The 72,089-nt window shown below is 27.6% G+C and overlaps 6 protein-coding genes and 1 non-coding gene across 10 annotated transcripts in view; 1 reads left to right on the top strand and 6 right to left on the bottom strand.

Moving 5' to 3' along the window:
• LOC107608040 (Late embryogenesis abundant (LEA) hydroxyproline-rich glycoprotein family) overlaps positions 1-2,422 on the bottom strand; it is a 3,043-nt gene extending 621 nt beyond the window's left edge. The window contains exons 1-2 of the mRNA XM_016309932.2: positions 2,377-2,422; positions 1-433 (exon numbers count right to left, since the gene is read on the bottom strand). The exon at positions 1-433 is cut by the window's left edge and continues 621 nt beyond it. Coding sequence (XP_016165418.1) covers positions 1-373 — 373 coding nt within the window. The 5' untranslated portion in view covers positions 374-433; positions 2,377-2,422. The remainder of the gene's footprint in view (positions 434-2,376) is intronic.
• A 4,883-nt stretch (positions 2,423-7,305) lies between these two features.
• Positions 7,306-11,808, bottom strand: LOC107610005 (Leucine-rich repeat protein kinase family protein). Of its 4 annotated transcripts, XM_088492650.1 has the most exons (6): positions 11,689-11,808; positions 11,501-11,602; positions 10,716-11,183; positions 10,266-10,617; positions 8,545-10,068; positions 7,306-8,104 (listed from the first exon to the last, which is right to left on the bottom strand). In XM_088492650.1, the coding sequence occupies exons 3-6, from the start codon at positions 10,725-10,727 to the stop codon at positions 7,515-7,517; spliced, it is 2,478 nt and encodes an 825-aa protein (XP_088348776.1). In that variant the 5' UTR covers positions 10,728-11,183; positions 11,501-11,602; positions 11,689-11,808; the 3' UTR covers positions 7,306-7,514. The 4 variants fall into 4 exon arrangements, with proteins under 4 accessions (XP_088348776.1, XP_020962768.1, XP_016167560.1 ...); XM_021107109.2 differs by having other exon boundaries at positions 10,266-11,183; XM_016312074.3 differs by having other exon boundaries at positions 10,266-11,183; positions 11,501-11,782.
• Positions 11,809-41,263: 29,455 nt separating this feature from the next.
• Positions 41,264-44,712, bottom strand: LOC107608818 (ETHYLENE INSENSITIVE 3-like 1 protein). Its single transcript, XM_016310553.3, has 2 exons — positions 44,432-44,712; positions 41,264-43,651 (listed from the first exon to the last, which is right to left on the bottom strand). The coding sequence occupies exon 2, from the start codon at positions 43,503-43,505 to the stop codon at positions 41,640-41,642; it is 1,866 nt and encodes a 621-aa protein (XP_016166039.1). The 5' UTR covers positions 43,506-43,651; positions 44,432-44,712; the 3' UTR covers positions 41,264-41,639.
• A 7,724-nt stretch (positions 44,713-52,436) lies between these two features.
• On the top strand, positions 52,437-54,861 carry LOC107608401 (AP-1 complex subunit sigma-2-like). Its single transcript, XM_016310197.3, has 7 exons — positions 52,437-52,543; positions 52,661-52,747; positions 53,038-53,129; positions 53,236-53,314; positions 53,779-53,814; positions 54,222-54,308; positions 54,770-54,861. The coding sequence occupies exons 1-7, from the start codon at positions 52,541-52,543 to the stop codon at positions 54,839-54,841; spliced, it is 456 nt and encodes a 151-aa protein (XP_016165683.1). The 5' UTR covers positions 52,437-52,540; the 3' UTR covers positions 54,842-54,861.
• Positions 54,862-58,938: 4,077 nt separating this feature from the next.
• Positions 58,939-64,004, bottom strand: LOC107609914 (L-ascorbate oxidase). Its single transcript, XM_016311972.3, has 5 exons — positions 63,606-64,004; positions 62,853-62,945; positions 62,551-62,763; positions 61,184-61,387; positions 58,939-60,040 (listed from the first exon to the last, which is right to left on the bottom strand). Exons 1-5 carry the CDS (start codon positions 63,918-63,920, stop codon positions 59,063-59,065), a joined length of 1,803 nt encoding a protein of 600 aa, XP_016167458.1. The 5' UTR covers positions 63,921-64,004; the 3' UTR covers positions 58,939-59,062.
• A 4,001-nt stretch (positions 64,005-68,005) lies between these two features.
• On the bottom strand, positions 68,006-68,089 carry TRNAL-CAA (transfer RNA leucine (anticodon CAA)). Its single transcript has one exon. It is a non-coding gene; the product is annotated as a tRNA-Leu (tRNA).
• An 819-nt stretch (positions 68,090-68,908) lies between these two features.
• Positions 68,909-71,838, bottom strand: LOC107609208 (Leucine-rich repeat (LRR) family protein). Its single transcript, XM_016311081.3, has 6 exons — positions 71,359-71,838; positions 70,601-70,672; positions 70,291-70,434; positions 69,877-69,948; positions 69,705-69,776; positions 68,909-69,263 (listed from the first exon to the last, which is right to left on the bottom strand). Exons 1-6 carry the CDS (start codon positions 71,577-71,579, stop codon positions 69,191-69,193), a joined length of 654 nt encoding a protein of 217 aa, XP_016166567.1. The 5' UTR covers positions 71,580-71,838; the 3' UTR covers positions 68,909-69,190.
• Between the last annotated feature and the right edge of the window lie 251 nt (positions 71,839-72,089).

The raw sequence follows: 72,089 nt of genomic DNA, 5'->3' as shown, positions 1-72,089 counted from the left end.
TGGAGTAGTGCGGAGACTTCGGCTTGAAAACTAAGTAGAGTACGCCGGCGGCGATTCCAATGAGCAAGGCGATGATGAAGAGGACTCCGATGAACCAGGAGAAGCAACAGCAGAAGCTGCAGCGGCGACGACCGCCACCGCCGTAGCTCCGTTTACTTTTTTTGTCGGTGTATTTGGCGAAGCGGCGAGCATTCTCCGGCGGAGGAACGCGGTAGATCTGGTCCTTCGGAATCTTGATGACGTAGGTTCCCGGAGGCGGAACGGGTTTCCCATCCGGCGGAAGACTAGGCTTCGGTGCGGCGGCGGCGTCGGAGGCGTTGATTTGAGAGACGGTCGGCGACGGTGAGTCGTGCGGGTGAACTCGGTCGGCCATTGAGGTGAGTGAGGGACGAGTCCCGACTCCCGAGTGAAAGGTGGGGGAGGTTGTGTGTCTCTGCGAAATGCAAATGAAATGAGAATTGAAATTGAAATGGAAATGCGAAATGCGAACGGAAGAGTGAGCAATGGTGCTGTCTAACTGATGAATAAGAAGAGTAGAGTTTCCGTGTGAGCCTGTAACGGGTAGCATTTAACTGTACACGCCTTTAGGGTATATTCGCAATTTTAATTAGTAAATTTGTTTTTGTTTTATTTTTTTCCAAAGTAACACCTCAACTTATAAAACACCTTATAAAATATAAAATATAAGGTCATCAAATTCAAACTTACCCAAATTAAATCATCATTTCATTCATCTAATCTAATCCAAATCTCATTCATCCTAATAATTTAAATTTAATTAAATTCTACTTTTGGTGGACTACATCGACTGAATCGGATTTTAAATTTATTTTTTAAAAATTAAAATCAATGCAATTTAATTCAAACGGTACAATATAATATATTATTATTATATTTAAAATTTTACTTATAATATATTAATTTATTATTAATTTTTTTGTTCATATATTATTATTTTGTAAATATTTTATAAATTTTAAAAGATATTATTTATTTATTTATTTATTTTAATCAATCTATAATTTTATTCTATTTTTATATTATTTTTTATTTTTTAAGATACTATTAAAACTTATTATATCATTAGTGGTAATTTTTTTATTTACAAAATCGCAAATCTATTCTAATTTAAACCATTTGAAATTAATCGAATTGGATTGGATTGTTTACAGAACATTATCTAATTCAAACTACACCCAAATAAAATAGTGTTCAGATTAGATAAATTTTTAGACAATTTTTCACTCATCTATTTATTCAAATGATCATTCTCACTATTAAAGTAAGAGTTAATTACCAATTTGGTGCCCAAAAAATCCAGGCGTTGACAAAAAAAACTCTTAAAAAATGTTATCGATAAAACAATTTTTGAATAATTTAAAAATGCGATAAAAATAATCAATAAACAATATATTTTTTATAAATGACAAAAAACTTTTAAATTTAGCAAATGACTTATCTATTTGATATGAATTTTTTTGACAACATTTGAATAAATATTTAGAAGATACACAAAAAAAACTTGGAGCAAAATTTGATCTCTAGTTCTTTTTATCGTATTTTTTAATCTTTCTAAAAACTTATTTAACATTAGAATCTTTTGAAACTATTTTTGTCACCAAAGTAAACTTTCAAATACTATTTTAACAGTTTACTCATAAAAATAAAAAATATTTATAATATATCAAAATTAAATTTTTAGATCAGTTCATAAAATTAAATGCATTATTTAAAAAAAAAATCTGATCCCTTTATGTTTTACTAGTAAATGCCTTTAAGAAAATCATTAATAAGGTTTTTTTTTTTTTGGTGACTTAATAAGGTTTAATTATACATAATATGATTTAGCATTTTGAAATGGAAAACGTTGATGAGTAGCACGACAAAAGTGTTCATTGTACATGTTGACATTCTAGAAAAATCTTAATTTTGTTCCTCATAATAATGCAGTGTAACTAATGAATAAGGTTGGCCATATATAGATTTAATGAGAATAATTACACTGATTATAATATATCAACAATTATAATTGTATGATTAAATTCTTAGGAAGATAACAAATGCATATTGAATTTAATTAGATGAAAAGAACTTGTACTATTTCGACACTTAATTTTCACATCGTAATTTGCGGCTTCTGATTTTGCGTAATTAATCCCCCGTCATTTTCTCTTTGAACCATGATCATATCAATAATCATAGATCTAAATATGTGAATATATATATACTAGCATTTTACTTATTTTGGTGAGAAGCATAATAATAAATAAGACAACGTAACACATATTGGGAAAACGATAACATGAAAATAATAGAAAACTAATTAAATAGATATAAACTTACATTAATAATTAATTAGATAAGACAAAAGCTTACATGAAAATGGAGCAAGGAGAGAAGATGTCTATCGCATTCACAAAGAGATTACTCTGGAATAGATGAGAGTATATGATGGACAAAGTGGTCTATTTATATAGCTTAAGGTTGAAAGTGAATGTTATGGTCTCATGGATATTGTGGAATATATAATAAAATAATATTACACATTTAAATTTTTTTGTTAATTAAATTTAATTAAATTGATCTGACATAATAAAAATCAGTTATAACTAATATTATTTTAAATTTTATTGATTAATTTGATTGAATTTAATTTAAAAAAAAAATTAAATATATAATATTATTCTATATAATAAGCTATATACGGAGCAGAAGATTCAGAGAAAGAAGGCTGCTACTATAAAAATATTCAATACTAACTCAAATACCTAAAAAGATATTTTATCAAAATAATATAAAAGTAGATAACATATTTTTGTTTTATTTTAAAATGATTTTTTTTGTTATGGTATATTTTAGTTCAACAGAATAAAGATTAATTTGTTATAGATCTGAGTTTTACTTAAAAATTTATCGTTGGCTAATAGGTTGCTACATACATAAAATAAAATTCAAATTCTCAACACTTACTTAAACGAATAAGTGAGCTGACTACTCAATTAATTTAAGTTGGTTTTTCAAGTTATTGGTTTTTAAAAATGAAATTTATTAAATTTTGTGTATAAAAAAAAAGTTTTAAGTTTTGTTTATTTGTAATGCCTCTAAATTTATCTAAAGAAATTACAAAATTAAAAATTATATGTATAATAATACAACTCACATGAATGATAGATTAATAGGTAAGGAAGCAAAGAAAAGAGAAAAGAAAAAGAAAGGAAAATGGTAAGGGACTGTTTGGCTGTTTCTTTTTATGTAAGCACACGAGAAAGTAATGCTGAATTGTTTTTTCTTAATATGATTGGTGTGTTGTTTAAAAGTGTTTGTTAAATTTATTAAAAAAGATTAAAAATTTAATTTAATTTTAAAAGTATACAAATAAATAATTATTAAATATTTAAATTTTGCCATAAAAAATAAATTCGACAAAAATTAAACACCAAATTATAAGTATTATAAAATTGACTTTTTTTTTTTTAATTTGCTTATTTCCATTTTGTCAGCGCGTTAGTTGGAGCTTTGCCATACACGGTTTTGTTTCTATTGGCATTGTAATGATCAAAAGTAGGAATAATAAATTTATGTTATACCACTTTTCTTTTCTTTTTTTTTTTCCAAAAAAAAAAGTAAGGATTTAGTCAAATATACACATACAAAATATATAGGGTATTTGATGTTAAAATTCAATCTATTCAAAATAATAATAATAATATGATTAACACATGTACTGAGGTGTGATTGTGTGAAGTTTTTCATATTCTTTTGGACTAATTCATTTTACTATATTGTCCCATTATGTATCCAATTGGAGCACTGCAAGTTATTGTGATGGTTAGGAGTGACATTTGTATATTAATTTGACTATCCTTATTTTCTTTAATTATTGATGATGTCTCATGTCTGTATTTTCTATGTTAGAATTAATCAACAAAGGAGAATAATATATTATACATATATATGAGAATATGTGTTTAATATAAAAGTAATATATTATACAATAAAAATCAATTCAAATCAATTTAAAATTATTTTATTTTATATTCATTAATTATTACTATAATAAATAGATAGTATTAAATGTAATAAATATATAATTATAAATATTATATGTATAAAATTATAAATATTAAATAAAATCAAATAATTTTAGATTATGGTGTCCCTATACAGTTATCGAGTTACATGAGATCAAATATTGGAAACATGATTTACTTTAGTTATTCTTTATCTTCTTAATCAATTGTAATTTCTGGATTTGGTTGAGTAAATGAAAGACTATATACAGTAAAGTTTAACAGAAGATGAATTTGAAAATGTCTTTAAATATTAGTAAATAACTTCCCCTTTTTTGGTAAATCATAGTGGTAATAAATAGCTTAAGACAATATAGGATTTGTTTGGGTGAGTTTTTAAGAAAAGATCTTTTTTTGAGTTATCTTTTTTTAAAAGATCTTATAGAGAAGCAAAAGTAATTTTATGTTTGAATATCTCATGTAAAAAGGTCTTTTTATCTATCAATTATGTTTGGGTATAACAATATAAAAGTATTTTTTTGTTTATTTATTACATGAAAAACATATTTTTTTAAGAAAAAAAGATCTTTTAAAAAAAGATGTAAATTACAGCTTCTTAAAAAAGATCTTTTTTTGATTTTACTAGTGCTTTTATTTTTACTACTAGAAATTTGCCAAACACGTTAAAAAATAAAAAAGATATTTTTTCATTGAAAAAATATATTTTTTTAACAAAATAATAGCGCCCAAACATGCACATAATATGCTTCTAGAAAAATAAATGATATTAATTTCTATTCATATAGTCAATTCTTTACAACAAATATATATTAGCTGTGATTTTACTTCTGGATGAAAATGACGGTGGGTATTATTTTCTGAAGTCTGAACTACTCTAAAATATAATATTATTTATAAATGAATATTAAACAACTTCCCTCTGGACATTGCTTGTTTTATTATTATTATTTGCCCCTTCACTACTAAAAAATAGTCTATTATGATCTATAGATTTTACTGTAAAATTTGGCTAAAATTTATAGATAATTTTGTCTTTTATGAATTTTACTGTGAATTTAAACTCGCAATATATAAATTCGTAGATAATAGTTACTGCTAATTTTGCTAAGAAAAAAGCCATTGAAATTTGCAACTAATTTTCATGGAATATTAAACAATTTTATCGAATCTTACTGTAAATTTAGTTGCAAATTTTGTGATATGCACCAAATTTGCAAGAAAAATTACAAATATGAATAGCAATAAATTCCGCAATAAATAATACATTTACAACAAAAGTCGCAGGTAATTTTTATGAAAATTTTACAAGTAACAAAATTCGCAACAAGAATCGCAAATAACTTTGTTGCAAATTTCGTAGATAACTGCCATATGATACTTAGGAGAGAGTTAAGAAACCACCAATTTAATTTAAGAATTAAATTGAGATGGTGAATCTTTTCAAAAATCAAATTGACTCGTGAATGATCTTCAATGAGCATTAACTCCTACCAAAAATATTATTTAATCTAGATTCTATTACTTACACCAGATTTTACAATAATCATAATTTTTTTTAAGGGTAAAGTATACTTTTTGTCCTAAAGTTTGGTAAAAGTTTTAAAAATACCCCAAAGTTTTATTTTGTTTCAATTTTGCCCCAAAAGTTTTCGATTTGCATCAAATATACTTTCGATGGCAAAATTTTCAAAAAATTTAAGATCAATCTAACAATAATATATAAAAATTATGCTTGATTTGCTTGTGTTGAGGGTTGTTTTTATGAAATTATTGTTGAATTGGTCTTAAATTTTTTGAAAAATTAACCGTCAGGGATATATTTGATACAAATTGAAAACTTTTAGGACAAAATTGAAACAAAATAAAACTTAAGAATATTTTTGAAACTTTTATCAAACTTCAGAGACAAAAAATATATTTTACCCTTTTTTAAATGCCATTGGTCTTAGCCTCTTAGGTTGGCATGATATGTAGCAAATGTATGATTTAATACATTCGGCAAAGAACCATATTGGGTTAGTCTAGTGATTAGTTCACTAGTCCGCTTAAGCAAGTGTCGAAAGTTTGAATCCTGTCTTGTACATGCAGCAACTCATTGGTCAACGACAAACCCTTAAATAAAGATACTGCGAGAAACCAAAAACAATAATACATTCGGCAAAGAATTTTGAGATATACAATATTTCCAATGCTTCTTTTAAGTTCATAACCTTACTTGTGGTGATGGCAATGAAAATTTGGTGTTGTAGCCGGCAAATGTTTTGGATGATTGAATTTAAATTGAAATTGGATCAACACATTGCCGACTTTTGGCTTAGGTTTCATGCCATATATTATCTTTTTGCTACTTCAATAAAAACAATGCTCATTTATCTTAGTTATCATTCAGGATATATTATACTATAGGGCTCAAAATTGACCTATTTGTCTCATATGCATGACTTTATCTTTGTGAACGATTTGATACTTGAATTCAAATATTCAATGTTCTATTGATAATGGTTCAGTTTCTGAAATCAAAGGGTATTTTTGTCTTCCAGCAAGTTCATTAACATTAGTTTGCATCACTAAATTATGTAAACAATAACAACAAAAATAGAGTAAACATCTAAATTGGTCACTAAAAATGTTTGTAAACAATAACAACAAAAACAGGGTAAACATCTAAATTGGTCACTAAAATTTTAGATCGAATATTTTGGTACTCAACAAATTTGTATTCGCTAGAAGTCCTCGAAAATTACTTACATCGGATAGATTGATCTTTCTATCGGTCTGAAAGAACTAATTTATCTTATAGTGATATTTTTTAGAATTTAATAGTCTTTTAATAAAATTTGTTAGAGATTTATTTGTCAAACATGTCATATTAAAAATTTGATTGAAAGAGACAGAATGACCAATCAATTCGACCACAATAATTCTCGAGAACTTCTAAAGAATAAAAATTTGTTAGCGACCAAAGTGGCCAACCTGAAATTCCTTGAAAACTAATTTGGGTGTTTACTCATTTTAATTAACATTTGTATATAACTAGATGGAATAAGGGGGGAGTGGATCTTCTCCAGTGAAAAAAAAAAAACTGGATAGTGTCCTGTGTTTAATCTCACCCTTCATTGCTCTTTCTCTCCTATTTATTTTTGGTCCCACTTATAGAATTAAAAGTGAGATATCACACTTTATTCTCTCAAGTATTAAAAAAACTGGAGAGTATCCATTTCCGGAATAAGGGCAATACTGTAAATTCAACAATACACAATCTGCACAATTTAAGGGTTGAAAAGAATGAATTATTTCCATGCTTAAAGAATTTCATAACAATATGCTGCTTGCTGACATGTTGCAATGATGCCTATGGAGAGTTGTGTAATCAAGGGACCAAAAATTTAAACAAAAACCAATCATAGATAACTAATGATGATGATGATGATGATGATGGTGTTAGTGGTTAATAATTTTATGATCAGAAACTAAAAATGCTTGCTACCTTATTGATGAAAGATCAGCAAAAACTGTTTCCATGTCAGGCCTCTCTGATGCTGGAAGAATGCATCTAAGAGCAACCTTAAGCATCTCATCAAGGATTCTAGATGCTCTTTCACTTCTTTCTTGTTCCACAAGGAACCTGTCAAAGCATTCATTAGACCGGTTTTCGCTCGCTAAGAACCTCACCCAATCGGTCAGGTCGACCGCTCCTGGAATCTGGGACAATATTTCACCCGATTTTCGCCCTGTCGTGAGCTCTAACAAGACTACTCCAAATGCATACACATCACTCTTTAGTGAAGGGGATGGTTTGCTTGATGATCTGGCAAACTCGGGAGGCATGTAACCAAGAGCACCGGCATTCAAGACTTGCTCGGCCGTGCCTGCAGCAGTTAGTATCCGGTGCAGGCTGTAGTCAGTGAGCCGAACGTTCCGGTCTGGAGCTTCAAGTAGAATGTTTGTGGATTTGAGATTGCCATGAGGTATGGCCTTCTCATTGTGTAGGAAATTCAAACACCGTGCGACTTCCACGGCCACTCTCAGCCTCTCATCAAGAGACAGAGATTGGAGATTTCTTTTATCTGCCTCTGCAGAAAAAAAGAACATAAACCAGTTAAATATAAATGGTTCCATGCATTTGAATGTTGAAATTTCTATCATGATTATGAAAACAACATATATATTTAACGCAGTTATCTTAACGTGAAGTTGATTGATGAGAACTATTAGATGACAGTTTAGTACTTTAGTCAAACATGAAATCATCTAATGGTTCTCAACTATCAACTTCACACGAAGACAACTGTATGTGAATCTCTACCATATTTCGCATGAACAATTTGCAGTGTGAATTTATATTCAACCTAAATTTCCAAAATGAACTTTTTCCATCTCTAAAAGATTCCAAGCCAACCAAGAACATCAGAAGTGTAAAAACTAATACTATTTGGTTTCTGTTTTCGTTTTCTCGTTCTCAATATTTCCTTGGTAAAATCCTGAAAATAGAAACATGAAAGCATAACCTTACCATGGAGATAAATGTCCAAAGAATGTGCATTAATAAAATTTGTTACAATCAGTCTCTCATGCTCCTTTGGTCCCAAGTAGTAACCCTGAATAGAAACCAGATTCGGATGCTTGATAGTCCCGAGTTTCCTAACTTCCCTTGCAAACTCCTTCTTCCCTTTAGTGATGCCTTCCCTTAACCATTTTACAGCTAATTCATGACCAGAGTCAAGTGTGGCTTTATATAGTGTTCCATGACAACTCCTACCAATAATTTCCGCCGGAGCACACGAAAGTTCCTCACCGGTTAACACCAAAGATCCATCGAATAGATTCAAGTACCCGCCTAGTTTATCTGGAGAGGATACACTGAGGGAACCGGGATTCTCAAACTGAGGACTTATAGAAGATGAAGGATTTGAGGCTGACACAAAAGACATTGGAGAAAGCATGTCCTCGTCGTTCTTAACTAATTCAGGTTGGCAAAGATCTTTTGCCTTCTTTGTGAAGGCATCGATGTTTCCTCCATCGTCAGCTGATCCACCCTGAGAAGATCCTATTGCCTCCAAATTTCTGTTAGGTCCCTCTCTGGTTGATAATGAGGAACTCACTTGGACTATACCTCTTGCTTCATTTTGTTTCGAAGTCCTTTCTTTTTGCCGGCGAACCATGTAATAAATCACCATACCAACAAAGGCCATCACAAGAGCACCGGTCACCAAACTTGCAATCAAAGCAATCCTAATTGCAGATTTTTTATGTGACTGATGTTCTCCCAAACCAAAGTCAGAAGCATCTTTTGGTGATGATCGTGATTTCGGAAGAATCAGCAGAGAGTTTCCCGGATGAAATGATGATTCAGGAAATTGGATTAAGTTGTCTGGCACAACACCTGAGAGATTATTGAAGGACACATTAAAACCTCGCAACGCCGGAAGGTCATTAGGAATAGTACCTTCCAATTTGTTGCTACATAGATTGAGATAAGCCAAATTGTGAAGCTTGCTTAATTTTGAAGGTATAACCCCACTCAAGTTGTTGCATGAAAGATCGAGATATACCATACTAGAATCTTTAGAAGAAACTGATGGATTATTTCGACCTTGTCGAAGTTCAACAGGAATGGGTCCAGAAAACTTATTGTTGGAAAGGTTAAGCTTAGTCAACTTGGTCGAGGTGAAAAAGCTCGGTAGGAGGAACCCCGAAAGCCGGTTGAAACTAAGATCAATCTCTTTTAGCTCTGGATATGTTCCCAAGATTGGTGATAGAACTCCCTCCAATGAGTTATTGGATACCTTAAGTTCGGTTAACCTTAAGAACTGAGTAGTTTCATTTGGCAGGGTACCTATCAATGAGTTTGAACTTAGCTGAATGACTTCCACATAGTTACCCCAATACTGGATCCTCGACAAATTACCGGACAGCTTGTTATTACTCAAATCTACGATGGCGCAGTGGCCTATCTTGAGAGGTAAGGCACCCGACAATTTGTTCGAAGATATATTAAGTTTCCTTAGAGTGACAGAAGTGATACTTCCAATGGGACCTGCAAAGAAGAACAAGTTAGTTTAGATTGTACATGAAGAATTCAGTAGCTGTATGAACCTATGTCACGAGTTAATTTGATGAATTAATGACTAAAATGAGAAGCTCTTGTTTCGAATCTTTTAGCAGTGTCATACATTGACACGAAAAATGGGACAAGTTTGAATTTGAAGATAGAAAACAAAGACAACAAGGTACCTTCAATCTTGTTTTGACTGAGATCCAGTTCAGACAACATCATTGAACTTTCTTTCAACAAAGTTTGTGGTAGCAAACCCGACAATTGGTTGCGTTCAAGTCGAAGAATACGCAGCGATACCACGAATGTGAAGGAAGGTATGTTACCCTCTAACTTATTATTACTCGCATCAAAGACCTCTAAACTATCAAGGTAAGGCATTCCATCATGAGCAAAAAGCTCACCAGTCAAAGAATTGTGGCTAACATTTAAGTATTTAATCGAAGAGAGAAACGAGTCATCTCCGAGTCCAAAATCCGGTGTCCCGGAAAACCTGTTGCGGCTTAAGTCCACATGCACAACACTTCCCATCTGAGAAAAGATATGCATAATATCCCCAGAAAAATTATTAGTGTTCAAATCTAAATACTTCAACTTGCTAAGTTTGTCAAACCCAACAGGAAGAGTACCTTCAAATTCATTTGAAGAAAGATTCAGATACACTAAATTTCGCAATTCAACAAAGTTCGAGGGTAACAATCCATTAAACTTGTTGAGGGACAAATCAAGAAATTCAAGCAATTCCAGCTGACCAATTTGCAAGATACTTCCTTCGAATTGGTTGTTCGCAACAGACAAGTTGCGAAGCATTTTAAGGCCACCAATTGCAGGGAAATTAAACTCTCCGACCAACCCGGCATTGTCCAAAATGATTGATGTAACACTTCCCTCACCACACAATATTCCATACCAGTTCTGAGGGCATCCATTAGAATCTAAGGACTTGGAATTCCACGAATCGAGAACTAGTCCGGCAGGATCGTCTCGAAAACCCTTCTTGAGTTCAAGGAGTGCATCAATATCTGAATTACCAAATGCAATAGCCACCAACAAGAATAACATCAACCACATACCCTGCATGCCTTTCCCACTAGCTCCTACTCCAATAACCAACAACACACATCAATTTATCAGGAAATGCACAATTCTAGAACCGAAATTCGGGTGCCAAACATTGATTTTAAGAAATGTAGTTCCATCATGTGTTGCATAAACAATATTCTCAGCAATGCAGACAAATTTCTAATGCCAATTCTGCAAGAAATGAAAAATTTACAAATAACTAAGTTCATCCTTGACCTATGAACTTAAATTCACATAATTTACCTTATGAACATTCATAAGCAAAGGCAAGAAGAATTACTAGAAAGAGAAAAAAAAAAAAAAAGAAGGCATTATAATGGTGCATTGTTACCTCTTAATTGATAAACAGCACAGACACGGTTGAGTAGTGAAACAGCAGAAGCAACAAAAGAAGAAGCTCAGAAGAAAGAAACCAAACCCCAACACGTTTCTACTGTAAAACAATAATGCTTTTGATTATAGCAAGTCAAAAATAAATAAATAAACAAATGAATCTGACCAAGGAAGTGGGATCAGTACAATGTAGTGTGTATAAGGAATTGTTGGCAAGAGATTGAAAGAAGAAGAAGAAGAAGAAGAAGAAGCAAGAGCAAAGAATACACAGTGAAAGAAGAAGAAGAAGAGTAAGAGAGAAGAGACAACATAAAAGGGTTAGGTGAGTTGATGTTTTATCAGGATTAACAAAACAAAAACATTAACCAACTTGGGTTGGTCGAGTGGTTAGCTCACTCGTCTGCTTAAGCAAGTGTCGGGAGTTCGAACCCCGCCTTATGCATGCAGCAATTGAGCTCCGCGACGGATTAGTCCTTAACCTGTCGGGTTGGGAGATACCGTTTGGGTAAAAAATATATTATTTTTAAAAAAATTATTTCAACTTTAAATTCATAATACTTTTATTTTTATAATTTTAAATTAGTTCGTTGCATCTTTCGACAAACTCCATAATATTAATAAAGTTCGCCGCATCCCAAACTTCACTTCACTTCAACTTCTTCAAATTAAATTAGGTTCCGGCTTTCCACAACTTTGTTGTTAGATCTTCTTACTATATTGTTTTCCTGGTTGATCCAAGACATGTACCTTTGAGTTGGTTAAATATTTTTAACCGCATTGTCTTTTTTAATTCTTTTTAATGGTCCAACAAGGCATCCCAATGTAAAAGCATTTCCATCTGTGGAATGTAAAGTACTTTAGCTTCTGCTTCTGCTACTAAAGCTTCTTTCTGAATGTGACTTGGGGATCACATCATTTTTTTTTATATATATATACAGAAATAATCTATTATTTTTCTATGAGGAAACGACAACTCTTTTTGTGAGATATCTATATGTTTTTTCCTCTTTAATTTATACATAACACACTCTTTTTAAAAAAAAATAAAATAAAATAACTCACTCTTTAGTTCACGGCTAAAAAATTTTTAATATGGAAATAAAATGAATGATATATTTTAATATTGTAATTTTTGGTATTTTTTAAAATGGTAGAAGTACACAAATCGAACAATCCCATTTGTATTTAAAAAATTGAAAAAATTCAGAATACACAAATCGGATCCTCCAATTTGTATTTAAAAAATTTTAAAAATTCAAGGTACACAAAATCGGATCCTCCGATTACTGTAATCGGATTGTCCGATTACTTTCCCTCCCATTAGACCGTCCGATTTACTTGACGCAGTCATCACAATCTGGTGAAACACCCTATATCCCCATAATTATGCTATACACCATTACTTACTCCATATCAAAATTAAAATAGTGTTAGTTCACTTGGACATAATATTATTCAAATAATAATAAATATATATTTATTATTAGTGTAATAAATTTTATTTATTTTAATAGTGTATCATTAATCAAAGAATATATATAAAAATAGAAATTAAATATTTGAGTTAAATATACTACCTATGTTATTTTAATCTTTGTAAAAAAAATGTATATTTTATAAATAAAAGAAAAAAAATGTTATTTAGACATCTTAAAAAAATATTATTCTCTTTCTTATATTTATGTTTTTGTTTATTTGATTTAAGATATTTGAAACGATTTTTATGTAGATTGTTATTACTCAATTATGTTCTATCATTACTCTTTCTTATACTATTTATTCAATCATTTCGATTAACTTTTTCTTCTCCCTTTTCACGTGGGATCGTATAGTACCTTTTTAATTTGCTCAGTAATATGAGTAATGTCTTTTCTATATCACTACAAAGTCAAAAGTGTACCTTTATCCTATTTCTTAGATGTTACTGATTCATTTAAAGTGATAATAACTATCTCAAAAAAATTTCATATAAATATATAAAATGAGTTAATATTAAAAATCGTCCTAAAAGATATTTCGATATCTATATGAGTTCTCAAATGATAAAGTTCATTAAAATAGTTTTTGAAAGATGACGGACATGACTACGTTAGTCTTTTCATCAATTCATCTGCTGAATTGGTTAACATTGGGTGACGTATTCTATTAACTGCCTGGGTGGCTGACGCCTACGTGTACGCTGGATTTGCTGACAAAGTAGACAAGGTAAGTTTGTTAAAAGAAATCAAATTAGTCCCTTGGATGATGAACCCTAATCCTAAATGCGATGATAAATACAGTCTTTAATATAAGCCAAGAAAAATACAGTCTTCAATAAACAAAATGAGATATTAGTCACCAAAAAAACAAAATGAGATATTGTACAAGAAATTTTCAGTTTGTTGCAGCAAAGATGAACTTAACACTTGAGTGCTTCATCTATTTCATGGCAAAATCATGCAAGTAGTTTCAGATGGACAGCGCGAACCTGGTATAGGGTCAATTGGGCAGAAAGAGTTGTAGCTTCGATCTGAAGGGTCTGAACTTTGCGCTTGAGTTCTTGTATATAGCAGGCCTTTCTCTCTTTTGAATGTGCAGCAGATTGTCGATTAGCAAGTATTCTGTACATACAAGATACAACAATATTCGTCAGAATATTAATCTACAGAAATTATTAAGATATGGAAGCATAAAATGACATGAAACAAAAGAGCAGCATCCTTGAATCTCACTATCCCTCACTTTTGTTTCTCCCATCTCAATTTGAAATCAAAGCACACACAAAATGGGAGGATACATGATGATCTCTATTTTTCAGAAATAATAAATTATCTATTGTAATATCACTAGATTGAGCATAATTCATGTTAAAAAGGAAGAGTCTTCATGACAAATGGTTTTGAACTGTGGCCTGCACAGCATTTGTATTGATTTTGAAGGTTCTGCTACAAATTCACAATTGCAGCTGCATCAGCCATGTAACCTTAAAAACTTCCAAGGTGCCTATTCATAAACTACCTATCAATTGCTATAACAACTCATCCGATTCTGAATTCCAATGCTTCAATTACTTCCAGGGTTAACAAACTAACGCTACAATAGAGCTAGAATGCTAAAATCCATTCAAGCATCAAATTAAGAAAAAACATGGCAAGAATCAAATATAATTGCCAAAATTCAGCGTTCCGACGTCAAAAATCAGAAATTTCCTAAAAGGAATTGTTTGTAAATAACATTAAGATCAACGAAAAAAGTCACACGCATACTAATCATTCCATTACCTTAAAAAGTGCAATTGTTCACCACAAACTAACGCAATAAATTTTCATTTTCAATAGCTAACTCAACAAGATGAAATTCGTAAACTTCATGCAGCAATGTAAAAGCATAAGAAACCTAATTCCACTGTTCGAATTCCGAAATTGCAAAAACAAAAACATGTACTCAAAATCAAAATAAAAAATAGAAAAAAAATAGAAAATTTAAATGAAAAATGAAGTGAGTATCATGTTCAGACCTCTTGGCGCGTTTCAGATCAATGGTCCATAGCTCAGCGAGCTTATCAGGAGGCATTGCTTTCTTCGCCTCCATGATCTCTCCAAACACACCTGTCGTAGAACCGTCGACGGAGTTACTATGCTGGTGCCTCAGCCTAGCTCCTCCGGCGCCAGCGTTACCGTTTCCACCAAGACTCTTATCTTTCTCGTTGTTGCCACTTGTTCCGACGCCGCCGTAACTGCTCTGATCCGATCCATTTCCGCCCTGAATTCCGCCCTGAATCGAACCGTTTGAAGCCCCTCCTCCGCCGCTGAGCTTCTTGATGGGTTGCAACGTTTTGAATCTCTCCTGGACATCAAACGACGTCGTCTCAACACCTGGAGGCCATTGATTTAAAATGGCGTCGTTTTGTTACTGTGCCACGCGGGCACTTAACGGAACACGTCACCCAACGTTAGCCAGCTCAGCGGACAAATTGATGGAAGGACTAACGTGGTCATATCCGTCATCTTTCGCGGACGATTTTGATTAACTTTATCATTCGAGGACTCATATAGAGATCGATATATCTATCAGGAACGATTTTGACTATTAACTCTATATAAATGCATGATTATTTAATAATACAGAATATTTTTAATCTAATTATATGTATAATTCTATATCTGAGTTTTTTTTTTATAAAAAAAAAATTTGCAAAGTACCATATCTTTTCCATTTGAAAAAGCTACAAATATTTTGATAGTTAAATTATTAAATTAACATAAATTATAAATAATACATATTTTAATACGCTGATTTTAGGGTCAATCTCTAACTTATTAGTTATAAATTCATTAAAAAAATTGGTTCCGTTTATCAAATTGTTAGTTTGTCTATATATAAAAAGTAAATAAACAAGTTAAGCTAAATAAATCTCAAAATGATTTTTAGAGAGAAAAAAAATAAATGAATAAAGTTCATAAGAAAAATAATTCAAATAATAATAATAATAATAATAATAATAATAATAATAATAATAGTTATCGTAATGCTAAATAAAATTTAGCTTTTTTGAGTCTGGAAATAAATTTGAGCTTAGAAACTTAGAAGCTCAGAAGAATTGGGCTAGACATCTTCGATCTGTCTCATGTGTTCTCTCCTATAAATTGTTTATACCAAATAATTTTTAGTGAATGATTTTGTGGGAAGTGATTTTGTCATTTTCAAATTTGATAATATTACTTTCTTCAAATATAATTTTATCAAATTATTATTTATTATTTTATTTTTCATAATAATAACCCGTTATAAAAGGTAATTTAAGAATAATATGCAATAATAAAGTAATATTATCAACTTAGAAACGACAATATCCATCAACTAATTTTATAAGGTGTTTATAATTTTGTGTTAAAAAATTAGTAACTTGAGGGGAGAAAAAAAAGTTAGAGAAAGAAAATACGTGAGCCAATATATATTTCTACCTTTACTATTATTGTGAATAAAAATCGTCCAACAATTTTTACTTGTGAAAGTGTAAAAAAGAAAATAGCACATCCAATCCATGTGGCTGATATTTATTTATTATTTTATTTATTTTAAAATTTATTTGGTCAATATTACTCTAGTAGTGTTTATCATGGCTAAGTTTCTTTTTCTTTTTTTTTTTTAAAAGAAAAAAAGGAGAAAAAATTGGGTCAAAGTGTTTGATTGAGGTTGTATTTTGGGCCAGAGTGCTTTAATTGCAATGACAATAACAAGGCACATAATGAATGCAATGCCTAAATAAATAACTTAGAAGGGAAGGGCCCATTTCATTTTATAACAAAATATCAATTACTATGCATTAAATCTGCCTCATGCCCCCTCCTTTAAGATGTTACAGTGTTAAGACCAAAAAAAAAAAATTGTTACACAGTGTTACAAAATTTTTATAAGGTTTAATTATTCTATTGATTTTATAGTTTTATTAAATTTTTAATTATATTTTTATATATATTTTTTAATTAAATATTTACACTGTTTTAATTTTATAATTAGATATTTTTATGTTAAAAGCATTAAAATTAACATAATATTTTTTTAAAATATATATGATCAAAGATCTAATTAAATTTTTAATTATAAATATTTTTAATTTATAAAAAAATATTTAATTAATTTTAATATTTTTTCACTAAAAATAATCTAATTATAAAATTAAAAATAATATAAAAATTTAATTAAAAAATATAAAAATTTAATTATAAATTTAATAAAATTATAAAAAACAACAGAATAATTAAATCAATTTATAAATATATACTATACTATAGTGTTGCTGGATTATGGTCAAACCCAAAATTATTCACTAGAGCCTTTCAACAAAGTTTTATTCATTATCCATTGTGGGATTATTATTTTTGATAAGACAGAATTGATGTTATATCTCTTCTCATAAATTTCTTTACCTACTATCCTTTTATGTCTACTTCTTTGATTTTATATTTTCTTTAAAAAAAGAAAATGTTTTATTTTTTCCCCCATATTACACTACTATTAGATCTCATGTTTAGTTTAATATGACATTTTGCCACATAATTTCATTAACAATTTTATTGTTGTTTGTGACTACATATATTGTTGGTTTTTTTGTAAAGTGAATGTTATGGTGTCTAAAAAATGGTGTTTATTTATTAAAAAAAATTAAAATTAATATTTAATTTAAAAATATAAAAATAAATAATTTTTAAAAATCAAAATTTACAACAAAAAAAATTAGATATAATTTAAACACTAACTCGTAGACACTATAAAATTAGCCTATGTAAATAGATCTAGCACACGGAATATACAAAAACTTTAATTTCCAATATGTAACATATATAATCAAACTTTTCTATATAAAAAGTTGGGTACTTTTTTTTCTTAAAGTTTAATAAAAGTTTAAAAAATATTTTTAAATTTTATTTTGTTTCAATTTTGTCTCAAAAGTTTTCGATTTGTATCAAATATATTCTTGATTGCTAAATTTTCAAAAAATTAAAGACCAATCTAACAATAATGCATGAAAATTATGCTTGATTTGCTTGTGTTGAGGATTGTTCCTATGAAATTGTTGTTGAATTAGTCTTAAATTTTTTAAAAAATTAGTCATTAAGAATATATTTAATACAAATCGAAAACTTTTGAGATAAAAATGAAACAATAAAATTTAGGGATATTTTTAAAATTTTTGTCAAATTTCAAAGACAAAAAATATATTTTAGTATTTAGGTATTTTAATAATTTTAATTGTTGATTTTAATTATAAAATTTATTTTTTTAGATTGTTCTATACAAATTTGACTTATTAAAAGGAAAAAACATAACTAACTTATAACCGCTATGTATTCCTTTTGATATTGTCATTAAAGATAACATAGCCTCCAAATTATATAGATGGTTGAAATCAATGAAACATTTTGAATGCTTAAAATATTTCGTATAATATATAAATTACATACTAATAAATAATGGCTAGAAAAAGATTATTATTCCACTATGTTACTCTCATCTGCCTACCATAACACATGAAGAAGTGTGTGCAGGATGTTGCTGAAAAGATTGCAAGTTGAGACTTAATATTATTTTAAGAAGAGTCACGCTAATAAATGCACTCATCTTTCATTACCTCAGATCAACCAACTTCTTTATCATCTGTATTTATCATATGAACTATGTACTTTTATTAAAATTAAACCTAATGATTATTTATAATTATCAATGATATAATTATGTGTAATAAAGAGGGTATGTTATAAGATTTTCTCCCCTTTTATGAGATAATTAAAAAATATAATATTCACTTAATTAATTTGGATTAGTTTTATAATTAATTTACTCGTATATTTAATTAAATGTTTAAATGTCGAGTTTAAATTACTCTTTGTATATGTAACAATCTATTAATTAGCGACAAACTTTTAAATAAAATTTATATTCGCATAATAATTAATTTGTTGGGTAAAAAGATAATGTAAAGTAAACCCAAAAAAAGATAAACATAATAAACATATAGTATAATATAGGCTAAAAAAATTATTTATGAATTATTTATTAGAATAATATCCTAAAATAGAGTGTGGTAGACAAATGTTAGACAATTATTCTATTCACAAAAAATAAAAATTATCGTTATATCCATAAAGAATGGATTTCTATCGATAAAAATACCTAAATCTTAAAATAAGACCAAATTTCTAATTATTCACTACTATTATCTCAACTCACTTGCAATTATCATCACCACCTCACTCCACCTTTTCTGTAGCAGCAACGGTGACAGCGCGTCGATGATAGCAAAACGAATTTTCTACCATCAATAACTTACCAACCCCCCTTCTCTCTGTCTCACCCTTGTTCTTTCTCTCAACTATCGGATTGTACCCTTTTACTCTCTATCCATCTCAACTACAGCGCCGACAACAACAGTGACTTTCATTGTCGTCGTCTTCTTTTTTCTTTTTTTCCTTCTTCTTCTTCCTCACTTTCGTTATTCGATCTTCACTCGCTTTTTTCTTTCTTTTTTGGTTCTCTACTTATGCTCTTAATGCATGAGTATATTTAGTTGTTTTTAGTTGTTATTTCTTTAAATAAAGGTAGTGATCTATTATTTTTATTAAGATTTTCATGCTGTTAATGAATGTTTCTTGGAGTTTCTCTCCTTGAATTAAGTTAGAAATTTCTTTACTTTAATTGAGATTTTTTGGTGCTTTGATCAAATATTTTTTGGAGTTTGTTTTGTGCTTTGATAAATGATAAATGTAGGAAATGATAAAAAGATGCTAAACAAGAACAGAAGAGGAGATAGACAAAATAAGGATCAAAAGAACAAAAAAGAAAGCTTAGGACACACTTTCAAGTCAATGATACGCTTTAGAACTAAAGAGACACTTTGAAGGACACATTTTTTAGGTTAAAAATCACCAAGGTGAAACCTAGAATTATTTGTCGTCCAACGTGGAGGAAGTGACGTCCAACAACAAATATGTGTACGCATGATGGATGCGTACGCATGATGAATGCGTATGCACAAATGGAGCTAAAAGTGAAATCATGCGTCTGCATGCTACATGTGTACGCACGTTTTGGTACAAAAAGGGGTATTGCGCGTACGCATCCCTCATGCGTACACGCAAATGGTGACATAAGGAAAATCATGCGTATGCATCATCCATGCGTACGCATGACCCCCAGTTTGCGTTCTACGCTAGTTTTGTGATTTTCAACGACAGAAGCATATTTTGGGCCAAAAATTAGAGCATAGAAGCAGGCGCCCCACGGCCCTTTTATAGCGTGGCACGAGAAAATTAAACAGAGGCAAATAGCGCCATTCTTGAAAGAAAAAATTGTGCCGTCTAATATGGTTTGCATGCTGCTCCACGGCTAATCCTTAGCCCAACTCTCAGACTCCAATTTTTTCATTCATTCTTCAATTCTCAAAACTTCCAAAGAGTGAATCAAGCCCAAAAAATAAGCTTAGTTTAGTTTTGAATTTAATGTAATTTGAATTAAATTTGAATTTGCAGTTGTAATAGGTTATAAATAGGGAAAAGAGAATTGGAAAAAGATCCTTTTGTCATTTTCTTCACTTTTACATATTTTATTCTTGTAATTCCTCTAAGACATGAGTCACTAACTCTTTTTCATTGAAGGGAAGAGTTCTGTTAATTTCTAATGGAATGAATTCATTGATTTTCTATTTTTTATTTATGCATTATTGTTTCTAAGAGAGAATTTTCATTTTTTATTTTAATGATTCAAATTCATTGGAAGATGGTTTGAATCTAGGTTGAATTTCATGATCAATTGAAAAATTAAATCACTTGAATTAAGTTTGAAGATCCCCTCTCTTGATTCTTCTGGTTTTAAATTTAGATTTGATATGTGAAAGGGAATCACCTAAATTTAAATCTAAAAAATTGTGTGGTTTATAAATTAGGAAATGAGCTTCATCTCTTTTCATGAGAAATTGATCAAAAAATTGGCAATTGATTAAGTCAAAAGAAGTTAAAATACTAAAAAATTAAAATTCAATCACTTATGATTTGACAGAAATCTGTAATTATATAATTAAGATAAAGTTGAGATCTATTATTCCTAAAAAATTAACATCTCTCAATCTTAATGTTCTTCATCATATTATCTTTTAATTGTTTGCTTACTGTTTTCATTTACTACTTCATTTCAATTCTGCAATTAAGATTTATTTACTGTGTATGTTCTTAATTCATTATGAGCCTTGTTGTCATTTATTAAATTCAATCATTTACCTTTCAACTATTTATATTTTTGTCATTTATTTTTAGTCATTTATATTACAGTTATTTATTTTAATATTAAGTTATCTAATTTTATATTATGTTCTTTGATTAATTTTCATCTAAATTTAACTTGTTTAACTAAAATAGTCAATTAATTATTATTGTTTAATTCATTAGTTCTCGTAAAAATAATAATTCACTTACCGTAATATTATTTGATATGATCTGATACACTTATCTCAATAATTTATGCAAAAGTGATAGAGCACACAGATCTTCTCAGAGTGACAAATAGGCGTTGCTGCAATTGTATAACACTAATAATCCACCCTCATAATTCAGCATTTTATCTTTATTAACTCCATATAAAAAATAATTTCTGTATGATATATACATATATTTGATTTTTTTTATGTTTTTATTTATGTCGTTATTAATTATAATTTTCTATTATTCACTACTTAATTGATTTAATATGGAATCAAATATTAAATTAGATGGAATAAGTAAAATTTATTTGTAAAAATAGAATCAATATCGGAATATTATTTGAATGAGAGAGAGGTGATGGTGATTGAGAGTTACATTGCATTTGTGAATTGTGAAATGAATAATGTTGGGATTGAAGAACTTCCTCATCAAGACGGCGCTCTCTGATCTCTACCATAGAAGTTGTGTCGGTGGGTCACATTATTATTTCATTTTCAATCCCCAATTCTTGTCCTCCATCAAACAATAATTATACTATTCATTACCAATAGATAACCCTAACTAGCCCTAGCTACATTAGATTCCATTGTCGTCATAGTCGAGGAGCTAATAGAATATTTGTATAATGTGTATAATAAACTATAAATTAATTAAAGATCGAACTTTTGATCTTTTAGATCTAGAACTCTAATATCATGTCATGAAACCACTCATCTCAAAAATTTAAACTGATAAAAAAAATAATACTAATAATTATATCTCTAATACTGAATCAGACATTCCTAAACTTCTATTATACACATTAGACAGATACTCCATTAGCTCCTTATACTCCCTCTTATATTATAAGTATTATATAATGAATTCCTTTGCTTGTATTGTTAAGAAAAATATTTCTTTTAGAAGTAGAAATAGAAAAATATATTATAAAAATAATTTTTATTAAAATTAGAAGCAGTTATTTATTTTTAAATTACAATTATATATAATAGTGAAGAACAAATATTATTTCATATAATATGACATATTTAAAAAATTTAAAAAGCATAATTATTTTATTATATATTTATTTATTAATATAAAATAAAATATTTATGTAAATAATTAATAGAACATACTAATTATGTTATCCTTTTAGTGATATTTCTATTAAAATATTTATTTTAATAATAGCATGTAATATATAATATATTTTTTAGATACATACAGATACTACATACTAGCTAGTACAATTTTTTATTTTAAAATAGCACAAAAATTTTTATTTAACAAATAATAACCATAATATAATTTAAATCCAATTTTAGGATAATGCAATAGAAATAGAGAAATTTGATAAAAATTTGTACAGTGCAGTGGTTGGTATTTTATATTTTCTTAAATGGATATATTGTCTTTTTTAAAAACAGTATGGGAATAATTTGTAAGCCTAATCATTTTTCAAATTTTCCCTCTTCAATTGTTTCTGTTTATGGCAAAAAGAATCATTACTTGCTTCTAGAAAAACACAAAAAAAAAATTACCTTATTTTTCATTAAAACTTTTTAAAAGTATAAACCAATTACTCAAAAATAAAATAAGTAATTTTTTTTTTTAAAGAGATACTTGTTTTATTTATTCTAAAGTAGATACACAAAGAAACCAGCCCAATACAGTGTCACCTATATTACTGAGACAACTAGTAGCAGTTAAAGTGTCAAAATTAATCTAACCCCAATCTCAGTTTCATCATGCACTCAGTTATCACCACCAACACAGCTTAGTAACAGCTTGCTTTGTCGTTTTATGTGTGTCTATATATATTTGTGTTGGCTTGCTTAATTAATCATCACCAGCATTAGCCCAATTCATTGTATGCCACTTAAATGTTTAATACTAATTTACATATAGAATAAGTGAGATTTTAGTTGAGTGGTTAAATATATTATCTTTCAATATGTTGTATTTGAATTTAAATATTGATAATGATCAAATAATAGATAAAATCTTTAAATATATATGTAAATTTTAAAATTTTATAAGATACGAGAACATGTATACATATAAAATATAAAATATTTTTTGATAAATCGTAATAATATTTTAATATTTTATTGATATTAAAATATAAATTAATTTTTTAATTATTTTTAATGTCTTATTTTAATTATATAAATTATTTAAAATATTTTTTGTTTTAATAAATAATAATATATACTATTTTTAAATTTATTTTAAGAATACATAATAAAAATAAGATTGAATACGCTGACACGTGATTATATTTAGGTGTGTCTAAGATTATCTAAAAAGGAATTTTTTATTTTTTATTAAGATACGATTAGATACAATAAATACATTTGTCGGACGAATATTATATCCGAAATGTATCCGATATGTGAACATAGTAACTCAGTAAAATGTATATCCGTACTTTATAATAAATATGATATAATACCTATAATTAAAGACTGTCTGATCTAAAATATACATATAGAGACTTGTATGTATATTATGACCAATAAAAGCCACATTTCTTGCTTTTGTTTTGGGGTAATAATTTCATGACTATGGAGATGTTTGTAACCAATAATGTTGTCTTGCTTTTGTTGGAGTTATATTATTTTTTAATGTTAAAAGTTTACATTCTTAATAGATACTATATAAAGAAAAAGGGATAATATGTATGTCAAGTTCACTTGCTATATATCATCAGTTTTTCTTAACATGTCCTATTTTTTTTTATTCAAATAACATTAATTTTTTCTTTGTTAAATTATATATTACTTCTTCAAATTCTCTTTCTTCTTAGCAACAATTCAAAAATATTTCATATACATTTAAAGTCAACTACATTATGTATTTATGTATATTTATATAATTATATATATTAATTTATATATTTTTCTAATTAAATAATCAATTATTAAAATAATAAAACTTGATTATAATCAAGAACGAAGTTAGACTAAAATTTGGAGAAGGACCAAAAATTAATTTTACAATACAAAGAGATTAGAATAAATTTTTTATGAGATATTAAATACATGTTTCTATATACATCGGTTAATTGGTAAGTAATTTTTTATACATGCGTGACAATAATTATGCAGAAAAACAAAAAATAAAAAATACTGAAAATCTCAACTTACAAACACAATTTAAGAAGCATACTACATAAATAAAAATATATAAATAAATGAAAATTAAAGAAATGGTAAGACATTCAACACATGCTATATATACATGACCTATGTAGGCTTTTTTTTTTTTTTTTTAATGGTAGTTATAAATCTATTATATTTTTCTTGCATAACTATAGCTTTTTAGTTAACTTTCTTAGGGATAGATTTTGATTAAGTTAGGTGAAACTTATTAATTATTGCAATAAAGAGATCATAACCCTAACCTACTATATACTTTTGCAGCCTCTTCCATCTCTTTCTCATCTACTTTGAGAATTGATGAGATAATAACGAGATTGCATTTTGTAGTTTGCATTTAGTTACCTTAGCTTAATCACATGTAATGCCAAGTGCCGACTAATCATTAGTTCTCACCATGATGGCAACAAAAATAAATTTAAAAATAATATGAAATAATAATGATATTTATACCCCTAATAAAATTAGTGTCTATTTAAAGTAGTGAATGTGTTTGTTTATTATCCCAATAATAAGGCTACGTTTGTTTTTGAGAATAAAAAAAGATAAAATACTAAAGACTCATTTAAAAAATTTTAAAAGTAATTTTTTTGAATTTTTGACTTATAAAAAATAGTAGTATTAATGTTTGGTATAATTTTTAAAATTAAATCTTAGCTTTTTAAAAAGTTATTTGGAGCTTATAAAGAAATTAAATAAAATGACTTCTCTCATAATACTACTATTTTTTATCACATTTTTATAAAATAAGTATTTTTAGAGCTAAAAATCTAAATACAAAATAACTTATTTATAAACTACTTTTAGTATAGTCATTTATTGTTTAAGTTATTTTATCAAAATAAGCTTAATTAAGCTGTTTACCCAAATTGGGCCTAAGAATAAGATATAAAGAATAAAGATACATAATTTAGTATTTTTGTATTCTGTTTGGTGATAAAGTAGAACAAATTATAAAAATATAATTTATTCTCATTTTTTTTATTCAAAAACTTTGAGAAGGAAAATATAATAATAAAAAATATAATTATGAAAAATTAACAAGAATAATGAAAGAAAAAATAAAAAATAAATTGTATCCCTTGTTAGTGTCTCTGTATCTTTACTATCAGGATGGATATAAAATACACTAATTCAGTGTCTCTGAACACAATATCTCTGTACATGTCTCATCTCCCAAACACAATTTTATGTCTCTGTGTCCTTGTATCAGTATCCCGTTTCTATAAACAAACGCAGCCTAAAAAAATACATATATAATGACGCTTGGACACACACATATATATAATATAAGAATTTAATTTTGATGCACTATTAATATAAAATAGTTTTACGCATATATTTAATTATGTAATGTCAGATCAGTAAAAAAAATTACTTTTTACATTGACTACGTTAATAATTATATAAAAAATAAATATAATTGTATAATTATATATAATACTTTATACACTGTAAATGCATTAAAATTATATTCATAATATAAATATACATAAATACATATAGTATGTTTGGTTGTTAAGTCTATAATAAAAATATATATCTCAACTTTCTGATAGCAAAATATTAAATATACACGTATTTTAAGTATTGTTATATCCTTTTAAATTTTATTTCTCACTAAATAAATAATAAACCTACGTTACAATATTTATATTTGTGAAGAACATAAGACAAACTAAACACCGACTTACTTAATATTAAAAAAATAATTAGAAAATATGAGAGATATGAAAATGAATATGTTAGACTTTAATATTATATTATATAATTTCTCATGTGCAAATAGTAGCACATGCTGTCAAGAAGTAATAGTTCAAATGACATAGCCTAGTCTTTTCATACTTAATTAAGAGGTTGCGGGTTTGAGTTTTCATATATTCGATAAAAAAAATAAAAAATAAAAAATAAAAATAGTAGCACATGCTTGTTAGTTTTCCTCAATATCAATTGTTTCTCTTTTAAAAAAGAAAAAGAAAAAGAAAAAAAAATCTTTCTCTTAGCTTCTTAACCTACATGATTGTGACTTATTTTCTACTATATTAATATGTTACTAACTAAAAAATATCATATTAAAAGAAACATACAGTTTGTTATGTTTTAGTATTTTATTATAATATAATATTCTCCTATTGACTAGAAGTTGATGTGGGAATATGCCATTATTGATTATTGCCATCTATGAGTGATAATTTATTATATATGAATGAAAGGGACGTGACTAAATGTGCAAGTTTTGTTTTAGAGTAGACTTTTTCTATTTCTATTTTCCTGTACTTATACGTGTACACTGAATAAGATTAAGAAAATGAAATTTAAATTGCGTATATATGTTCATAATTATATATATGGAAGAATATTTGTTTATTTGACCAGATTTGTTGGCATTTTAATTAATTTAATAACATCACAAGCTAGCTAGCTAGCATTCATGCTTTCCGGCTTCTAGTGTTATTCTCATTTCAAGTTAATATACCGTTAAAATAATTTTCGTATAAAATTGATATTTTTTTGTGTTTAAATAATAAAGGGAAACACATACAAAGCAGATAAAATTAGTAGTTAAACGTTATTAAATAATAATTTAATTAAATTTATTAAATTATTTAATAATTTTTAATTATATATATTCGGATGAAATACGAAAATATAAATTTCAGGTTTTTTGCCATTTGTGAAATTTTTTTTCTTGTAATTATGAAAATCAGACAAAAATAGAGAACCCTATTCCAACTAACGTAAATCATTCCAAATCCTATTTTAATGTATTACGCCCGAATCAATCTATATTAATTTCTAAAAAGAATGCTCGAGTTAATTATTATTTAATTTATTTTCTTTGAATTCTTTTCAGGACTTTTTCTAGAAGGAGTTTGATAATAGTTAACAAGAAGAGCATCTGATCTTTTTATTTTCACTTTTTAATGTTCCCTCTATTAATATAAGATAAAAACTCAGGTACAGTCGATTTTAAGTGAAGTTGATAATTGAAAGTTGTTAGATGAAAATTTAGTTAAATCAATCAAATCATCTAATAGCTCTCGGTTATCAATTTCACGTGAGATCAACTGCACTTGAGTTTCTACCTTAATATAAAATTACTAATTTTCAAATAATATAATATCTATTGTATACTAGTAGGTGTGCACATCCCACTCCTAAACAAATTTTAGTGATTAGTTGGCACTTGATTATAATTTATAAAGGAAACAAAACTACTGTTTAATTTGTTGGTTGGCTCCACAAAATAGCAAGGTAATATATATTAAAGTAAGAAAGATATGGATAACTAATTAAAAAGATTGGCTAATAATCATTAAACAGATGTTTAAATCAGGACCATAATAAAATAGATAAATGATATATATTTTTTGAAAACTTAAATTTTAGTTTTTTTTTTTTTTTTTGCAATTGAAATTTATTCAGTGTATTTTTTTATAACACTCAAATTCTTATTACTTTTTTCTTGTTGGATTAAATTGGGTGTCTATAAACACTTCATCTTTATGTGCACAAAATTAACACTAAAAAACGACACAATTTATTTTTTAAAACAAAAAAAAAAGGTGAAAATCATCACATGAAGATTATGAAACTTTTATCTATTTTTATCACCTTTCACTTTAATTTGTCGAATCCTAAAAATTAATCTAGAAGCGATCACTGTTGATAAACATTTCCATATTGGAAAAGTTACATATTATTTGACACTTTTTTGGTCTTTCCATTTAAGGTATATGGAACTCTTTTTTATTTTTAAAAGAAGACATATACATTTTATAATTAATAAGTGAATTTGCATTATTTTATATCTAGATTTGCTGTCCACATCTATGATCGAATTTATGCTGAGATGCTACCACTAAAGAGCCATTTTTTTGGTAAGGAGGGGTGCACATTTATATAAGAAAGGACTCATATCAGAAAATCTTTGTTATGAGAAAAAATGTGAAGATGCAATAATGGAGACCGTGAGATGAAAATCAATGGCTAAAATTAAGATATAAAATTAATTAATGTTTCACATGACCTTCCTTTGATAATTCACTCCCTTTAGTTACTACACATCCTTAGTAGGTTTAACTTTGTATTAGAGATAAGTTTTTTCAATAACATACTTATTAGTAGTTTTATTTTGAAGGTTGTAGAAGACTTAGAGAAAGGGGAATTGAATCTATAGCATTCTTTTGCTTTAATGAATTAAGTTTTTAACATTAAATTTTTATTTAAAATCTGTTTGAACTGTGCAGTGAAAATTTTATGAGATAATTTTATTTTGTCTCATAAATATCAGAAAACAGAACTTAGAGAATGAGAAGAAAGATGACACAAGCATGTATCTTATAGTTCAGTTGTCTTGTGTAATGCAACTTACATTTAGTCTCCATCAAAATAGTGGTAGAATTTCCACTATAGTTAAAGTATTACATACATCAATTTTTTAGGATTCACTCAATCCTTTCTTACCTAACTTGACTTAGTTATGCTAATACTTAACTCTTCACTCTAAGTGTTAACCCAACTTAGAAAGGGGCACATCACAGGTACAAGATACAATACACATGAAACAACCTAAAGAAATCTGAAATCACTCTAGACTTTTTTTTCAAGTGTGTCACCCAGCCTTTTGTTACTCATAGACTTTTTCTTGTATTCTTACTTTCAGCTTTTTACCTCTCAAGAAATTATAAAAAGATATACATTAAAAATGAAATACAAACTATAAAATATGAATGAGATTAATGCATAAACAGCCTCTGTTGCTATAAGTTGAACCGAATTCAGCTGACTCTGATTAAGTTCTTCATCTTGGCGAAATGTTTCTTTTACTAGAAAACACTGTCCAAAGTTGATAAACTCTACAGAAAAACTCTTCAAAACAAATTCAAAATCTGGTTCTCTCTCCTTGCCTTGCCAACCAAAAAATTTTTCTTTTTTACTTAAGTAAGTTAATGAAGTGATGACTTCTGATGGAGGTTGATGGTCTCTTATGGAGGATGATGAGAGAAATTAAAGGAGGCTTTTTTTTAAAAAAAAAAAATTATAAAAAATAAATTGATCAAAAATAATTTTAATATTAAATATAATATTGAGAATCATTTTAAACCAAAAAAATATTAAGAGCGATTTTTATTTTAACTTCAACCAGTATTTATTCCTAATTTTAAATATTTACGTCTATATTACATCATTCATCCTAAATCGAACATAAAAACAAATCTTTCAAAAATATTTTGTATTTCTTTTTATAAAATCGTTGAGAAGAATTTTATTAAAAAAATTTATCTAGTACAAAGACTCAATTAGAAATTTTAAATTGTACAAAACTTAATAAAAGTTTTAATAAAATTATAAAATTAATAAATAATTAAACCTATTCATTAATAATTCCTTCCCACCATTTAATCTCAATTCTCAATTAATCTCAAAATTGTTTTAGCACCAAACTCAGATGAAATACTTCTTTATGAATTGGATAAATCATTGCATGTCCAACTAAGCTGCAAGGCTGAAAAAGAAAAGGGAGTTTTGCCGGGTGAAAGTTTGCTTTTGTGTTTTATACTTTTGTCGCCCTTTTAATTCTTTTCCTCCCCCTGTTGGATGATCTTTAAGTTCTCTCTCTTGTACACAATAATCAACAATTGATGCATATACCTAAGTAATTAAGTATCAATTAGGATTTTTATAAAAAGTAATTTGACCCTTATTTAGTTCTCTTACATAATATTTCAGAATTAATTATTTATGTGAGAAAAAATAGAATTTTTATTTTATAAAGAATAAAAATTTAAATCGAGTAATATATGAAGAATATATATATTATGGATCAATTTTTTTTAAAATGATAAAATAAGACACTAATAGATATTCTTGAATTAAAATAATAAAATTCTTACGTAAATAAAGTTATAAATTTAATAATAATTAAATATTTACTTTTTTATTTACTCCACACTACAAAAAAAAAACGTTGAGTATCGTTGAATTTATCGGTAGAAAAATGAAAAGAATTTGCCAGTACTATGATTACTGGCGGATGTCCCATTGGATTAAATCTGACGGTATAAATTTCGTCGATAAATATTTATTATCAGATTTTGTTGTCCACCGGTAACTTGCGGCGAATTTAGCGTCGGAATATGATGGTTTATGGACAACAAATCTGATGAACGTTACCGGAAAAAAAATTCGACGGTAACGACAACACCATAACTCCATAAGCTAAGCCTTCACGCCATTTTACCGTCGAAAAAATTCGACGAAAATTTTTTTATTTTTTTAAAAAATAATCTGAATGATCGCTAACGTCAGGATTTTTCGTTGGTAAATTTGCCGGTAGTGTCAATATTTTTTTATTTTTTTCAATCTATGATGGACTCCAATAGTTAATAATGATAGTCAACTCTCAGTTAACAATGAATAAATTAGTATTTTATCTGAAAACAGTGATTTATATACAATATAAAATATGAAATATATAGAATGTAAACATGAAATGAAAGTTTGATAATGAAATACGTAAGATAGAACTATATTGACGTTGATCTTATTCAAATTTATCATCTTCTTCCTCTGGTTCATCGTCCTCCTATTCCGAGGTAATTTCTTGATTATTGAACTCGTCTTCTTCTTCTTCATCTCCATCAACCCCGTCTTCTTCTTGAAGATCGTCGTCGTACGCGTCCAATGGTTATGTGTCGTCATCTACCCTAAGGTCACCGATGTCATAATCCATAACAGCCGACCTAAGGGTGATCGGATCACTAGTATCAACCATCATTTTCGAAGGAGTTGGGTCATGAATTTGGAAAGGTTACTGACCCTCTGTCCCATCAGACTCAATGTGACCTCTTGACTTAGTCTTAACCACAACCACCCAACCAGACTTACATGACTTTGGATAAGGCAAATAGTATACATGTCGTGCATTTTGAGGTCAAATAAAAAGGATTGTAGTGCTTATATTTACTGGTCACATTTACTTCAGTGATATTGTAGTCCTTGTGCTTTCGTATTTCTTGTCGCGAACTTGGATTATACCATTGACATTTAAACACGCACACCTTATACGTAGTGCTACCAAAATACTCTAATTGAATTATATTGTGCAACACACCGTACCAATCAGAATGACGACTACCGCCTAAATTTTCACGAATCTAGACCCAGTGTTATATATTTTCTTTCTAAACAACCATTGTAAAGAATGGAATCGATATCCATTAACATTGTATATCGGGTAGCTTGTGCCCTTATTCATTGGACCCCAACTAAGTGCAACTAGTTCTGAATATATTGTGTTAGCTAGATGCACTTTAACGTATTCTCTGAACTAAGAAAAAAAATTGTTCAGTGATGTATCAAGATTTGTTTCCTAGAATAACCTATGATACGATAGGATAAATAAGAAAATCTCACTGTAATACAGCATACAAACATTCAAAAAATAATCGATTTTCACCAAACTTAGACCCAATTTCGAAATTAACTTCTTTGCTCCGGAGGATGCCACTAGCCCCGGCAGGTACTAATTCGTTGCAAAGAGTGATCCACTTATCAAAAGACTTTTGGATGTGTTTTGACTCAGACTTAATACTCATCATTCTAACACTTGTAGACAATTTCGAATGAACAAACCCTTCGTACAAGGGTTTTATAGCAGATTCTAACAGATGATAAAAGTTATTTTCCTCTGAATTGGGCTCTTGTTCAACATCATCCATAACAGTAATACCTATTACATCAAATACCATCTTGTTGTATCTCTCTTGGTTACCCTCCCAATTCATTTCTTCCATGTTTAGTTCTTTAACAATCTGAATTCATGTTGATCGATCCCCAGATATATTGAAATTCGAGGCAGATTAGTTAATTCCCTACTCATCCACTTCTTTTTGTTTTATCCACATCCAATACCCATCCTTGAACCCATTACGATAGAGGTGAAGTGTTATATTTGAAAATCCTAACCATTTATTCAGCCGACACTTATAGCACAGACACCCAAATACCGCTCGAAACCTACACGGTTTCATGTTGAAGACATATGCAACAAATGCGTCAACCCCCTCAAAGAATTCAAGTTTTAAACAAACCCCCCGGTCCACTGTTGTTTCTATTATATATCCACAGACGATGACTTGGAATCATCTTGCAACAAATACCCTATAACTCATCCAACAACACAACTTATTAAAATGTTTAGAAAATTCGGGAGGGTGTCTCCTATAAATAAAATCTCCAACCAAATTCGATTTTCGTTTTCTCACAAACCAAACTTTTTTTATCCAATTTAAATAAAATTTTGGCAAAATTTTTCCTTAATTCAAAGACATCTACCAAATAAATTAATAGTTTTCACAAAGAAAATAGCTACCGGCATAAATGAGAATAAACATGAATTCAATAACACGTCAAATTAAATCATAACCGTTCTAGTGCGCAACCTCTTATAACTCCACAATTTTCTAACAAACAACGGTTTCGAGAAGGTGTCTCTACACAACCTTCTCCCACTTCTGTCCTAAAACGCTATCGTAGGAAAAGTAAGTCCGGTATAAAACTTAAGCAATTGATTGTATATAGAGATAGAAAATCTACTTGGAACACGGATGTATAGAATATGGAAGAAGCGAACTCCAATTGATCTCAGAGAAATAGCACCGTCCTAATAAAAAAGACAACTTATTAAATTCACAAGGTGAAACTAATTTAACAAACTAAATAAAATCTTCTAACAACTCAAGCACTCTTAATCTCACCCTACTTAACCTACCTTAACTTAATTTAATTTCTATTTACATTAAATTAACATAAAAAATCTTAAACCCTAACTTCATTACACAAATTTAATCAATAATTTGATAAAATACCTAACAAAATCCTAAACTTACAAAAAAATTGAAAAAAACTATACCAAACTCTAATCACAAACTTCAATACACTAATTTAATCAATAATTTGATAAAATACCTAACAAAATCTTAAAATCACAAAAAAAATTAAAAAATACAAAAATTATACCAAAATTACTTTTAATGGTGGCTGCAAGATAATGGAGGTGTGGTGGTGACAGGAGGCGGCAGTGACGGCGATAATGTGACCACCATCGATGGCCACAAATACGAACAGCAGTGGCGTTCCTGACAGCTCAAGTGGAGACAATATGCAACGGCAGCGGCGGAAGCTCCATGTGGTGGTGGTGACTGCGGCAGCTTCAATGCCGAAGAGAGAAGATGAGAAGAGAGAGAGTGGGTTTGCAAAAGTGAGGGGGAGAGATTTCGTGTTTGAATTTTACTCCAATATTAACGTCGGATTTACTAGCGAAAATTTCAGCCAGTAAATTGCCTAAACACAACGTTTCACTAAATCAATATACCGACGGCCGAATCTGACGGAAGCTCCACAAGTAAAGTTGCCGCTACTGAAATAAGATTTTGCGCCATTGATTACCATCGAATTTAGTGACAAAATATAAAATTTGACAGTAACTAATTCTAGGAACTATAACTCTTGTTTGTATTCATTGCAAAAAATGTCACTAAATCTATCAGTAATGACCGTCACTATATTCAACAGTAAATTTAACGGTATTTAACGTATTTTTTGTAGTGCCATTTTCTTGTTCTAACTAAAAATTATTTTTCTGTCTTTCAGTGTATAAATGAAAAACTCTCTACAACCTATATATTTTAGGGAAAGAAATGTAAATTACTAATATGCTTTGAAGTTAGACAATATTACATATATGATATTTCAATTTTCTAAAAGTAATCAATAATAGCATTATGTTTTTAGATTATACAACACTTAATACTATTTTATAAGAGTAATATTATATAATCTATAAATATTATTATTTTTTGTCAATAATAATTTATACACATATTTATAAAAATTTTATATACAAAAAATATATAATTTTTACATATATTTATCACAATTTATACATATGAATTAATATAGTTTACACTTATATTTTTAAAATTTATACATACAAATTAATAAAATTTATTTATTGAAAATAATTTAATATTTATATTAATTAAATAATAATAAAAAATACTAAAAATTACTGACCATAAAAAATCTCTCATCTTATAAAACATGACACTAATTATTCTTATAAATGATGTATGGAAAGCAAAAATCTTGCCTAATATTAGATAAAGGAAATGAAATTAAGATAATGTAAAAAAATGTGGATATATATATATATATGCATAGAAAGCATGAATCAATGAGTGGGAAAAGCCAAGAAACAGTGGCGTTTGTCTACTCTTTTTAAAGAGATAGATATTGATATAGATACAAGTAAAAGGGATCAAATCACAATTTTTGTGGTGCATACTATTTATGTATTATTATTGCTATAAATTAAAAGAAAACAATATGGCCAGCTATTACGCTGTCTTCCTTTACATTTAAGCCAACAAAAGCAATGGCCACTATTTAACCTCCTAATTCTTTCTTTTGCTTATTACTATATACATACATATTCATCAGATTCAGATCCTTAACTACCAGCCATATATACTTATATATAATTTAATTTATTTAATCTATTTTATTGTGTATGTATAGTCAGCGACTCCCTTATTATTATTATTATTATTATTATTATTATTATTATTATTATATAAACAATTAATCACTTTTTTATATATTTATGTATAAATATATATTATTTAATTTATTTTTAATATATATTTTATATTATAATATATATTTTAAATAAATAACTAATTTAATATATATATATATATATATATATATATATAGACAGTAAATTATTTAAATATATGCTCCTAAGTCAACTACTCTAAATTATTTGGAGCCACAAGTCTTCACTCTTCACTGAATTAATTAATGATTGCCAGCTTTTCAAATAATCTTTTAGTAGTTTAGCCAATAATTAATTACTTGAAGAGCACTTGATGTTAAGATTTTGTAAATTTTTTTAGTTTTTGATGGGTGAAATAGAGTGAATACTCCATCGGTTCTGACAATTACTTCGAAAGGATAACGAGATCCCAAAAAAAAAAAAAACATTCAATTCGGTCTCTGACTTTTTTTTGGGACTGATTAATCCCTATACAAAAAAAAAACATTGATTTTCTTTTGGCACAGGAGTCTCTCAAGAGTCGAATTGAGTTTTTTTTTTTTTATTATCAAGAGCCTCGTTGTCTTTCGAGGTAATTGTCAGGGGCTGTTTTAGATTTTTGTCGAGTGAAATACAAGAAGAACTCGAAATTTTAATTTTTATAATTAGAAAGCTTTTATTTTAAAATCCTTAAGGAGTGTCTTGTTGGCAAAATTCATCTTTTAATTTTCCTCGTGGAGTTAATAAGAAGCAAATATGGAAACATATCTCTACCTTTTCTTTAAGAAATAAAAATAAATAAATAAATAATTTTTCCGGTTTAATTAAACATATAGCTTTGAATTCATGAGAAGTCATCTTCAAATAATTGTTTAAGATATCTATAAACACGTTTATGAATTAATTGATGGGGATTTCTTCTTTCATGTGAAAATTTATTATAAAATATGTGTTGTAGGGTGCTTGCAGTTATAGATTCTTAAATTTAATTAGTATCAGTTGATAAATTAATTAATTAAGACTGTTTTGTGTATCATATTCTCTGTACCGCTTTATTTTCAAATGATTTTTCCAAAAAAAAAAAGCAAAAGAAGTTTTTTTTTTTTCTTTATTATATCTACATAGATTTCTATTAATTTAGGTTCTCAGGTCAAAATATATTTTCTTAACGTATAGTTCATTGAAGATACATTTCTCTTTTGAAACCTTTTTTGTAAAATTCGTAGTCAAATTATAAGTTATGACTCTGATCAAGTTATAACTCAATTTGGTAATTCTCTATTGTAATTTTTTCCATAATTATTGTGGTTGAAATCGAACAAAAAATAGTTAAAAATATATTTATAAAAAATAGTCTAACATTTAAATAAGTAAGTGTTACAAGTTTATGATATAAAAGAGAAAATATAAGATGAACAATATATGAGTTATTATAAAATTTTAAAAGAATAAAAAAAATAAAAATGAAGAATGTTATATTTGTATTTTTTTAATTGAAAAATTATAAAAATAAAATTAAATATATATATAGAGAGAGAGTATTGTCTATAAAATATAAGAACAAATAAAAATAATAAAATTAAATACGATAGTATAATTTATATATTTTGTTGGACTAAATTTATCCGTCGGTGCAAAATTTTTTTACTATTATTATAAACTATTATAAAAGAGTAGTTTAATAAGTTATAAAATATAAAAGTTGATTAAATTCAATTTCTCTTTGTTGAGAGATAAATGATGAATATATAATTATTTAGTAGATATTAATGTCATGACCATTTGATCAGGAACCATGATATTAAAAGTTATTAGTTACACAAGATACGCTTGAATATGATATTAACACAAATAAAATTGATTTATGATAACGGATCAATTTGTACAATACCTAATATGATCAAAGAATAACTTTAAGGTGAATTTTATTTTCGAAGTGAAATTTTTAGGGTTGAAAAAAAGATGAAAAAAACTCAAATCAGCCTCTGACAATTACCTCGAAAGACAACGAGGTCCCTGACAAAAAAAAATCCCAATCCGGCCCCTGACAAAAAAAATAAACCCAACCCGGTCCCTGACAATTACTTCGAAAGAACAACGAGGCTCCTGTGCCATAAAAAAACAAATGTTATTTTTTTTTGGCACAGGGGCTAATCTGTCTCAAAAAAAATTTATCAGGGGCTGGATTGGGTGTTTTTTTTTTCTTGGGGGCCTCGTTGTCCTTTCGAGATAATTGTCAGGGCCGGATGGGGTATTCACTCAAAAAAGATTAATTTAATTAATGGATCAATACAAGAAGTTAAGAATACATTATTGTGCTGAAGAAAAATAAGAAATCGCAAAAATAAATAAATAAATGAAAACAGTTCATGATCCAACCCATCATAAGTACGTACTTGCCCCCCTTTAATGACTTGTCGTGTTATTGATTACAGTACTCTTTAATTTCCAATTATAACTAAATTCATTTTGATTAATTCGTAGTATAAATTTAGATACAATTATTTTTATATAAAATTAATAATTAAAAATTATTCGATAATAATTTAATTAAATTATTTAATAATTATTAGAATTTATTTATTTTTTATTTTAAAAATACATATTAAATTTATGAATTAATTTTTTTATTAAAATATAAAAAATTTAAATTTTATATTTATTTTATATTTATTAAATAAAATTATTTAAAATATTTTATTAATTAATAATAAATTTATTATATGTCTTTAAAATACATATTAATTAAATTTTAATTATTAATTTATATAAAAATAAAGGTAAAGTACTAAATTGGTCCTCTATGTTTGGGTATAATTCTGTTTTGATCCTTAAGGTTTAAAGTATTCTATTTGAATCCAAAAATGTTTCATTTAGCATTAATTTAGTCCTACGGTGAGGACAAAGTTAAATAATTAATGAAATGTCCTACATAACAATAGTACAAGAACAAAATCGATAATCTGGAGAACAAGTACAAGCTCCAGAGGCACAAAATCAACCGTTGATGCATCAATATATTTATTTATTATTTTTCTTATAATATAAATAAAATATTTTTTGTAGGACTAAAGAGAATGATAAATAAATGTATTGATGCATCAACGGTTCATTTTGTGCCTCTGGAGCTTGTACTTGTTTTTCAGATTATCGATTTTGTTCTTGTACTATTGTTATGTAGGACAATCCGTTAATTATTTAAATTTGACCTCACTGTAGGACTAAATTGATACTAAATGAAACTTTTTTTGATTCAAATAGGACACTTTAAACCTAAAGGACTAAAACAAAATTATGCCCAAACATAAAAAACCAATTTAGTACTTTACCCTAAAAATAATTATACGTAAATCTCTACTTATTTATTAATCGCTATATTGAAAAATTAGTACATATATATAGAGTCTGTTTGAAAAGTTACATTTTTTAGCTTTTAACTTATGAAAATTAATAGTATTAATGTGTCTGATATAATTTTTAAAATCAAATTATAATTTTTTAAGAAATTATTTAAATACTTATATAAAAGTTAAAAAAATTTATTTTTCTCATAATAAAAAAATTCATTTATCATAATTTTTTTAAAATAAATATTTTTAAAACAAAATAATTTATTTATAAATTAATTTTAATATAAATATTTATTATTTTAAATTATTTTTTTAATTTAATTAAAATGTTTATCCAAATTACGCCTATAGTAGGTTATTAATTAGGTCACCGTCATAGAACTCGTTACTATTATTGGTATATTTAATTTGCATGTTAATTCGTACAACAATGTGTCTCACATTTTCTTTGTGAGAAACATTATCTCATATTACACACACAAACCATGTTTTATATTTACTGGTGTTTTCTTCAAATATTTATAAAGATAAAAATCAGAAAATATCGACTAAACAATATATTGAAAAATAAAAAAAAAGAGGTCAAAAATCAAACTAAAAGATAAAAAAAAAATATATTTACGGCTGTCATATTATTATTATTATTATTATTATTATTATTATTATTATTATTATTATTATCATCGCACAATTTCCTTTCTTTGGGACTTTGACAAATTCTTAGAAATAATTGGCAGAAGAATTTTTCCTTTTCTTTAACTAATCAAAGAATAACAACAGTAACTTGTCTGAAATCGGTGACTCAATTCAAAAAGATTATTTCAATATTGACATAAAAATTAATTAACTATATTATATGTATATAAAAAATTAATTATTTATATAAATACATATAAAAATATAAAATATATATTAAAAATAAATAAAATAATATATATTTATAATAATTTATTTAATAACTGATATTTTATGTATACATAATATTTTTTAAAATTTATATATGTCCCACTCTCCTAGTAAAATATTTTTTAATGTGACGTTACATTTTTCAACTTGTTGAAGGCCTAGCTACTTACTTGGTTTTTTTTTTTTTTGGTGACTAGCTACTTACTTGGTTTACATAACGAATAATTAAATTTAATATTTTTCTTAATATAAAAATATATAGTTGGATATATGTATGAATTTTATTTATATTAGTAAGTAGTATATATAATTAAAAGAATAAACCAGTACTAAAAAAATAGCTGCAATGATTTTATTTATTTATTGACTAAATTAGTTAGTCAAATTTGTACTAACAAAGTTCTAAAAAAAGAGGAATAATAAAAAACTTTATTTTGGCTAATTACAAAAATAGTCACAGAAGATTTGATGACTTTTCCACTATGCGAATTTGCACACGTGATGAATTACATAACACTACAACCTTTTTCAAATAATTTCGTTACTTCACTAAATTTGATGACACCTGTGTCATTCTACATCAATAATTCAACAATACCCTCCAAATATCAAACCAAATACAAGTATTTTTCACAATCATAACATCATTGAACAAGAAAATGGGTGAAATTAAACATTAAAAATTAATCAATAACTTGTTCAGCCGCCATAAGGGGTCCATACTCCAAAGAGATGTGGACCCCACTTTTTCAATGTATAATCAAAGTGCCACTTTCTTTTTCAAGCAAGACTTGGAGAAAGTTTTACCAAAGTGTGTATATTAATTTCTTAATTGAAAATATAGAATTTGAATCATAGGAATGAAAATAAAAAATCTCTTTAAATTTTTTGGATATTAAAAATCTAAAATTTAAATTCTAAGAATAAAAAGTTCTTACTTGTGAAATCTAGATAGACCAAAACAATAAATATGATTACATCTTTGTTGGAAATTGTAAATTTTAAATTTCATTCATAAATATTAGATTCAATGGTGATTTTAATTTTAATTTTATTTTAAATCTTATAAAATAATATATAAATATTTGTAAAATTATATATCATTAATAATAATTTAAAATTAAAAATACTTTTTTTTAATATTTAATCTTATTCAGTTAAAAATTTATATTATTTTTAATTATTTAATTAACATAATTATACTAATAATAAAATTTTATTAATTTTTTTATCAAAATAATACTATATCTCTAAAATAATACTAATTTATCTTTAATATAAATTTTAATTTTAAATTAATTTATTTTTTAAAAATACTAAAAAATAATACTCTAAAGATTAGAAATACTGTTATTTGATTTTAATTTTATACAAATATCTTCGAATATTTCAATTTCACCCTTCATTTAGTTAGATTTTTGGTAAAATAATGAATCCAACAAATAGAGAAAAAGATAGGGGCAAAATTGTAAAAAAAAGGCATCCTTGGGGTTTTGACCATTGACTTAAAAAAAGACAAAGACAACGTGGCCTTGAAAACAAAGACCCCACAACCCACACACTCATTCATGGCATACAAGTTGATCACGGAATTGAAATGGCAATTTAGCTTTGCATCTGCCAAACAACTTGATAATGGGGTCCATTTCACATGCACAACAAGATAAGCATACAAAATATATATTTATATTATAAAGTCTGCAATAATATTAATAATAAGGCCAAACCTTTGCATCTATCCACAACCAAATTTCACCTTCCTCCCATAAAAGGGGCCACATATTTATATTTTATAATATCTTAGGAGAGAATTAAAATTAAAATCTTATTTATGTCACAATAGTACACATAATAATATATAGTAAGGTGAAAACACAAGAGAGGGGCTACATTATATATATATAGTGACATTAACATCCATGATTGATTTATTAACAAATAAACCAGAAGAGGACCTGCCATAGAACATAAAATATCTCTAAAGAAGACCTAATAATAAGAGGATTACATGTGAATATAAAAATATGCAAAGTAATTTAAAAACTAACTTTGATAGTTAAGGGAAGTTCACATGATCAAAGGGGTGTGTGTGCCAAACCCTTCTTTTCTTTTCTTTTCTTTTCTTCTTTTCTTTTTCTAAGGACACAACAAAAAGTTCCCATGAAACTTGTGTTCTTTTTCTTCACTGGTACCATATTGAAACATCTGGTTGTTTGTGAAGTGAATCCATTCCCATTCCTCCTTGTAGATCCTCCTTGAAATCAAATGATCCTAGATCACAAGGGGATCCAAACATAAAGTTAAAGTTGCTGTTGTTGTTATTGGGGGGGTTGGTGGTGGCGACGGCGGTGGCCGCGGCTGTGGTGGTGGTCTCAAAGGGTGTGTTCATGGCTTTGAACCTGTCAAATTGATTATTATCATCCCTTGCAAAGAAGTTTCCTTCCATCACCATTCCTTGATTGGGGAAGAAACTTTCCTGTTGTTGATTGATGCATTGTTGAGGAATGTTTTGATTTTGATTCTCAGCTACAAAGTTATTGGAGCTTGTGTTCTTGTTTCCTACAACATTTGCATCATAGATTGACATGAGGTCACTGATCATTTTCTGGCCGTCCTCCGGGACGCCGAGTCCGGTTAAGTCGAATGTTGGAGGAACCAAACTAGCAGGCTGAGCTGTGGTGTTTGGTTGAACATAGGACTGTGGGAATATAACAGGCTTAACCTCATTGACATGGAAATTCGGACCGGCGAAATCAGCAGCTGAGTTGTTTCTATATGGACAGTTGAGTTGGTGGTTGTCCCTCGAAGACCGGTCTTGGAAGCCGAGCCGGCCTTCGCTGTAAGGGCACTGAGGGTGCTCACATGTGTAGATTTTCTGATCCACCATCAAGTTAAAGTCACTCTTCCTCTTCCGAATGAAGTCCAAGTTTGTTACAACCTCTCCCTTGATTGGAAGAGAAGGTTTCTGAACCTGCAGCCTTCCCCTCATGCCGAGATTAGACGGATGAAGATTCTCCGGTTTCCGGTCTTCCACGTCGAAGTTAGGCTCATTCTCGGCTCCATCGACGTCATACTCGGTGCAATCATTGATGACCAAAGATCCACTTCCCCCACCAGAAGACAAAGGTGGGCAATAATCAGGATAAAGCTCGCGAGCCAAGGCCTCCTCTTGATTGATGATGGCAAGCCAGGTGGCGCTCTCCTTCGCTGTCATTTTATCTTGAAGGCATTTGGACTGCCTCACGAGCTTGCGAATCTTGGCGATATCAGGAGACATGTGCTTGATAACTGCAGTTAGGACACCCACCTTCCATGCCTTCTTAAGATCATGAGGCTTCTTGTAAGGAGGAGGACCTTGATCTTTAGGCAAACCAATTTGAGGCCACCACTCTTCATTACCGGTCGGCCACCACGGCGGAGGAACACCCTTCTCTAGAGGGAACCTCCTCTGAGGAGGATCACAGTGCTGCATAAGTGCAGACAAGAGAGACCCCAAGGTTGTGTCTTGTAACTCTTGCAAGGTGTGTGGAGTCGGACCGATAGCATTGCATCCATCATTCTTCCCAGGGATAGCATTATCAGCTTGATACTTGGCTATTGCAGCCGGACCGTTTCGATCAAACCGGACCTTATCCTTCCACCACTCGCGAAGATTGTCGGACGCCCCAGTAACCGGCTTCCCCTTCTCGGGTATAATCCCATAGACGAATCCCTGAGCCTTGCAAACCTCCATCATCTTGAGCATATACTTGAGTATCCCATCTTGAGCTCTTGACATCTTTTTCCTCCTAGCTTGTTCTTGGGATTGCCTTTGCTTCGCCGCATCGATGCCTTCTTTAGCCTTGCTTTGCTCTTTCAATCTCTTGAGACGCATTTTGTCCCTCCACATCCTTCTCTCAAGCTCATCCACATCGATCTCTTCGTCGCTATAATCATCCTCCACCACTGCATCAGGCTCAGTCTGTCTGGCAGTCATATCCGATTCGCCGAGGGGACCGCACAAAACATCCAAATCTCCACAAAACCCCATGTCATCAAACATCATCATCTTGTCAATACCTTCAAAGATGGCCTAAATTTCCACAAACAGTTTGATTCAACCTATGTAAAAATCCGTCCCAAATTTTACCCTCCTTCAGAACTATCCAAACATTCAGGTCAACAGATTCTCCAGAACTTTAGATGCCTTCACACCTGTCAAGAGGACAAGGAAGAACAGAACAATCAATTTAATTTAGTACAAAGAACAAAATAAAGTTTCAACATGAAGTGAATACATCAAGAGCATATCAAATTAACAGATTTTACTTCTCATCCAGCAAAATTTGATAAAGATTATATATTTATATAGGTTATAAAAAGTAGAAAAAAATGGATTAAATTTAAAACAAAACTAGAAAAAAAATTATAGAAAATAACATAGGTTTCATCTGATAACTTCAATCCATGAAAACACTACCTAGATCAGGCGCTGGCCAGATTGAATAGATCTAAATAAACAACAAATTAAATACTAAAAACTCATGCAGCATAAACACATAACATGGTTCCAATGATAATTCAATCAAACTATTTTTTTCAGGACAAATAAAATAGAAGATTCCATATTCAATCCACCGTCAAAACAATAGCAAGTCCATGCAGAAATACAAGATCTAAAAAACAACCCAGAAGACCATACATAACATCAAAAACTAAGATTTAAAAGCACATAGGAAAAAAAAAAGATTAGAAAGTTAAAAAAACTGAGCAACAGAAAGCCATGAAAAGATTAAAACTTCACAGATCAACAGGGTAGTGAAACCACATATCAAAACAAACAAGAAGAAGAAACACCCAATTGAAACCCCCACAAAAAAGGAACAAAATAAAAATAAAAAAACAGAACCCCACAAATTAAGTTGACCAAGCAGCTTAAGAAATGAACTGAAGAGTGAAAAAAGTTGATTTTTTTAATCACGTGGGGAAGCTTACCAGAAGATCCAGAACAGGGTCTTGATGAGTGGTCACGAAAGAGGTCAATATGGATAGAAGAAGAATGAATAGAAGGAGGAGAAGGAGGAGGAAGAAGAAGAGAAGGTTATTTCAGGGAGTTTGAAGAGCACATAAGAAAGAGAGAAGAGAAGAGAAGAAAGAGAAAGTGAAGAGAGAGAAAGGGAAGGTGGGAAGAAAGAGAGAGAGAGAAAAGAGACAGGGTGTTTAGAGCATTATTATCTTCTTTGTTATAATAATATTTTTAAGTATTTATATTATATTATTTTATATTTATTTATTTGCTTTGCTTAAGAAGAGGAAGAGTGTTGGTGAATGTGAAAGTGGTGTGTCTTTATTTAATTACATTACATTACATTACTCATTGGTGGGATGGTTAAAATTATATTCATAAAAAACCAAAACTTTCAAAAGTAAAACCATCCCATATTTGAGGGGAGAGTAAAATATCCCATATTTGAGGGGTGGAGTAATTCAATTAAGAGGCTATTTACAATTTAATTTTGAGGTAAATAATAAAATAATTTTATACGTATATTTAATTATATAATATTATATTAATAAAAATAATATGATAATTGAATAGATATAATTGAATAAATGAATAAAATATTTTATATATTTAATATATTAAAATTAAAATAATATATTATGAAAAATATTGTAAAAAATTTATAAAAATAATAAAATAAAAAGATTATTTATTATTAAATTTATAAATTTATAGGAAATTATTTTTTTTCTTATTTGATAAGGATATAAGTATTTTATTTTATTAAAATTTATATATTTTATAAGTATTATTTTCTTAAAATTTTAATAATAAGTCACTCTAAATTAGTTTTCAAAATTTTTAATTGGTTATTTTAGTTTTTAATAAATTTTAATTACCAAATAAATTTTTAAACTTTTATTTTATTAGACAGATTAATTTTTATATCATATTATTTGTCTAAAAAATTTTAAGAGTAGTTGTTAACTTGTTATTGAGTTCTACACATGTTATACAGATACAAATATTTGATCCATATCTTTAATGTTTGAATAAACTCAAAGCTTTAACTATGTGTATTTTATAAAGATATTTGTTAAAATAGTAAAATTAAAATGATTTTTAGGGTAGTATTTTTAGATTTTTTTTATATATTCGATATATATAAAAGACTTGAAACATATTTTTAATATGAAATTTTCTTTTTTGTATCTATAGTAAATACACTTCTATACTAATTAAAAAATATACCCAATTAATATATCTCGCTCAGATTAATTTTAGATGGTTCGTAAAGTAATTTCCGAAGATATGTCATACAAATAAATGAGGGTCAAATAAATACTTTCGTTCTAAAATAAAAAAGTATATATATAAAATCAAAAATATTATGTATCTACTAAAAATAGCTATTAAATTAATTATTCTAAAATAAAAAAGTATATACATAAAATCAAAAATATTATGTGTCTACCAAAAATAGCTATTAAATTAATTATTATATATTTTATTTATAAATATATGTATTGTTTAATTTATTTTAAATATATATTTTATATTTTAATATATATTTATACAAATAATTAATTTAATGACTGATATAAAAAATTAATTTTTAAAATAATTATTTATATATAAAATATATATTAAAATATAAAATATATATTAAAAATATTATATATACAAAAAAATTAATTATTATATATTTATATATATGTATATATAGAAATATCTTGTTTCACATATTTTAAATATATATTTTATATGATAATAATTTAGCAAATAATTTTTAATATATTAATAATATAATTATATTTATACATATTTACATTATAGTTGATTTAATGAGTTATTTTTTAATATATACCGAAATAGGTAGAATTGGCAAAGGTGGGATATTGAGGAAACCAGGTAATTATTGTTTCCAAAAAGAAAGGAAGTAAAAAAGAACATGTGTAAATAAACTCAATTGAGAAAGAATAGCCATTGTTGTGGAGTGGAGGGTAGGTAAATCCCATCCACTTCTGAATTCAAAGTTATGAGTATTCTATTCAGTACCATTCTTTAATAACAGTTACGTAACTCTTCTTAGACTTCTTTGTTTTTTTGTGTTCTTATTCGGTCGCATTAATGCTCTCATAGAAGCCATGAAGATCAAGTAACTCTTTTCATATTATTTATTTATGAAATTATTTATCGTGTACTTTAAGAATATATGTTAAGTTTATAAATTAATAATTTTTTTTAAATATAAAAATTTTAAGTTTTTAATATATTTGTTTTATATTTATCATGTATTTTTAAAATACATATTAGCTCAATTCTATTTATTTTTACACTTCGATTAATATTTGCTTTAAGAATAGAAGAATGATAAAAGACATCAAAATTTATTATTTTTGTCTGCTGTTAGCTATTAATATTTAAAAAGTATAGGATGAAATATATTGTTAAAATATCAAACTAAAAAAATTAAATTAATAACTAAATGATTATCAAAAATAATATATTCTGATAGTCTATTCCTTAATATTTTTCTTAAGGATATATATTTTTTTTTCTTTAAAATATCTCCCAACTCAATTAGTTCGAAACTAATAGGTTGCGAATTAAAACTCTATTTAAAATTTATCGCTAGTTAATGAATAAAATTACAATTTTAATATTTATTTAATAGAATAAATGAATTAACTATTCAATCAATTCAAATAATTTAAATTGTATATTAAATTTTTTGTTTTAATAGATAAATTTTCAGTTATTTTAATAATTAATAATATTAAATTGAAAATTTTTAAGATGAGAAGATTCATAAAATAATAAAATAATAGATTAATCAGAATTTATAACTGTAAGTTCTAATATAACATACGTAATTTTCACTATCTCAGTTTAAAATTAATTAACCATTCACTTTACCGTTTTACTAATTCTTTCGCTTTAAAAGAGTTTCATCTAATAATGTTAATATGTTTTTTATTTCTTCGATATCATTAATATGTGTTTTTAGAACACAAGTTAATTAAAATTTTATTTTAATTATTATTTAATTATTATTTCTATGAAAGTGTGTAATGTGTGAAAGTGGGGACCGTGTTTGGCTTCGTCGGTTTGCAGATAATTGATAAGGGCACCTGACCAATTATGAAGTTCACACACCCAAACAAAATGAAACGCACACAAACACACATAACATAAAGTGGGTTACTCAGTGGAACACACTGTGTGTGGGGATAACTATTTAAAAAAAAAAAAAACTATAATAATAAATTAATAGATAATAATGCAACCCATCCCATTCCCCTTTACTTCCACTATGGTTTTGCTTTGGACAATTTTCAAGACATTAAAAAATTATTGATTTTATTAAAATTTTTTCAGGTATTTATTTTTTATTTTAGGTCGGCTGAGCATGATAATTAATTTTTGGTTAGTTATAAATATAGTTTAATGAGTGATTCTCTAAATTTGATGCTAAAAACTTGAAATTTAAATTCATTTCTCTGTCTCTATAAAAATAATATAAGAAATATATATTTATTTTTTAGTTATTTACGGTATTCAAATTCGATAACTAAAGATTAATTCGTTACAGATGAGCTTTATTTAAAGATTTGTTATTGGTCAATAAATTACTAAATGCACGAGACAGAATTCGAATTTTCAATATTTTTTTAAACGAATAAATGAACTAATCACTCGACCAATCTAAATTGATTAAAAAATATACGTATATTATTGCACTATTTTCATCATTTTTATCAAAAACAGAAACTGAAATGCTATTTGAGTTATGAGTATATAAACAAAATTTCCCAACACAAAAGCTAATTTAAAAATAATTTTCAAAAATTGAAACCTTCAATCCTGTGGATAAAGTTCACATAAAATCTAGCCCATTTTTGTCAAGCTAATTTTCATTGGTTGAATTTCCATCCTTTATTGTTCTTATCATTACACCTACTTTTTATCTGTCTTCTAATGCCAAAATTAGTATAATGGGAGTTACTTTATTTATTTTATTTTTATTTTGTTAGATATTTCTCTAGGTATAAGCCAAAATATAAAAAATAAAAATCAAAGATACTAAATTAACCTAGGGGTGAGCACGAGTCGTTGGTACTCGATTACCCGTCTGAACTCAAACCGAATCAATTAAATTGGTTCTGGAACTAATGGATAATCAGATCCAATCCGAACCAAACCAATGACTCTCTCTAGTAACTAGTTCGAATAACAGTTTTGGTGGCGCAGAATCCGAACCAACCTGTAGACCCGACCATATATTAATTAAATAAAAAATAAAATTAAAAAAAAAAAAAATATATATATATATATATATGCCTTTTAGTATGGTTAAATTTTAATGTGTTTAGTATTTAATATGTTTGAATTTTAATGTGTTTAATTTTTAATATATTTAGTGTTTAACATATTTAGATTATTTCTATTAATGTTACATGTTTATTATATTTACAGAATTTTTAAGATAAAAATTTTATTTTTTTTAAATTTTTTTTATGAATTTCTGTTTCATCGAATATTCAATTATTCGAATCGAACTAATCTATTTTTAGTCAGTTTAGTTTGATTCGAATACAAAAAAAAAATATAAATTTAAACCAAACTGAACCAATTACAACTCAATTAATTCGATTCTAATTTCACCTTAAATCTGAACCAATTTATCTGTACTCACCCCTAATTAACCTTTAAAAAAAAAGAGCAACAAATAGATAAATATTATGCTTAGTAATTCTGTTGCTTCTTGCCACCAGCATAACAAAGTAATTATTTGGAGTCCATAGTCATTATACAAGGGTATAGAGTAACAATAACTAAGTTGAGTGAACGCAATTTAAATAAACGTTAAAAGTTTAAATTTTGCTTTATATATATATATATATATATATATATATATATATATATATATATATATATATATATATATAAAAATATAACATAAAAAAAAATATAAAGTAACAATAACCAATTTGAATTGAATTTGTCTGTATTTGTAAAAAAAATAAATAATTATTTTGATATTTAAAATATTTTGATTTGATAAAATAGATTTTTTATATTTATTTTTGATAAAATAAATTTTTTAATATATACTAAATTTGATAAAAAAAAAAGGTCTAATTCTCAATTTGTTATTCTGAATAATTAGGTTATTTTACCAAACAAAGTAGATATTTGGAGTTTATTTTATAAAAAATAAATGCGATAATTTATTTTGTAAAATCAAAATCTTTTGAAGGTTAAAATGGCTATTTATTTATTCGACAAAATAGTAATAGAAAAGGGAGTATAGCGTAACAATAAATATATAAAATAATTTCTACAAAATTTTGATTTCTTTATATTTCATCAGTGACATAAAAATAACAACAAGAAATTAAAAATCTTACACTAACTTTGTTTCCATTACAAGCATATGTATATCAGTTGAAAAAAATATTTAATGTTCTGTACTAGATACTTTATATTTTATTATATAAATTTCAAAAAAAAATATTTAAGGAAATAAATATCAAATACTGTTCATATATACAAAAAATAGATATTTTGCCTTTTATGAAATAATATTTTGATTTCTTTCCTTAACAAATTTCCCGAGAATATTCCTCCACCAATTTATATTTTTTTAAATTAAGACTATTGCATGTTTGGGCGCCATTATTTTGTTAAAAAAAAAGATCTTTTTTCAATGAAAAAAGATCTTTTTTTATTTTTTAACGTGTTTGGTAAATTTCTAGTAGTAAAAATAAAAGCACTAGTAAACTAAAAAAAAAAATCTTTTTTGAGAAGCTGTAATTTACATCTTTTTTTAAAAGATTTTTTTTTTTAAAAAAAAGATGTTTTTCATGTAATAAATAAACAAAAAAATACTTTTATATTGTTATACCCAAACATAATTGATTGATAAAAAGACCTTTTTATATGAGATATCTAAATATAAAATTATTTTTACTTCTCTATAAAATCTTTTAAAAAAAGATAACTCGAAAAAAGATTTTTTCTTAAAAGCTCACTTAAACAAGCCTATGTTTGATGCATCATATAATAATAAGCAACATTGTATAATTGTGGTTCCATGGCAAGTGTTGTCTTTTTATTTTAATAACATCTGTAACATTACACTTATATATATATAGAACCGATTATATGTATAGAAATATCATGATCTTGAAAATTATAACAAGTTTTTGCTTCCCATTGAATTATTGATGTAGGGTACAATTAGGAAATTTAAGGCACTAATTAAAAGATTAAAACATTTTATTATTTTGATTAATATATATGATAATTTATTCACAATATTTTATATTTTGTAGGATAGATGACGTATATAAATTGTTTGGAAGGCAAAATATTGTTATTACATATTAGACCTCTTTTATTTATATAAATGATTAAATAAACTGTTATACCTGTGGTGTATTTAGTAGATTAAATTGCTCAATAAGTGTTGCTATAGAACAGTGGGATTTAGATTTTAGACCCATATATATATAAATTCATATACTCTACAGATAGGGACGGATCCAAAAATCTAAGAACGGAGGGGTCGAAAATTAAAATTTTGTATAATTAAATATAATATTATATATTTAATAATAGATATAATTATAATTAATTTTTTTATTAAAAAAATTAATAAATACTTGTTAAATAAAAGAATTATCTCAGTTTTTATAATTTTTTTATAGTTTTACATCTAATAAAATATAAAATTATATATTTTTAAATATTTTGTTAATTAATTTACTTTATTAAGTATTTATGTGACAGTAAGATATATTTTTATTTTTTATATCATTAAAAAATATAACATAAAATAATGTAAGTTAATTGCACTAATAAATTTATTATGTGAATTTAAAATATATTAAAGTATTTTTATATAATAATAGAGATAAAAATTAATTAAAAAAACAATAAAAAAAAACAACTAAATAAAATTGGAAAAATATAATATTATCCTAAATAATATTAAAGTAATTTTTATATGATTATAAATGTTAAAATTAATCTTAAAAAAATATAAAAAAAAACTCTAAATTAAATAAAAAATACAAATAATATAAATATATGTAGAGAAATTTAAGTTCTAATATATAAAGAATAGTAACTCTTTTTACTATCACTATACTATTAAATTTTACTTTATACAATACATTTATTATAATAGTATATGAGCTTTTAAAATTTGTTTGGAGGATCCAAGGCCACTATTTACCCCCTTAAGTTCGTCTCTGTCTACAGAAATTTATCTAAAAATTAGTTTTTCAAAAAATTAATAGAGTGTAACGATTTAGTAGGAGAGTAAAAATTATAAAATCCATTCTCTTTAAAAATAGTAATACAATTTATACTTGCAGATACTCGACCTGTCTCTATTCAATCGATTTTTGTTTTAAATAGAATAAAATTAAGATCAAAGTGGGTATATATATATAAAAAATTAATTTAAAAAAATATAAGTAAGAGACAAATTAGAGTGCAAATAATAGCAATGAAGTAAGATCTATATAAAATAAAAAAAGGACAAAATAAACGATTAGATAATACGAAAATCTGCCACATTATTGTTGTCTTAATCATCCTGCCACAATCTATTAATTAAGACATGGGACAAGGGAGATTTTTCCCTCCATATAATTTATATATGTTATTTACCCTGTTTTTCGTTATATTATTGAAAAATTTTCAAGTATATCGTTATACCGGTGTTTCAGTAATTTTTAACCGTTGATCTTAATTATAAAAAATATATATAATATATATAATTAAGATTAACGATTAAAAATCACTGATACACTGGTACAATGGTACATTTGAAAATCTTCTTATATTATTTAGTTAATTGTTACTTTATTTTATATGATAAATTACGGTGGCTATTTTTTTTTTTTTTAAGTTAGAATAGTCACATAAATGGTTGTGTTTGTGCGAAATTCAATGAAACTGAAGTTTTTGTTTGACCATTGAAATTAACCAAAACTCCAAAAGTTTCAGGTCTCATAGATCTGAAGAAACAACACCACGATCCCTTTCACCATAACTAAAACCAAATCAAACAATAAAACGTCATGGTACATGTTTTTCAATTTTTATTATATTTTTAAAATAATCTTAATATCCATTTCTCATAACAAGGGTTTGATTTCTTTTACCACTCTTACCTTTATTTTTTAATTTTTTTTTTTCAGATTCACTTTGTGCTTCTCATAAGTAGACAAGGAAAAGTAAGGCTTACAAAATGGTATTCTCCATACTCTCAAAAAGAAAGATCCAAGGTATTTGTCTACATGATTGCATACAAAATTTTACATTTTAATTCATTATTATCATATATTATATATTTTATAGAAGAGGATCACATTTTTTTGTTTGTTTATTCAAGTTATTTGATCTTGAGCTGTATCATCATTTGGGAATTAGGGTTTAAATTGTGGTAAGAGATCGTAATTGTGATTGTAAAAAATTAAAATTGTGACATATAAGTTTTACATTGAATGTTAAAATTTCTGTTCTCAATTACAAATTTAAATTCTTAAAAGTGTTTGTTTCTTTTTTTTTTCTGAAGGTAATTCGAGAGTTAAGCAGTGAGATTCTCTCACGAGGTCCGAAACTGTGCAATTTCGTAGAATGGAGGGGATTTAAAGTTGTTTATAAAAGGTGTGACTAAGAATATTCAAATAACACGAAAATTTATTTCTAATTTTGAGATTTTTTTTTTTAATATTGTTTCCAGATATGCTAGCCTTTACTTTTGCATATGCAGTGATCAAGATGACAATGAATTGGAGACACTCTCCATTATTCATCATTATGTTGAGACATTGGATCGCTATTTTGGCAGTGTGAGTTTCAAGTTCTTCAATTCTCAACTTTCTTAACAAATTATACAGGTTTAATTATTCTCTTGATTTTTATAATTTTACTAAATTTTTAATTAGGTTTTTATATTTTTTTTTCAGTTGATTCTTTAAACTATTTTTAATTTTATAATTAGATAATTTTTATATCAAAATGGTTAAAATTAACATAATATTATATCTAATTATGAATATTTTTAATTTATAAAAAAAATATTCAGTTAACTCTAATATTTTTTATATTAAAAAAGATCTAATTATAAAATTAAAAATAGTATATATAGAAATTCCACTTAAAAAAAATATAAAGACCTAATTACAAATGTAATAAAATTATAAAAATCAAAAAAATAATTAAACTAATTATATATTGCCAATGCATGTTTCAGAACTTGAATAATTAGTTCCTCTGATAGTTTTTTTTTTTTTTTTTTCTTCTTTTTTATCAGGTTTGTGAATTGGATTTGATCTTTAACTTCCATAAGGTAATTAATTGTTTCTCATAAACATTATTATCTCTAGTTTTCTTTACTAAACTAGAATGTGAAATACACATTTTCATATAATCATGTAAATGGTCAAATTACATTTAAGTATTTTATAGGTTTTGTTTAATAAGTGTTTTAAGAACAAAAAAAAAATAAATAGAAATAAGATAAAAATTATTAGACAAATAGTTTTATTTTAAAATAAAGACATTTTGTTTGTTTTTGTATGTTTCTTCTCGATGGTATACCTTTATATCTCTTAGTATTTATGTATTTCTGTCATTGATTACTAAAGAAATTTCAAAGAAAACGAATCAAATAATCTATTGTGACCATATTGAACTAATTAAGCTTCAATAATAATTAATTAAAAGGCTAATCTGTGTAAGGTTGATCTTAAGCAGGCATATTTTATTTTGGATGAAATTTTGCTTGCTGGAGAGATGCAAGAAACTAGCAAGAGAACTACACTCAGACTCATAGCTGCACAGGTATTTATTTATTTATTTATTTATGATTTAATTATTTTATTGGTCTCCAAAGTTTTATCAAATTTTTAATTAGATTCCTATATAATTTTTTTTTTCAATTAGGTCTTTGCACTGCTTTAATTCTATAATTAGGTCTTTCATAGTGTAAAAAATGTTAGAGTTAACTGAATATTTTTTCGCAAATTGAAGGTATTCATAATTAAAAACCTAATTAGCTCTTTGACCGCATGTATTTTAGGAGAAATATTTTGTTAATTTTAACATTTTTGATATGAAAATGACCTAATTATAAAATTAAAAGTAGTGTAAGAATTCAATTAAAAAGAAAAAAAGTATAAAGACCTAATTGAAAATTCGGTAAAATTATAGAAACCAATAGAATAATTAAACCTTTATTTATTTAAATATAATAATATGAATGGAAATACTAATAAAATACTGATCTTATATGATTTTTGCAGGAGGAATTATTAGAAGCAGCTAAAGAGGAGGCTAGTTCATTGAGTAGCATAATTGCTCAAGCCACCAAGTGAGAGAGAGATTCATAGTGAATTATATCATGTTACAATAATTAGCTTATATACTGCAAATAAAATTTCAATCAAGTGATACTTTTCTCTCTTATTGCTTTAAAGATTTTTTGACAAAGCCATGTATCCTTGGTTAATTTCATGTACTCCAAATACTGAAATATGACTTATTGTTCATATCATTGAAGACATGTATCTCTTTTCAATTTTTTCTTTTGATTTTAATAATCTCATTCTTGCTTTCTTGAACAAAAAATAGTCAGTTTTATATTAATTTAGTATTAGATTCTTCTAAAGTGTGTGTTATATTTTAGAGAATAAAATATAAATTTAGACCATCAATAAAAAATATTTTAAATTATATTATCATCTTATGCGTATATCTATATTTAATTAAATATGAAATTACTTATTTTCTCATTAATAATTTAGTTATTGTCCTTTACACTATAAATAGTAAATACAATTAAAATCTAACTTATTATCCTCAAAATATAAATTTTCATTTTGGTCAACCCTCAAAAGGTCATTATCTAGGTTTTTGGACCTTAGTGGTCAACGGGCTCATTTGTCATGTGGGCCCATTATATCTTGCTATTCTATTGATAAATGAAGTGGTCCCATAATGGGCCCATTAAGAGTAGTGGGGGGTTGTAAACCCATTAGGCCCATAAGCATTTAAAAAGCATAGGACACACACTCCATAAAATATTGACCTACTTTTTATGAACATTGCATGTAACTTGATCTCAAGTAAAAACAAATAGAATTGAACAAATTATGTGATGCACTTTTAAGGATATATTTGAACCATTCAAAACCTATGAAATAAAATAAACAATAAAGGTTACATACATACAGAGACATTACATTATGAAAAGACCTTAAAACTATGGATAAAGTAAAACCACAGATACATAAATGATAGCTACATTTGAAGATGAAGGGTAACGAATTGTCTAGAAACTGTTGAGACCTAAGATGGGTTACCTTAATTGTAGGGGCAATGGGATTATATATAAACAAATAAAATTGGACCCACCATGTGTGAAGGAGAAGAGGATTGGGGCAAGCAAGAAAAGATGAAAGGATACAAGTTCTTTTAGGACATTTTAGGTGCTAGATTTTTTTTTTTTTTTAATCTTTTAGTGTTTTAGGTTTTAGATTGAGATGTACAACCAAAAAAAGAAATTTTAGTGAACATATATATTGGTTTTCCACGACATCACTCAACTTGACAGGTCAAAGATTAATCTGCCGTAATACTAAACTCTATTTAAGGGTTTACTGTTTACTAGGGCTGGAAGTGAGTCAAGCCAGCTCATAAGCTCGTTCGAGCTCGACTCGTTAATAGCTCGATAAGCTAAGCTCGTGAGCTAGTGAGCCAAGCTTGAGCTTGGAATTGAGCTCATAAATTAAATAAGCCAAGTTTAAGCTTGGATAAGCTCAGCTCATTAGCTCGTGAGCTGACTCGATTATATATATATATACACACATCATATATGCATTTAATCTATACTTTTAATATTATATATATACATATGAAATAGTAATATATAATTATATATATTAATGATCTTAATTATTTAAAATTTTATATTTATTTTTTACATATAATTTTGATGTAGGACATAAATAAAAAATTTATAATTTATTAATAGATAACAATATATAAAACTAATCTTTTAATTTTTTTTAAATATATAAGTTATAATTTATTGATATAGAATTATAGATTATGTATTTATGTTTCTATTATTTGAGCCAGCTCGTGAGCTTTTGGTGAGTCAAGCTTGAGCTTAAGAAATAGGCTCGATTGTTAATAAGTCGAGCCGTGAACCAAACTCAATTTTTGTGAGCCGAGCTTAAGCTTGGTCTAGCTCAGCTCAACTCGGCTCACTTCCAGCCCTACTGTTAACCAATGAGTTATTGCATATATAAAGCGAAATTCAAACTTCCGACACTTGCTTAAGATATTTTTATATATTTTATTTTCATGACAATTGGAATTTCATGTTGGGCTTGAATATATAGAGGACTGATTATTGTATATGTGCACCGTTTTTTATTAATTCTTTGATACGATGATTCCAAATTTAGTATATCATATTTAATATTTTAATTTCTTTGTTTTTGGTGACTGTATTTAGGAGGATTTCTTTGATGAAGAATAAAATTGGATAAAGAATGAAGATTGAAACTAATCTTTTAAAGAAGTATGTATTGCACATGATATCTCTATTTCATATTTTTTTTCCTATTTAAAAAAGTATAATCTTTATTCTGCACTCAATATCATTTTTTATCGTTTGGAGTGTATATGGATCGGGTAAAATTGGATTTGTCCTAATTTATACTCAATTTTAAATATACATTGGATCTCTTTTTTAGATTTTAACTCGATTTTAAACCGAATGAAATCTAAATATTTTCGGACCACAATTATATCGGGTTCAAATCGGGTGAAAACTAGGTCTTTAAAGCTTTAACAATAATTTATAAAAAAATTTATTTATGATGCACTTATTTATAAAGAAAAAACTTGTTACCGAGAAGTTGATATCTATATTTAAATTTGAATTTATTCATAAATTCTAATTTGATGCTTCTTGGATCTATTTTCTAATTTAACAACTGTGATTAAATATAAAACAATAAACTTATAATTAATATAACATAATATTGGAATTAATTTAAAACATATAAAATATATATATTTTTTTAGTTCCCTTAGGATACACATCGATCGTATGAAGTCGAATTCGTCTTAACCCAAATCCGACTTTAAATAATGACTGAGTCTATTTTTTAGATTCTTATCCGATCATAAATCTAGTAAAATTACACTAAATTATTCCCTAAAATATTCAAATTCAGACCGACCGGACCAGACCATGTACACCCGTATCCACCATAGCATTGCTCAACATATTTTGTGATTTTGTCACAAAAATCCCAGGCGTACAAAATTGCAGGTATAAAACACAACATAGATTAGATTACTACCCTAGCACGAGGTAGTCCACCACCCTATTCCCAAAGTAGAAACACAAACAACAACTTATTATCATTTTCTTATGTATGCTTAATAAGAAGAGGTTGGTAAGAATAACGAGATAACAATTAATTTGGTTATTGAGTTTTTTACATATTAATTAATTTTTATTTTTAACAATTTTATTGTTTTTTCGGTCATGCTAATTTCATTACAAGTCCAAACTCCAAACTCTATATAATGTATTATATTTCTTTTTGTTTTAATTCCAACTGGGCCTGACCCCATAATCTATATATACTGCTTCTACTATATGTTAACTATATTGCTGATAATTGGGCTAGGCCCATTATACTTTTTCTCATTTGAATAAAAAGCAAAGGCAAAGGTGGAAAAAAAAAAAAAGCAAAGGCTTATAAAAATTACAAAAACTTTATTGCCAACGATTCTAATAATACGTACATTAATTCAACACTTTTTAATTTTATTATGGAAGTTAGAATGGGTAAGACCCGTTATGAGGATCAGGTGTGCTTTACCTGCATGTGGTGTCAGCAGGTAAGAAATTGGACGGTGCGAGTGGAGCGAGGCTTATCGGACAGTCCGACTTGTTCACTACAACACAGACTATGCGAGTTGTCGAGGAAAAATAAAAAAAAAAATTCATTCATGCAGAACTCGGAGGGTCCGATAAGCTTCATGTAAATTTCAGATATTCCCTCCATGCAAAACGGACCCTCCAATTTGCTTACCAAAAAAGCTGTCCCACAAATTGGTCTACCACCTCTAACATCCATAACTACGCATAACACATTCGCAGCTTTCATAACCCAAAAAATGAGCCTTAATTCAACACCTATTAAAGATTAAATTAGTTGACCAAAAAAAAAAGATTAAATTAGTTTGACAAAACTATCCAAAATGAATAGTTCGTTAGAAAATTTTGTCTCAAACTAATCTAATTTTTTTAATAAATATTAAATTAGTTTACATCTTTAATTTTTAGAATAGTAATTCTAATAAAATTTGAACTTAGTGTGATCCTTAAAAGGTTGATGTCTTGATGAAGGTAAAACTATAATGTGAAATGATACCAACCGAAATATCATAGAAATTGAAACATTAGTGCTAGTATATTGATATAGTATTTATATATATATTGTAACAATTAGATTAACAAGAAATTAATTAGGGCTAGGGCATATACAATTAGAGTGCCTAAGTTCAAACTAATTATTAGTTGTGTTGAAGGACATTATCTTCTTAGTAAGGCCACATGCTAGAGCTTGCTTAGGTATGCCCTTCACAAGTTGAACGCCCTCAGCAAAGATCACACCCATTCCCATATGCAAATGAGCTTCAATGTGGCAATGGAAGAACCAAACTCCGGGGTTATTTGCCCTAAACCTCAAAGCAGTCCACCCATAAGGGAAGACGGCCGCCGTGTTTTTTAGCGGCGGATTTTTTAGGTTAAACTTTTTCTCATCATAACCTTGTTTGAATTTTCCATCTCCATACCCTAATACCCAAAAATCATGTCCATGCAAGTGCCAAGGGTGAATATCACTGTTCTTTCCGGATAATACATTTGCATTTTGAAGTATCACATCAACAACTTGGTTCATATTAAACATATAAACCCTATTTCCAAAATTCGCATTAGGGTTTATCGGCGGGCTAAAAATATCATAACCGTTAGAAAATTTCTCAGACGGGTGTCTACGATCGAACGCAGCATTTATCTTGAATTTAATGGAACCCAAGTAAGGAGTTTGTGGCAACACTAGGGAAATGTTGTTAATTGCCCATTTAGTGTAGCCATCAATTAGGTTTTGTGTGTTGAGAAGTAGAAGCCTATGATCATAGTGAGTTGGAGGCTTAGGGGAACCCATTAGGGCATGGATTTTGTTAGTGAAGGTCTTGCTACGGTTAAAATCATTCCATTGGGGTGTGATTGGTGGTGGAGAATTAGGGATAATAATATTAGAGGAAGAAATAGATGCATTTTTGTAGTTTAGGATTGTTAGGGCTTGTGGGGTGTTAGGTTTTCTTCCTCTAACACCAATTGAGATCCAATAATTGTTGTTAGGGTTTTGATTTGTGGTTATGAGGATTGAATAGCTCTCTCCTGAGTATATGTCTATGTCATCAACTTCAAAGGGATCAACATAGTTCCCATCAGCTTCCACCACCACCATTTTGTGATTCTACAATAATTATGCACAAATTGAAGAAAAATAATAATTAGGACAAATATATAATTAAGAAATGAGAAATTGAGTACATGTTCTAAGATTTGGAGTCTTGCTTTAAAAAGATTAAGTTAAATAAACATATTTTATCTCTAATACTATATTGACTTATATTACAGAGTTAAATTTAAAAGCTAATTTTTTTACTCAATATTAATTAATTTTTTAGATTGTTTTTTATTTTAAATTTTTTTATCATAATTTTTAAACTTTAAATCTTAAATTATAAATCTCAAATCTTAACTCTAAATCCTAATTAAATCCTGTAAAATATTATAGTTAAAACTTAAAAGAATAATTTTGCAATAAAACAATAACTAATGTTAACTAACTAAAAATTAACTTTTATATTTATTCAATATTTTTATATTAAGTTATTTATTTATTTATACTCGACTAAAATAAATTAGGTTATGACCAATTCACCTACTTGCTCAAATCCAAAGCCTTTTCTAAACTAATTAACACTAATAATTTAATTATTAAAAAGCCCTGCTACTTCCACTAATCACCAAAGAGTATTTCTATATGGATCACTACTAACAAATCCTCCATATTTAATTCTACTTGAAAAAACATGTTTGATTTAACTTATTAGCACACCCAATTGAAGGTTTTTTTTTTTAATTCATTAAAATGGGTATACATAAATATTGATCTATCATTTTCCTATGCCATAGCTTCTTTTCATTCTTTCTTGACCTTTTGTGCTTTATTATATGTACCTTTATCAACTAGACCCTAATTATTCTTCCTTTAATTCATACTGCATCAGTTAAAGACTTAAAATTCGTGGTACTAGGTGGAATTCAGCATCATTCTCATATATATATAAACTTATTAAAATCCACCATTATGCCTTTTCAATGAGACATACATAAATTATTAATTAATCAAAAAAAATAATTTTGTTGATATAGTGTGAAGTCTAAAAAAATTTTAGACGTGCATCTAATTACACTATATTTTAGATTAAACGCGTAAATAGTCATTTAAAAGATAGAACAGATATAATTAGACGGTTGTATTCAGTGTATTAAAATTAAACTCTTAACTAAATTGAAACTTATATAATAATCAATATAGTAACGAACTTACTGAAATGGCGAAATTAAGAGAAGATAAGGAAGTGGTGCTAGCAATTCTGATTCTGTAGGTCTTGTTTGGATGAACATGGAGAATCTGTGGTGCACACTCTTCATCACTTGTTCTAAATTTGCATTGGGGTAACGTCGCATTATTATTCACAATATTAGCTGCCATGGAACAGTTATATTGTCCTCTTCCATTAATCAACAAAGACTGAAACAATAATAGCGAAATAATGTTATTAGTTAGCATTAACTTATGGAAAAGTCTAGGGTCAGCAACTTTTTCAAATTCTGGCTAACATGTAACCAGTAGGAAAAAGTGAGTTATTGGATGAAATCTCATGCTAATTTCACACCATTAAAATCATCATTGATGGTTATTTGATGGCTACAAATCATAAAAGTTGATACCCCTATCACTCCTCTTAACTTATTAACAACAACATCAATAATAATAATAATAATAATAATAATAATAATAATAATACAATATTAATTTTTAAATTTAATTTTCATAGACTCAGAGAATAAAATTGTATGTTTAACATATACATCTAATTATATATTATTAGTTATTACATTATATCAAAAGCAATTAATTTTAAAATGCACAACTTACGCGAGATAGTAGGTTTTAAATCTGCTTAGATATATAGGATAGTAGTAGTTGCTAGCACATTTATATGGATTTTTAGCACATTAATAATATGAAAATGGTCTAAGAATATTTGATCTATAAATATTCGGATAAAGTATATTTTTTATTCTTAAAATTTGTCAAAAGTCTTAAAAATGCTTCTAAAATTATTTTAATTTTATTTCAAAATTTTTTTATTTATATCGATTATATTCCTAGTAGCTAAATTTTTAAAAAATTTAGAATCAATTTAGCAATAATACTTGATTTTAAGGTTCTTGAAAAATTAGTTAGTTGGAATTTTTTTATGTAAATAAAATTGAAGCAATAAAATTCAGAATACTTTTAAAATTTTTGACAAAAATTTCAAATCAGAATATACTTTACTCTAAATATTCTTTAAAATGTACTATATGTCTATATATGACAAAGAACATTTATGCTTTTATTCTTCATGTTAGTATTCCTAACTACACCTTTAAGCATATCTCGTGTTAGATTTTGATTTGCAATGCATTTGAATCCGTTTATTCAAAATATTCCATTTTTTTATCTTTATTCCTATGTCACAATGCATGTCAAATGTTGGAGTGTACTTTAAATTTTAAAATAATAATAATAATAATAATAATAATAATAATAATAATAATAATAATAATCAACAACATATCATCTAGATATGTATTTGTTTGGTTAAATTTGTATAAATATAAGTATATTATAAAATATATATATACCTGGGGTTCTCCAATCCATTGGAATGGTTTGGAAGAGAGGGAAAGTTCTTGATGAAGAGAAGTATTGTGCCACCAATCACTAAGCAAAAGGTTGAATTCAGAATGATAATGAAATGGTTCTTTTTGTCCCAATGCCAAATCCACAATTAGAGAACCATATAACCCTGCTGATCTTTGCAATCCATAGTGTCCATGGTAGAAGTATGTACCAGCCTTCACCATATATTAATTAATCAATTAATATGCTTAATTATATATGTTATATAGCCAAATAATTAAATAATAATGTATATATTAATTACCTTATCAACAGTGAATCTATAATGGAAAGTTTCTCCTGGGTTTATTGCACATTGTGAAATTGAAGCAGTTCCATCTGCCCAAGGTGTTCCATGCTGAAACACCAAGACAAAAAAAATTATTTTAATTTGAAAATAATATATATACCATTAATTAATTGGATCCAAGTACTCAACCATACTCTTCTTATTATATATGAAAAATACTAGTTACATCTTTGAAAAATAAAAAATAATAAAATCATGAATTTTTTACATAGATTCATTTAATCATTAAATTAAAAGAAAATCATATTATTCCAACAACTACTACATTAAACTCTCAAATTTTGTATTAGTTAATATATAACACTTATTTTATAAATTGTAACCTTTGAGCTCATTCAATATACTTTTTTTTATTATTCTAATTCTCAAACTCTTATTTTTCATCACTTCTAACTAGATAGACTTTGGTATTTATAGATATCATATATTTAGATATTCAAATAATACCATATCTTATATAGTAAAAGAGAAAAATTCAACCAAAAAAAAAACCGGTTGGTGCACAGAAAAATATCAGATTTAATACAAAAATATTTAATAACAAAAAAATTTAGTTAAAAATAGTCAAAATTTAATTTAAATGTTAAATAAGACAAGTTCTGACGAAATTTTTTTTTTTTTTGTCTTCTTAGTATTACTAACCAAACAAAATAGTGGAGGAAAATGTGAAAATATTATAATGAAATGAAGATGGGAAAGGAATTGAACCTGTGAAATTCCATGCCAATGAATAGAAGTGGGTTCATTGGTGGAAATATTATTAAAGAGTGAAATATGAAGAGTGTCTCCAACATGAGCTCTAATGGTTGGACCTGGAAAATGGCCATTGATTCCCATAACATAACTATTCTCAATGCAATCTGGCTTCTTCTTCATGTATCCCACTTCAAACTTATACTCTCTAACTCTAACACTACTACTTCCTCCTATTAATCCCATTAATATTGATAATAACACTATCACATAACCTAACCATATGGACCAACAAACCCTAATACTTCTTATTGCACCTTTCAACCTCATTCTCAAAATTAACTAAGTATATAAGGCTGGTGCCTGGTTGTATGTATATCTAGAAATATATATGTGGTAAGCTAAGGAGGCCATGTATACATATATATATAGAATAGAGTTATGAGTGTTGCTGTTGTACTAAGCTTATTAATTATTTATTAGTATTTTTCTCCAAATTAAAGTTTAATCATCTCAAATTATGGTATGAAAGAAATTAAAGTCATATTATGCATGTTCATAATTTTCTGGAGTAGTTTAGTTACTTTATGATCTGTCTGTTATAATTTAGTTGTAACTGACACAACGAATATTTATTCTTTAAATACAATAAGGTTGATTTTTTTTTGTCATTATTACTATATACAATTATAACTGACTAACAAATATGATATCAGAGTTAATTATGATATCAAAGTGATTATATAAGTCACTTTACAAGATAAAATTAATTAGCTTTATATAAAATACAAACAATACTCACTTAAGTATCGAAAATTAAAGAATATCATAAAATACACATAATATTCGCCAAGTTATACCCCAAAAGAATATCAAGTAAGAAGCCAAAAACACTTTACATCAATGATATTTTTGCACATTATTAAGAAATAAAAATGAAAAAAAATGAGTGATCCAAAATGAAAATAATAGATAGTTAAGCAGATTTGATTTGATCAATGGAAAAAGAATATAATAATTCATGAGAATAAAGTATTGATGGATCCCTAAAACAAAGTATCAAAGATGGAATAATGCACTGCTATTGATCCCTAAAAAGTTTCAGGTTCCATTCCCTATTGATTTAAGAACATTCCTAAATTGCAACTTGTGACAAAAGTGGTTCTCAAAATGAACTAAGAATAATGATAATGCTCAATCCAAAATAACATTTTTTTTTTTGCCATTACACCACTCACACACTCACCCACTCACATTATAAGATTACTAACCCTCATTCTAATTTTTAGCTGAGATTTAAACTTGATATAACTAACTCTTCAAGAAATAGGTAAATCTATCGTCTCATTCAAATTCAGTTACAATCTAAAATAATATTAAATCATATTAGTTATTAATATTTATTAGTCCTTATCCTATCAAATTAAAAAATACTGTAGACAACAAAATAAATTTATCTTTAAATTCAAAGGGAAAAAAAATAAAAAAAAATGTTGCTACCTACATAAAATTAAAAGGATACATATCTAGATATACCAGAAAAAAGCTTTTATTTAAATAAAAATATTCTTTAATTTTAAATTTGGATAAAATATTTACAATTTTGTGTATATTAGAAAGTGAAAACTCAGATGCAGTCAACTTTATGTGAAGTTAATAACTAAAAATTTTTAGATGAAAATTTAGTTAAACTATTTAATTGACTCTCAACTATCAATTTTATGTAAAGTTACCTGATCTTGAAATTTTTTAACCATATTAAAAAATTTCAAATAAAGGTAAGATTATCTCAAAGTAGAGGGATAAAAGCCAAATGAATAACAAATACTTTATACATATTTCGCATGCAATGATGTCAGCAAAATAATTTTTAAACTTAAATTTTATTTTTTTAATCTAAATTGAAAATTAAATATTTTATTTAATTATAAAAAATAACAAAAAAAAGGTTGTTACTCAAATTAGAAAATTTTGTTGAACTAATTATAATTTAGCTTTTTATAAAGATGAATTAGTTTATATATTTGGAATATGAAAATTAGATAATGACAGACTGTGGTGTAATTATAACTTATTGGGTTCATTTCTTTCTATGGATTTGTGTTTAAATTAGAGCTAAAGAGCAAAGTCACAAGAATTATTCTCCTTCAATATGAAAATTAGACAATGAGACATTTGAGGGGTTATAGTATATATTCTATGGTCCCCACTCCATTTTTGTCCCTGCACTTCTATGGAGTGCACACACTAGATTATTATCATTATTATATAAAATAAATTAAACCTCTACAAAAGGAAAATTTTCTTTTACCTTATCAATGTCCTATAATTTTATATATGGACACTCTTTCAACATCCACAACAGACAATTGTGTAATGACGATGATTTTTATATTATGATAATAAATAATTTTGATTAAAATAAAATTTTAATTTTAATATATTAACAATATAAATAACTTAACAATCATTCTAAATGTACACAAAAATCAAATACTAAAATCATCCACTAGTATAAAATATATATTAAAATATAAATTAAATAATAATATATATTTATAAACAAATAAATAGTAGCTGATTTTGATATATAAATAATAATTTTGATAATTTAAATATAGTAGATATAAAATTTGTTACTTTTGATTATGTGGTGAAATAATTTGTGTTTTTTGTGAGTATATATTTCATGCTTAAACAAATAATGTAAATTTATTATTGATCATGATGGGCCTCTTATTTAATATTTGATGTATAGCACATGTGTCATGTAGTGATGGGCATGTTCTATAAATTATGCTTATATATTTGTGTGAGACATTAGTTTAGGTTAGTGGTGTGTTTGGTGTAATTTCCACAATTGCATAAAGTTGATAACTAAAGTAAAGTTGATGGAAACAGAAATGTGTGATATCATAGCAGCAAAGCTCAATTAGGAAACTATGTCACATTGTCACTGCAGTTTGGCACATGAGATGATGAGAATGCATACAACCCAATAATTGACACAAATATACAGATTCATGTTTAAATTATTTGAAAATTCAAAAACTATCATTTAGTTCAAAATATATATTTCTAATTAACAGACCATGATTACGGCTAATTTTTTAGCTATAGATAATTTTAATGTGAAATATAAAAATATTTGATTATTTTAGTATTTTATACTGTTATGGTAACAGACTGACATTTTGTTTAAAAAAAATATTTGAGTTAACATTCAATTTGGTCCCTGAACTTAAACGCGAGTCTCAATTTAGTTTCTGAGGTTTTAATTGCCTCTATTTAGTCCCCAAAGTTTATAAACGTGTCTCATATTAGTCCTTGAGACGATTTTTAGTATAAAAACGTTAATGGAGCGCTGTTATAGACTATCAGATATCACACTAAAACTTGTAAAATGATACAGTTTTGATTTTGGCATTTAAATAGCTCAAAAACGGTATCGTATCACTTATTTTGTTAGGTAAAATTTTAATAAACACCATTTACGATGTTGTTTTTGGGTTATTTGAGTATCAAACCTAAAACGACATCATTTTACAAAGTTTAGTGCGGCATCCGATTGTTCACGACAGTGTTCCATTAACATTTGTACGTTGAAAATTATTTCAAGAACTAACATGAGTTATGTTCACAAAGTTTGGGGACTAAATAAAGGCAATTGAAACTTTAGGAACTAAATTGAGACTTGCATGCAAGTTCATGGACCAAATTGAATATTATCTCAAAATATTTTTTAATTATAAAAAGATAAAATATTATTGACATTTTATAAAATTCTATAGCAACGTATAACACATAATTTGGGTATTTTTTAAAAATTTTTCACTCATAATAATTTAATATTAGAAAAAAAATTCCATGATTAGAGCATTATTATTAGGAAAGTTTGAAAGCTATAGGGAACTAAAAATTAATAATCTTCACATAGAATAGGAGAGCTTTCTTGAAGGCTTAGTGTTACTCAAAATTTTCAAGCAATACCTGGTTTTCTAACAAACCACAATAGACAAAAGAATATTAATATATGCTTCGAGAAAAACAATATATAGACATATAGATGCATTATAGCAAGTTAACTCATTAATAAAAAAAAAACATATTTTAAATGTAAATGGTGAAAAAGATTGAATGATTCATGTTACATCCTGGTTTGATATAATGTAGTTTGACTAGGAAACAGGTCAATAATTGTCCCAACTTCACCTCAAAACACAAGGGGAAAAGAATTCAAATTCTAATTATGTATCTTGGGCCCAAGATTTTCCTCGAAAGGTCCGTATAATAAGTGTATGGTGGCCCACACTTTGCCTTAAAAGGATGTGCAGTCATGACTTATTATTAGTGAAGCTTTTAGAAAAAACAGGGTAAAACTTTGCATGACAAAAAAATGTTGAAAAATGAGAACATGTCAGAAGTGGGATTTGAACCCACGCCCTCGTTAGAGGACCAGAACTTGAGTCTGGCGCCTTAGACCACTCGGCCATCCTGACCTTGTTGGTATTCATGTTGTAATTTTTATTAATATATAAATATAGTGAATTACGTGTCCATAAAATTATATAACCTATACCAATGGAAACTGCAATTACTAACTAACTTAACTAACTTTTCATTGAAATTGTTGAAACCACATAGATTTTTTTAAAATTTTGGATAAAAAAAAACTAAAATTAACCGATTGAGCTTTTGTTTTGAACCTTCAAATATAACATTGTCTTTATCTATGGAGCCCCTTGTCAGGTGTGAAAATATCAATACTTGTATTGAATACTGGCAATCTAGCATGAGACTTCATTCTAAAGAAGTTAGATTCGCATTGAACTTGCACTGTGTTAATTGCAGAATTGCTCTTTTGGGAGCATTCATAATTGAATCTAATTTGGTCCTTTGTTCAGTTAACCAAAACAGTAAGTGTTTTAAGTGCCATAGTACTGAATACTTTTTCCCTAGCATCTGTTTCACATGTTTCCCGGAAACCTGACAATCTGCAACAAATTAAAGATTGAAAGGAACCCATCAAAAATAGCTTTATTGTCTCCAATAATTAATTGTTGAACCCCAAAGGCGGGAAGTGAAAAGCACCACTATTTGTTAATTGAAGTTCATCAAACTTGTCATCCACCAAATTAGTCCTAAATTTGGGACTCAGATCATGCACCAAGATAATTCAATGGTATAATTTTTAACACAATACACCAATCATTATTACCCAGATGATAATCCTTACAATCCTATTTGGTTTGTATTATGGTAATTAGCAGAAACAGGGTCCAAATAGATGAGACAACAGAGCACAGCATCACAAATAGTTTCATCAGTAACCAAGTCGATTCTTTTCTAGTATTACATCAATAGGATATTAATGTCTTCAACATCATTGGAAGATCACAATACTGTTGTTACAAATGCCAATGCTCTTCTCCAGTATGTAAACGGATTTTCTTTTTACATATACCAAGGACTACATTTACCACTGCCCATTACACTATGAGGTAATACACTTCAATTTTCAGAATAATAATAATAATAATAATAATACATATTTATAATTCCAACCAACCCAGATTGAGATCCCAACCAAACCATCAAGTTCATGAGCAGTTTGTGTCATAGCTCACCAGTCCCAACAACTCTGGGCCTTCCAACCGAGGGTTATTCTCAAAGCTACAATATTGAAACAAAGATTTTCGTTCAGTAACAGGACGAGGAAAAAGATAGCCAGGTAGCTGAAAACATATTGTGGCTAAATTCTAAAAGGCAAGCTTTAATGATTGCAACTGAAAAGTAAAAAATGTAAAGAAACTCATGTATGACAAGAAAATGAATAAATTCCCATTTTCGAATAGCATGCTGCTACATGAGGGATCCAACTAAATAAAAAATATTTCATTCCTATATAATGTGCACTCACATACAATATTACTACCACATATCTTCACCATCAAACAACAAATTGCATCCCCCACAATGCCCCTCTTACCTCTTCTCCAAACCAAAACATATAAGGGTCAAGAAAAAACCAATGAATAGCTCCACATGAAGAATAAGAGAAAAATACATGCAAATAGTAGTTAAATAGATGGAAAATAAACTTGAAAAACGTACTTATTCAATGGAATATGCTCAAATGGCCCAGAGGTAGGAATTGTTCCACACAAGTTATTGTTAGAGACATCCCTGAGATAACGTGGACGGTTAGGCTCTTTGTAAGCACACATCATAATATCACTATACAATTTTATGAACATATAAAGATAAAGACAACAGTTTGACTTACACTACTTTAAGGCTTGATATACCAACAAGTTCCTTGGGGATCGGGCCAGTTAATCGATTGTCATTAAGTCGACTGCAAAGAAAAAACTTATGAGAAACATGCAAGCTGGTGATTCTTATGACAAATTAGTAACAAAAAATAAGTATTTTGACTGATGTGTCAAGTCATGCCATATCATATTGAAAAACGCAAAGATCTACCGACACTCCAGAATGGGACTACTAGGTCAGGTTATTTCTTATCTAAATTATGGAACTTATTTTACCTAGCTTCAAGGGGTTAATTGATGAATTAATCTCACGCCGAGCTAGAAGCCTAGTTAAAGGATTTAACAGTTGAAAAGGTTCTTGGATATTTCCTACATCATCTTGGAGGAATAGTTTAGTCATACTAATAGTCATTAATCATACTTACAGAAAAACAAGATTCTTCAATTTCCCAAGTGAAGGAGGGATGGTGCCAGATATGTTGTTGTTATACAAGTCCAAGCTAACAAGACTCTTGAGGTTTCCAAGCTCCGGAGGAATAGTTCCTTGAATGTTGTTTTTGTACAGCTCACTGTATCAGCAATAAGAGAACAAAGTAAACAGCAAAAACTAACAAATATGAAACACTACAACCTACAACAAACAGCGGACTGCAGTAAAAATGCTATGTGCTCGTTCGACATTCGTAAACCCACGGTAACAAACAAAATTTAAACCAAAGAGCATATATAACATACAGATATTGTAAATGCTCAAGCTTCCCAAGTTCAGGTACCAAATGTCCAGATAGGTTAGAGTTACCGAGATCCCTGCAGAAAGTAACACAAGATGATCAATTACAAAAAATATCAATGGAATACTAACTACTTCAGTCAATCCAAAATTAGCAATTTCTATTCCAAAATATAACATTAACAGGTTGAAGAATATCAAATCAAGTATCAAAGAGATACTTAGCCACTGCCATAAAACAAAAACACAATACGGATTAGAGGCACCTAGCTAAATTCCTTTAAAGCTTTTTCTGCAAACAGAAACATGAAGAAGAACATCTATGTTTTAAAACAGTGAAGCATCAAAAACATAAACTGAAAGTTGTAATATCAAGAAATTTCAACAACAAACCCAATCCCTTCAGTCAACCACGAACCTCAGAAATTAGAATCACTCCTGTATAAAACTCATTTACAAGCGTTGACTTACAGAGTAAAAAGAACAAAAATTAAGAAGAAAAAACTCCACAACAAGCAAAAAAGTACAAATCTAATAACAATTTCCCCCCAAAAAAAAGGAACAATAGTACAAAAAATTAACAATTTCCCGATCATATCCCCATGAAACAGAACAAGGCAAAGTTCAATTTTTCCCCCATCTAACAAAGGGGAGCAAAATGTCAAAGAAGAAACGAGTAGAATCATTATTCACTACACAAAAAGAACAATTACACACAAACAAAGACATGAGAGAGAGAGAGAGAGAGAGAGAGAGAGTATACACTCGAGTAACGCGGTTGTTCTGGTTGCAGGTGACGTGGAACCAAGTGCAGGGGCTAACAAGTGTTGGATCCCAGCTCTGGAGAACGTTATCGGGGTCGGAGAGACTCCGTTTGAGAGTGTAAAGTGCGTCACCTTCGGAATTGGCGGCGGCGAGGTGAACGGCAGTTAGGGTTAGCGAAAAGCAGAAGAGGAACGAGAAGAATAGGGATTGTAGTTCCATGGTGTGAAAACGAAGCAGTTAGCGTTTGATCTGAACACGTGGTAGTGGAATTGGAATTGGAATTGAGTTAGGGTTTGGGTTTTGGGATGGTTTCTTGTGTTTGGGTTTGGTGGAAAATAATAATAGAAAGAGGAAGAAGAAGAAGGAGCTCAAGGCAGAAACTAAATAGAGAGAGAGAGAGAGAATCTTTGAGTATGAGAGAAGAAGAGAGTATCGGCTTTGGGAATAACATAGCAGTAAAACATTGCTGCCTCCCCCCATTTTCTTTTAATAATTAATACATAATTCAAATGTTCATAGAAAATAATTATTAAATTAGCTTTTATATATATTTTTTTAACCGAAAATAAGGAGACTGGCGACTTTTTAGGTGAGTATGGAGAGACTATCCAATTTGAACTATAGATTTTATTTTATTTTTTTTTACTAAAGATAGGAGACTCGAAAAACATTTTAATTGAGTATGAGAAAATTATGTCATTTGAGCTATAACTCATTGGCTATAAATTT

The sequence above is a fragment of the Arachis ipaensis genome, chromosome B7 (assembly GCF_059453495.1).
Source record: "Arachis ipaensis isolate K30076 ecotype BB chromosome B7, ASM5945349v1, whole genome shotgun sequence".
NCBI classification, from domain to species: domain Eukaryota; kingdom Viridiplantae; phylum Streptophyta; class Magnoliopsida; order Fabales; family Fabaceae; genus Arachis; species Arachis ipaensis.
The sequence above is the reverse complement of the archived record's forward strand: the minus strand, read 5'-3'. Positions and strand labels throughout refer to the sequence as shown.

What these genes read in the sequence shown, in the direction of transcription:
- LOC107610005 (XM_021107109.2), bottom strand. Translation starts at nt 11,166, where the DNA reads ATGCAGGGTATGTGGTTGATGTTATTCTTGTTGGTGGCTATTGCATTT. An exon ending in CAGTCAAAACAAGATTGAAG is followed by an intron (nt 10,069 to 10,265) that starts GTACCTTGTTGT and finishes TCTTCTTTGCAG; the next exon opens with GTCCCATTGGAAGTATCACT. An exon ending in TTTGGACATTTATCTCCATG is followed by an intron (nt 8,105 to 8,544) that starts GTAAGGTTATGC and finishes TTTTTTCTGCAG; the next exon opens with AGGCAGATAAAAGAAATCTC.
- LOC107608818 (XM_016310553.3), bottom strand. Translation starts at nt 43,505, where the DNA reads ATGATGATGTTTGATGACATGGGGTTTTGTGGAGATTTGGATGTTTTG.
- LOC107608401 (XM_016310197.3), top strand. An exon ending in CTCAAAAAGAAAGATCCAAG is followed by an intron (nt 52,748 to 53,037) that starts GTATTTGTCTAC and finishes TTTTTTCTGAAG; the next exon opens with GTAATTCGAGAGTTAAGCAG. An exon ending in TTTAAAGTTGTTTATAAAAG is followed by an intron (nt 53,130 to 53,235) that starts GTGTGACTAAGA and finishes TTGCATATGCAG; the next exon opens with TGATCAAGATGACAATGAAT.
- LOC107609914 (XM_016311972.3), bottom strand. Translation starts at nt 63,920, where the DNA reads ATGAGGTTGAAAGGTGCAATAAGAAGTATTAGGGTTTGTTGGTCCATA. An exon ending in AATGGATTGGAGAACCCCAG is followed by an intron (nt 61,388 to 62,550) that starts GTATATATATAT and finishes TTATTGTTTCAG; the next exon opens with TCTTTGTTGATTAATGGAAG. An exon ending in CTCTTAATTTCGCCATTTCA is followed by an intron (nt 60,041 to 61,183) that starts GTAAGTTCGTTA and finishes TAATTATTGTAG; the next exon opens with AATCACAAAATGGTGGTGGT.
- LOC107609208 (XM_016311081.3), bottom strand. Translation starts at nt 71,579, where the DNA reads ATGGAACTACAATCCCTATTCTTCTCGTTCCTCTTCTGCTTTTCGCTA. An exon ending in AACAACCGCGTTACTCGAGT is followed by an intron (nt 70,673 to 71,358) that starts GTATACTCTCTC and finishes TACTTTCTGCAG; the next exon opens with GGATCTCGGTAACTCTAACC. An exon ending in GAGCATATTCCATTGAATAA is followed by an intron (nt 69,264 to 69,704) that starts GTACGTTTTTCA and finishes TCAATATTGTAG; the next exon opens with CTTTGAGAATAACCCTCGGT.